The 72,089-nt window shown below is 39.5% G+C and overlaps 3 long non-coding RNA genes across 5 annotated transcripts; all 3 read left to right on the forward strand.

The window, feature by feature from the left end:
- The first annotated feature begins 5,461 nt into the window (after positions 1-5,461).
- LOC309621889 lies at positions 5,462-22,238 on the forward strand. 2 transcript variants are annotated; one of them, XR_014240313.1, is made up of 3 exons: positions 5,462-5,572; positions 17,701-17,788; positions 21,817-22,238. It is a non-coding gene; the product is annotated as an uncharacterized lncRNA (long non-coding RNA). The 2 variants fall into 2 exon arrangements; XR_014240314.1 differs by lacking the exon at positions 5,462-5,572 and having other exon boundaries at positions 17,657-17,788.
- Positions 22,239-28,156: 5,918 nt separating this feature from the next.
- On the forward strand, positions 28,157-40,697 carry LOC309621892. The gene is made up of 3 exons (XR_014240317.1): positions 28,157-28,267; positions 36,375-36,462; positions 40,489-40,697. It is a non-coding gene; the product is annotated as an uncharacterized lncRNA (long non-coding RNA).
- Positions 40,698-50,857: 10,160 nt separating this feature from the next.
- Positions 50,858-67,634, forward strand: LOC309621893. 2 transcript variants are annotated; one of them, XR_014240318.1, is made up of 3 exons: positions 50,858-50,968; positions 63,097-63,184; positions 67,213-67,634. It is a non-coding gene; the product is annotated as an uncharacterized lncRNA (long non-coding RNA). The 2 variants fall into 2 exon arrangements; XR_014240319.1 differs by lacking the exon at positions 50,858-50,968 and having other exon boundaries at positions 63,053-63,184.
- Positions 67,635-72,089: the final 4,455 nt, after the last annotated feature.

Consider the following 72,089-nt stretch of genomic DNA (forward strand, 5'->3'; position numbering starts at 1 on the left):
CAAACAATGAATGCTGACGGGTTGGAGGAGAAAGGCATACCCACTATGCTGTTGGTTGGATGTAAAGTAGTAACAGCTAATCAGGAGAAAAGAATGGAGCTGCGTTTAAAAGGTAAAAATTGAGCTACCATATGATGCGGCCGATCCCCTAATGGGCCTATACCCTAAGAAGACCAGAATCGGAAAGGCACAGACAGGCAAACATGCACTGCAGCAATATTGAAATAGCCAAGACATGGAAGCAAAAAAAAGCTCCATAAACAAATGAATGGACAAAGAAGAAGTGGTACATGTACAGAATGGAATATTAGTCGTGAAAAAAAATAAAAGAATGGCATATGCAGCACCACAGATGAGCCTAGAGATAATCACACAACGTGAAGTAAGTCAGAATGCGAAAGACAAATGTCCTATGATATCACTTATGCTATCTAAAAATTCATAAAAATGAACATATATCCATAGAGAAAGACAATCTCAGATTGAGAAAACAAACTTATGGTTAAGCCGATGAAAAGGTGTGAGGAATGGATAAATTAGGATATTTGGGTTAACAAACATATACTAATACATATAAAATATATCATCCCCAAAGACCTATGGAATACCAAGAGTGGTCTACTCAACACTTTGTAATAACCTACATGGAAAAGGAGGCAAAGATGTATACATATATGTATATGTGTACATGAACAAGATTCTGTACACCTAGAACAAAAGACATTTTTCAATCATATTTGCTGTGATAAAAATTAAAACTTAAAGACAGACACAAGAATTAAGGAGGCTAAAACTTATGGGGTTTTGTCCTGGCACATTCCACTCTAATCTGCAACCTAAAAGCACAACTTGCAGCAAGGTTCTGTTTCCCTAGCAAGCAGATTTGGCAACGTAGAAATGCTGCCACCCTAAGGCCGTTTCCTCAAACAGCAGCTTTAAATCCACTGCTAATGGTCACTAATAGTCACAAGGACTGCAGGGCTGTAAGTGACTCATGCCCTCAAAAACTGTCCTGGGGTAGGGAATGCCCAAAGAAATCCAAACGCGGCAAATTTTTCAAGAAGGCAATTTGAAGTTGTAAGTTTAGCTCAATCTTTAAAAAAATGAAAAGGACATTGATAAATGCAAAACATCAGGAATTATTAGACGCATACAAATCCAATCTACACAAAGGTATCACCTCTCACCAGTCAAAATGACCATCAGCAAAATGTCAACAAACGATAGATGTTGAAGAAGTTGTGGAGAATAGCGTAAGCTCTCGGTCTAAGTGGGATGTAAACTGGTAACAGCCAATAATAGGAACAGAATGGCAGTGCGTTTAAAGGTAAAAATTGAGTTACCATATGATCCAGAAGGCCCACTCTTGGGCCTGTCACATGTTAAAGGCAGAATCAAAAAGAATCAGGATGGAAAATCGTGTATTGCAGCAGTATTTACAATAGCCAAGACATGGAAGCAAACAAAATGTCCATCAACAGATAAATGGACAAAGAAGAATTGGTGTACCTACCGAATGGAATAGTAGCCTCGGAAAAGAAATGAACAATGCCGTTCTCAGGACTACACATGAGCCTAAAAATAATCATATTACGTTAAGTAAGTCAAAAGGGAATGACAAATATCCTATGATATCATTTATACATGTTATCCTAAGATTGCTACCAATGAACATATTTCCACAGAAAAAGACACTCACAGACTTATAAAACAAACTAATGGTTAACCAAAATGAAAGGTGGGAGGATGGATAAATTAGGACTATGGGGCTAACATACATATACTAATGTATGTTAAGTGTATATAAACATATAACATATAAACTATATGAAATATATAATCACCAATACATATAAAATATATAATGACAAAATACCTACCAAATACCAAGGGAGGTCTACTCAACATTCTGTAATAACATACATGGTAACAGGATCTGAAGATGAACAGATATATGTATGAATCATTGAGCAGATTCTGTACAGCCAGACAATCACAACACTCTAATCAAATTTCCTCCGATAAGAAATATAAATTAAATTTAAAAAACGAACCTAAGTAAGTACACATAAACTTCTGTGGTCTTGTCCCAGCACATTCCACTCTAATTTACAACCGAGGAATACGACGTCCAGGAAGACTCTGTTGTCCTAGTAACAAGAGTTGAGAACGTAATAATGCTGCCGACTTTTGGCTGTTTCCCACAACAGCAGCATTAAACCCAGTGCTAATGGTCGCTTAATAGTCACAAGGACTGCAGGTCTGTAAATGACACCTCCCTCAAAAAATGTCCTGGGGTAGGGAATAGGCAAGAAAATTCAACACATGACAAATTTTTCAAGAAGTTAATATGAAGACGGAAGTTGTACTCACTCTTTAAAAAAAAGGAAAAGAAAAAAAAAGGACATGCCTAAAGCTCAGTATAAGGAATTATTAGCTGCATGCAAATCCTTCGTCCACAAAGGTTTCAGCTCTCACCAGTCAAATGACCATCAGCAAAACGTCTACAAACTATAAATGCTGAAGAGGTTTTAGGGAACCGTGTACTTTCTAGCTGCTGGTGGGATGTAAAGTGGTAACAGCACTAATGAGAACAGAATGGAGCTGCGTTTAAAAGGTAAAAATAGACCTACCATATGATGCGGCCAATCCCCTAATGGGCCTATACCCTAAGAAGACCAGAATCGGAAAGGCACAGACAGGCAAACATGCACTGCAGCGATACTGAAATAGCCAAGACATGGAAGCAAAAAAAAGGTCCATAAACAGATGAATGGACAAAGAAGAAGTGGTACATGTGCAGAATGGAATACTAGCCAGGAAAAAAAATAAAAGAATGGCATATGCAGCACCACAGATAAGCCTAGAGATAATCACACAACGTGAAGTAAGTCAGAATGTGCAAGACAAATGTCCTATGATATCACTTATGGTATCTGATAATTCATAAAAATGAACATGTTTCCATTGAGAAAGACAATCTCAGATTGAGAAGACAAACTTGTGGTTAAGCCAAAGAAAAGGTGTGAGGAATGGATAAATTAGCATATTGGGGTTAACAAACATATACTAATACATATAAAATATATCATCCCCAGAGACCTATGGAATACCAAGAGTGGTCTACTCAACAATTTGTAATAAACTACATGGAAAAGGAAAAGGACACAAAGATCAATAGATATATGTATATGTGTTCATGAACAAGATTCTGTACACCTAGAACAAAAGACATTTTTCAATCAAATTTGCTCTGATAAAAACTACAACTTAAAGACACAAACAAGAATTAAGGAGGCTAAAACTTATGGGGGTTTGTCCTGGCACATTCCACTCTAATCTGCAACCTAAAAGCACAACTTGCAGCAAGGTTCTGTTTCCCTAGGAAGCAGAGATGGCAACGTAGAAATGCTGCCACCCTAAGGCCGTTTCCTCAAAAAGCAGCTTTGAATCCACTGCTAATGGTCATTCATATTCACAAGGACTGCAGGGCTGTAAATGACTCATGCCCTCAAAAACTGTCCTGGGGTAGGGAATGGCCAAAAACATCCAAACGAGACAAATTTTTCAAGAAGGCAATTTGATTGAAGTTGTAAGTTTAGCTGAATTGTAAAAAAAAATGAAAAGGACATTCATAAACGCAAAACATCAGGAATTATTAGACGCATGCAAATCCAATCTACACAAAGGTATCACCTCACACTAGTCAGAATGACCATCAGCAAAAAGTCAACAAATGATAGATGTTGAAGAAGTTGTGGAGAATAGTGTAACCTCTCGGTCTAAGTGGAATGTAAACTGGTAACAGCCCGTAATAGGAACAGAATTGCAGTGCGTTAAAGGTAAAAATTGAGTCACCATAAGATCCGGAAGCCCCACTATTGGGCCTGTCACCTGTGAAAGCCAGAATCAGAAAGACACAGGATGGAAAATCGTGTATTGCAGCAGTATTTACAATAGACAAGACATGGAAGCAACAAAAATCTCCATCATCAGATGAATGGACGAAAAACTGGTCCATGTACACAATGCAATATTAGACACAGAAAAGAATGAAACAATACCGTTTGCAGCACCATAGATGAGGCTACAGATAATCACACAACTTGAAGTAAGTCAGAAAGCGAGAGACACATATCCTATGATATCACGTATAGGTCTTATCTAAAAATTGATAGGAATGAACCTATTTCCACAGAGACGGTCACTCACGTGTTCAGATAATAAGCTTGTGGTTAACCAAATGGAAAGGTGTGAGGAATGTATAATGGAGGATATTGGGTTTAACAGACATATGCTAATATTTATAAAATATATAATCATCAGACATACCAAATACCAAGACAGGTCTACACAACATTCTGTAATAACCTATATGGAACAGGATCCAAACATGAAAAGATATATGAATCAATGAAAGACATTCTGTACACCTAGAACAAATACAACATTGCAATCAAATTTGCTCTGAGAAAAATGAAAATTAAACTGAGAATACCAACAACAAATAAGTAGACATAGTTTTGGGGGGTTTGTCCTGGCACATTCCACTCTACTTTACAACCTACAAACAGGACTTCCAGGAAGGCTCTGTTGCCCTAGTAACCAGAGTTGCGAATACAGAAATGCTGCCCCCTTGTGGCCGTTTCCTGCAACAGCAGCTTTAAACGCAGAACTAATGGTCATGTGATAGTCACAATTACTACAGGGCTGTAAACGACACCTGCCCTCAAAAAATGTCCTGGTGCAGGTAATGGCCACAGGAATTCACAGAACATGGCACATTTTTCAAGGAAACAATTTGAAGAGCTAAGTTTCTCTGTTTCACTTTAAAAAAAAGAAAAGAAAACGGACGTAGATAAAAACTCAATATCGGGAATTATTAGACGCATGCAAATCCAAACTACAATAAGGTATCACCACCCAACACTCAAAATGCCATCAGTAAAAATTCTACAAACAATAAATGCTGAAGGGGTTTTAGAGATCTGTGTACCCTCTAGTTGCTGGTGGGATGTAAACTGGTAACAGCCAGTAGCGAGAACAGAATGGAGGTGCGTTGAAAGGTACAAATTGAACGACCATATGATCTAGTAGGCCCACTGCTGGGCCTAACCCCTGAGAAGACCAGAATCCAAAAGACACAGGCTCGCAATCCTGCACTGCATCAATATTTACCATAGAAAAGACTTGGAAGTAACCAAAATGTCCATCAACAGATGAATGCACAAAGAAGAAGTGGTCCATGTACACAATGGAATATTCGCCATGGAAAAGGATGAAACACTGCTCTTTGCAGCACCATAGATGAGCCTAGAGATAATCACAGAACATGAGGTAAGTCGGAAAGCAGACAACAAATAACCCGTGATATCACTCCTAGCTGTTACCTAACAACTGACACGTATGAACATATTTCCACAGAGAAACACTCTCACAGACTTAGAAAACAAACTATGGTTATCTAAAAGGAAAGGTGGGAGGAATGGATACATTAAGATTAGGGTTACCATACGTATACAAATACATATTAAACACATGTATCAAAAAGACCGACCATATACCAAGGGAGGTCTACTGAACGCTCTGTAATAATTTACTCGGGGGCCTGCCTGGTGGCACCGTGGTTAAGAATCCGCCTGCCAATGCAGGGGACACAGGTTCGATCCCTGGTTCGGGAAGATCCCACATGCTGCAGAGCAACTAAGCTCGTGCACCACAACTAATGAGCCTACGCTCTGGAGCCCATGAGCCATAACTACTGAGCCCATGCACCACAACTACTGAAGCCCACACGCCTAGCGCCCATGCTCCACAACAAGAGAAGCCACTGCAGTGAGAAGCCCGTTCACCGCAACGGAGAGTAGCCCCCGCTCACCGCAACTGGAGAAAGCCCACATGCAGCAACGAAGATCCAACTCAGCCAAAAATAAATAAATAAATAAATAAAATTTATTAAAAAAATAATAGTAATTTACATGGGAAGAGGCTCTGTACATGAATAGATATATATAATGTTCAATTCAACCTGATTTTGTACACCCAGAACAAACACTATTCTACTCATTAACCCAAGTTAAAAAATTAAAACCACGAACAACAATTAATCAGACATAAACTTATTGGGGTTTTCCCTGGCATGTCCCATTCTAATTTACAACCTGGGAACACGACTTTCAGGAAGGCTCTGCTGCCCTAGTAACCAGATTTGGGAAAGGAGAAATGCTGCCGCCTTGTGGCCGTTTCCCACAATAGCACCTTTAAACACAGGGCTAACGGTCACTTGAGATTCACAGTAATTGTAGGGCCATAAATGACACGTGTCCTCAAAAAATGTCCTGGGGTAGGTAATGGCCAAAAAAGTTCACAATACGGAAAATTTTTCAAGAAAACAGTTTGAAGAGGTAAGTGTTACTCACTCTGTTGTTTTAAAAAAAGAAGAACATGGATAGAAGCTCAATATCAGGAATTATTGGTTGGATGCAAATCCAAACTACAAAAAGATTTCACCACCCAATATTCAAAATGCCATCCGGAAAAAGTCTACGAACAATGAATGCTGACGGGTTGGTGGAGAAATGCATACCCACTATGCTGATGGTTGGATGTAAAGTGGTAACAGCTAATCATGAGAACAGAATGGAGCTGCGTTTAAAAGGTAAAAATTGAGCTACCATATGATGCGGCCAATCCCCTAATGGGCCTATACCCTAAGAAGACCAGAATCGGAAAGGCACAGACAGGCAAACATGCACGGCAGCAATATTGAAATAGCCAAAACATGGAAGCAAAAAAAAGGTCCATAAACAGATGACTGGACAAAGAAGAAGTGGTACATGTACAGAATGGAATATTAGTTGCAAAAAATAATAAAAGAATGGCATATGCAGCACCACAGCTGAGCCTAGAGATAATCACACAACGTGAAGTAAGTCAATGCGAAAGACAAAGGTCCTATGATATCACTTATGGTATCTGAAAATTCATAAAAATGAACATATACCCATAGAGACAGACAATCTCAGATTGAGAAGACAAACTTGTGGTTAAGCCAATGAAAAGGTGTGAGGAATGGATAAATTAGGATATTGGGGTTAACAAACATATACTAATACATATAAAATATATCATCCCCAGAGTCCTATGGAATACCAAGAGTGGTCTACTCAACAATTTGTAATAACCTACATGGAAAAGGACACAAAGATCAATAGATATATGTATATGTGTTCATGAACAAGATTCTGTACACCTAGAACAAAAGACATATTTCAATCAAATTTGCTCTGATAAAAATTAAAACTTAAGGACACAAACAAGAATTAAGGAGGCTAAAACTTATGGGGGTTTGTCCTGGCACATTCCACTCTAATCTGCAACCAAAAAGCACAACTTGCAGCAAGGTTCTGTTTCCCTAGCAAGCAGAGTTGGCAACGTAGAAATGCTGCCACCCTAAGGCCGTTTCCTCAAACAGCAGCTTTCAATCCACTGCTAATGGTCATTCATATTCACAAGGACTGCAGGGCTGTAAATGACTCATGCCCTCAAAAACTGTCCTGGGGTAGGGAATGGCCAAAAAAATCCAAATGCGGCAAATTTTTCAGGAAGGCAATTTGAAGTTGTAAGTTTAGCTGAATCGTAAAAAAAAATGAAAAGGACATTGATAAACGCAAAACATCAGGAATTATTAGACGCATGCAAATCCAATCTACACAAAGGTATCACCTCACACTAGTCAGAATGACCATCAGCAAAAAGTCAACAAACAATAGATGTTGAAGAAGTTGTGGAGAATAGCGTAACCTCTCGGTCTATGTGGGATGTAAACTGGTAACAGCCAATAATAGGAACAGAATGGCAGTGCGTTTAAAGGTAAAAATTGAGTCACCATATGATCCGGAAGGTCCACTATTGGACCTGTCACCTGTGAAAGCCAGAATCAAAAAGACACAGGATGGAAAATCGTGTATTGCAGCAGTATTTACAATAGCCAAGACATGGACGCAACAAAAATGTCCATCATCAGATGAATGGAAGAAAAAGTGGTCCATGTACACAATGCAATATTAGACACAGAAAAGAATGAAACAATGCCGTTTGCAGCACCATAGATGAGGCTACAGATAATCACACAACTTGAAGTAAGTCAGAGAGCGAGAGACACATATCCTATGATATCACGTATAGGTGTTACCTAAAAATTGATAGGAATGAACCTATTTCCACAGAGAAGGACACTCACGCGTTCAAATAACAAGCTTGTGGTTAACCAAATGGAAAGCTGTGAGGAATGTATAACGGAGGATATTGGGTTTAACAGACATATGCTAATACTTATAAAATATATAATCATCAGACATACCGAATACCAAGAGAGGTCTATACAACATTCTGTAATAACCTATATGGAACAGGATCCAAACATGAAAAGATATATGAATCAATGAAAGAGACTCTGTACACCTAGAACAAACACAACATTGCAATCAAATTTGCTCTGAGAAAAATGAAAATTAAACTGAGAATACCAACAACAAATAAGTAGACATAGTTTTTGGGGGTTTGTCCTGGCACATTCCACTCTACTCTACAACCTACAAACAGGACTTCCAGGAAGGCTCTGTTGCCCTAGTAACCAGAGTTGGGAATATAGAAATGCTGCCCCCTTGTGGCCGTTCCCTGCGACAGCAGCTTTAAACGCAGAACTAATGGTCATGTGATAGTCACAATTACTACAGGGCTGTAAACGACACCTGCCCTCAAAAAATGTCCTGGTGCAGGTAATGGCCACAGGAATTCACAGAACATGGCACATTTTTCAAGGAAACAATTTGAAGAGCTAAGTTTCTCTGTTTCACTTTTAAAAAAAAGAAAGAAAACGGACGTAGATAAAAGCTCTATATCGGGAATTATTAGACGCATGCAGATCCAAACTACAAAAAGGTATCACCACCCAACTACTCAAAATGCCATCAGTAAAAAGTCTACAAACAATAAATGCTGAAGGGGTTTTAGAGATCTGTGTACCCTCTAGTTGCTGGTGGGATGTAAACTGCTAACAGCCAGTAGTGAGAACAGAACGGAGGTGCGTTGAAAGGTAAAAATTGAACTGCCATATGATCTAGTAGGCCCACAGCTGGGCTTAACCCCTGAGAAGACCAGAATCCAAAAGACACAGGCTGGCAATCCTGCACTGCATCAATATTTACCATAGCCAAGACTTGGAAGTAACCAAAATGTCCATCAACAGATGAATGCACAAAGAAGAAGTGGTCCATGTACACAATGGAATATTCACCATGGAAAAGGATGAAACACTGCTCTTTGCAGCACCATAGATGAGCCTAGAGATAATCACAGAACATGAGGTAAGTCGGAAAGCAGACGACAAATAACCTGTGATATCACTCCTAGCTGTTACCTAACAACTGACACGTATGAACATATTTCCACAGAGAAAGACTCTCACAGACTTAGAAAACAAACTATGGTTATCTAAAAGGAAAGGTGGGAGGAATGGATACATTAAGATTAGGGTTACCATACGTATACAAATACATATTAAACACATGTATCAAAAAGACTGACCATATACCAAGGGAGGTCTACTGAACGCTCTGTAATAATTTACACAGGGGCTTGCCTGGTGGCACCGTGGTTAAGAATCCGCCTGCCAATGCAGAGGACACAGGTTCGATCCCTGGTTCGGGAAGATCCCACATGCTGCAGAGCAACTAAGCTCGTGCACCACAACTAATGAGCCTACGCTCCGGAGCCCATGCACCACAACTACTGAAGCCCGCACGCCTACAGCCCATGCTCCGCAACAAGAGAAGCCACTGCAGTGAGAAGCCCGTGCACCGCAACGGAGAGTAGCCCCCACTCACTGCAACTGGAGAAAGCCCACATGCAGCAACGAAGATCCAACTCAGCCAAAAATAAATAAATAAATAAAATAAATTTATAAAAAAAAAAATAATAGTAATTTACATGGGAAGAGGCTCTCTACATGAATAGATATATATAATGTTCAATTGATCCTGATTGTGCACACCCAGAACAAACACTACTCTACTCATTACCCCCATTTAAAAAATTATAACCACGAACAAGAATTAATGAGACATAAAGTTATTGGGGTTTTCCCTGGCATATCCCATTCTAATTTACAACCTAGGAACACGACTTTCAGGAAGGCTCTGCTGCCCTAGTAACCAGATTTGGGAATGGAGAAATGCTGCCGCCTTGTGGCCGTTTCCCACAATAGCAGCTTTAAACACAGGGCTAACGGTCACTTGAGATTCACAGTAATTGTAGGGCCATAAATGACACGATTCCTCAAAAATGTCCTGGGGTAGGTAATGGCCAAGAAAGTTCATAATACGGAAAATTTTTCAAGAAAACTGTTTGAAGAGGTAAGTGTTACTCACTCTGTTATTTAAAAAAAAAGAAGAACATAAATAAAAGCTCAATGTCAGGAATTATTGGTTGGACGCAAATCCAAACTACAAAAACATTTCGCCACCCAATATTCAAAATGCCATCCGTAAAAAGTCTACAAACAATGAATGCTGACGGGTTGGTGGAGAAATGCATACCCACTATGCTGTTGGTTGGATGTAAAGTGGTAACAGCTAATCATGAGAACAGAATGGAGCTGCGTTTAAAAGGTAAAAATTGAGCTACCATATGATGCGGCCGATCCCCTAATGGGCCTATACCCTAAGAAGACCAGAATCGGAAAGGCACAGACAGGCAAACATGCACGGCAGCAATACTGAAATAGCCAAAACATGGAAGCAAAAAAAAGGGGTCCATAAACAGATGACTGGACAAAGAAGAAGTGGTACATGTACAGAATGGAATATTAGTTGCAAAAAATAATAAAAGAATGGCATATGCAGCACCACAGCTGAGCCTAGAGATAATCACACAACGTGAAGTAAGTCAGAATGCGAAAGACAAAGGTCCTATGATATCACTTATGGTATCTGAAAATTCATAAAAATGAACATATACCCATAGAGACAGACAATCTCAGATTGAGAAGACAAACTTGTGGTTAAGCCAATGAAAAGGTGTGAGGAATGGATAAATTAGGATATTGGGGTTAACAAACATATACTAATACATATAAAATATATCATCCCCAGAGTCCTATGGAATACCAAGAGTGGTCTACTCAACAATTTGTAATAACCTACATGGAAAAGGACACAAAGATCAATAGATATATGTATATGTGTTCATGAACAAGATTCTGTACACCTAGAACAAAAGACATATTTCAATCAAATTTGCTCTGATAAAAATTAAAACTTAAGGACACAAACAAGAATTAAGGAGGCTAAAACTTATGGGGGTTTGTCCTGGCACATTCCACTCTAATCTGCAACCAAAAAGCACAACTTGCAGCAAGGTTCTGTTTCCCTAGCAAGCAGAGTTGGCAACGTAGAAATGCTGCCACCCTAAGGCCGTTTCCTCAAACAGCAGCTTTCAATCCACTGCTAATGGTCATTCATATTCACAAGGACTGCAGGGCTGTAAATGACTCATGCCCTCAAAAACTGTCCTGGGGTAGGGAATGGCCAAAAAAATCCAAATGCGGCAAATTTTTCAGGAAGGCAATTTGAAGTTGTAAGTTTAGCTGAATCGTAAAAAAAAATGAAAAGGACATTGATAAACGCAAGACATCAGGAATTATTAGACGCATGCAAATCCAATCTACACAAAGGTATCACCTCACACTAGTCAGAATGACCATCAGCAAAAAGTCAACAAACAATAGATGTTGAAGAAGTTGTGGAGAATAGCGTAACCTCTCGGTCTATGTGGGATGTAAACTGGTAACAGCCAATAATAGGAACAGAATGGCAGTGCGTTTAAAGGTAAAAATTGAGTCACCATATGATCCGGAAGGTCCACTATTGGACCTGTCACCTGTGAAAGCCAGAATCAAAAAGACACAGGATGGAAAATCGTGTATTGCAGCAGTATTTACAATAGCCAAGACATGGACGCAACAAAAATGTCCATCATCAGATGAATGGAAGAAAAAGTGGTCCATGTACACAATGCAATATTAGACACAGAAAAGAATGAAACAATGCCGTTTGCAGCACCATAGATGAGGCTACAGATAATCACACAACTTGAAGTAAGTCAGAGAGCGAGAGACACATATCCTATGATATCACGTATAGGTGTTACCTAAAAATTGATAGGAATGAACCTATTTCCACAGAGAAGGACACTCACGCGTTCAAATAACAAGCTTGTGGTTAACCAAATGGAAAGCTGTGAGGAATATATAACGAAGGATATTGGGTTTAACAGACATATGCTAATACTTATAAAATATATAATCATCAGACATACCGAATACCAAGAGAGGTCTATACAACATTCTGTAATAACCTATATGGAACAGGATCCAAACATGAAAAGATATATGAATCAATGAAAGAGACTCTGTACACCTAGAACAAACACAACATTGCAATCAAATTTGCTCTGAGAAAAATGAAAATTAAACTGAGAATACCAACAACAAATAAGTAGACATAGGTTTTGGGGGTTTGTCCTGGCACATTCCACTCTACTCTACAACCTACAAACAGGACTTCCAGGAAGGCTCTGTTGCCCTAGTAACCAGAGTGGGGAATATAGAAATGCTGCCCCCTTGTGGCCGTTCCCTGCGACAGCAGCTTTAAACGCAGAACTAATGGTCATGTGATAGTCACAATTACTACAGGGCTGTAAACGACACCTGCCCTCAAAAAATGTCCTGGTGCAGGTAATGGCCACAGGAATTCACAGAACATGGCACATTTTTCAAGGAAACAATTTGAAGAGCTAAGTTTCTCTGTTTCACTTTTTAAAAAAAGAAAGAAAACGGACGTAGATAAAAGCTCTATATCGGGAATTATTAGACGCATGCAGATCCAAACTACAAAAAGGTATCACCACCCAACTACTCAAAATGCCATCAGTAAAAAGTCTACAAACAATAAATGCTGAAGGGGTTTTAGAGATCTGTGTACCCTCTAGTTGCTGGTGGGATGTAAACTGCTAACAGCCAGTAGTGAGAACAGAATGGAGGTGCGTTGAAAGGTAAAAATTGAACTGCCATATGATCTAGTAGGCCCACAGCTGGGCTTAACCCCTGAGAAGACCAGAATCCAAAAGACACAGGCTGGCAATCCTGCACTGCATCAATATTTACCATAGCCAAGACTTGGAAGTAACCAAAATGTCCATCAACAGATGAATGCACAAAGAAGAAGTGGTCCATGTACACAATGGAATATTCACCATGGAAAAGGATGAAACACTGCTCTTTGCAGCACCATAGATGAGCCTAGAGATAATCACAGAACATGAGGTAAGTCGGAAAGCAGACGACAAATAACCTGTGATATCACTCCTAGCTGTTACCTAACAACTGACACGTATGAACATATTTCCACAGAGAAAGACTCTCACAGACTTAGAAAACAAACTATGGTTATCTAAAAGGAAAGGTGGGAGGAATGGATACATTAAGATTAGGGTTACCATACGTATACAAATACATATTAAACACATGTATCAAAAAGACTGACCATATACCAAGGGAGGTCTACTGAACGCTCTGTAATAATTTACACAGGGGCTTGCCTGGTGGCACCGTGGTTAAGAATCCGCCTGCCAATGCAGAGGACACAGGTTCGATCCCTGGTTCGGGAAGATCCCACATGCTGCAGAGCAACTAAGCTCGTGCACCACAACTAATGAGCCTACGCTCCGGAGCCCATGCACCACAACTACTGAAGCCCACACGCCTACAGCCCATGCTCCGCAACAAGAGAAGCCACTGCAGTGAGAAGCCCGTGCACCGCAATGGAGAGTAGCCCCCACTCACTGCAACTGGAGAAAGCCCACATGCAGCAACGAAGATCCAACTCAGCCAAAAATAAATAAATAAATAAAATAAATTTATAAAAAAAAATAATAGTAATTTACATGGGAAGAGGCTCTCTACATGAATAGATATATATAATGTTCAATTGATCCTGATTGTGCACACCCAGAACAAACACTACTCTACTCATTACCCCCATTTAAAAAATTATAACCACGAACAAGAATTAATGAGACATAAAGTTATTGGGGTTTTCCCTGGCATATCCCATTCTAATTTACAACCTAGGAACACGACTTTCAGGAAGGCTCTGCTGCCCTAGTAACCAGATTTGGGAATGGAGAAATGCTGCCGCCTTGTGGCCGTTTCCCACAATAGCAGCTTTAAACACAGGGCTAACGGTCACTTGAGATTCACAGTAATTGTAGGGCCATAAATGACACGATTCCTCAAAAATGTCCTGGGGTAGGTAATGGCCAAGAAAGTTCATAATACGGAAAATTTTTCAAGAAAACTGTTTGAAGAGGTAAGTGTTACTCACTCTGTTATTTAAAAAAAAAGAAGAACATAAATAAAAGCTCAATGTCAGGAATTATTGGTTGGACGCAAATCCAAACTACAAAAACATTTCGCCACCCAATATTCAAAATGCCATCCGTAAAAAGTCTACAAACAATGAATGCTGACGGGTTGGTGGAGAAATGCATACCCACTATGCTGTTGGTTGGATGTAAACTGGTAACAGCTAATCATGAGAACAGAATGGAGCTGCGTTTAAAAGGTAAAAATTGAGCTACCATATGATGCGGCCGATCCCCTAATAGGCCTATACCCTAAGAAGACCAGAATCGGAAAGGCACACACAGGCAAACATGCACTGCAGAAATATTTACAATAGCCAAGCCATGCAAGCAAACAAAATGTCCATCAACAGATAAATGGACAAAGAAGAAGTGGTATACGTACCAAATGGAAGAGTAGGTTCGGAAAAAAAATGAACAATGCCGTTTTCAGGACTACACATGAGCCTAGAAATAATCATATTACGTTAAGTAAGTCAAAAGGGAATGACAAATATCCTATGATATCATTTATACACATTATCCTCAGATTGCTACCAATGAACATATTTCCACAGAAAAAGACACTCACAGACTTATAAAACAAACTAATGGTTAACCAAAATGAAAGGTGGGAGGATGGATAAATTAGGATTATGGGGCTAACATACATATACTAATGTATGTTAAGTGTATATAAACATATAACATATAAACTATATGCATTATAGAATCACCAATCCATATAAAATATATAATGACAAAACACCTACCAAATACCAAGGGAGGTCTACTCAACGTTCTGTAATAACATACATGGTAACAGGATCCGAAGATGAACAGACATATGTATGAATCATTGAGCAGATTCTGTACAGCCAGACAATCACAACACTCTAATCAAATTTACTGCAAAAAGAAATAGAAATTAAATTTTAAAAACAAACATAAGTAAGGAGACATAAACTTCTGGGGGCTTGTCCCAGCACATTCCACTCTAATTTACAACCTCGGAACACTACCTCCAAAAAGACTCTGTTGCCCTAGTAACAAGAGTTGAGAACGTAATAATGCTGCCGCCTTGTGGCTGTTTTCCACAACAGCAGCTTTAAACCCAGTGCTAATGGTCATTTAATAGTCACAAGGACTGCAGGGTTGTAAATGACACATGCCCTCAAAAAATGTCCAGGGGTAGGGAATAGGCAAGAAAATTCAACACATGACAAATTTTTCACGAAGTTAATATGAAGACGGAAGTTGTACTCACTCTTTAAAAAAAAAGGAAAAGAAAAAAAAAGGACATGCCTAAAGCTCAGTATAAGGAATTATTAGCCGCATGCAAATCCAACGTCCACAAAGGATTCAGCTCACACCAGTCAAATGACCATCAGCAAAAAGTCTACGAACTATAAATGCTGAAGAGGTTTTAGGGAACTGTGTACCTTCTAGCTGCTGGTGGGATGTAAAGTGGTAACAGCACTAATGAGAACTGAATGGAGCTGCTTTAAAAGGTAAAAATTGAGCTACCATATGATGCGGCCGAACCCCTAAGTGGGCCTATACCCTAAGAAGACCACAATCGGAAAGTCACAGACAGGCAAACAGGCACTGCAACAATACTGAAATAGCCAAGACATGGAAGCAAAAACAAGGTCCATAAACAAATGAATGGACAAAGACGAAGTGGTACATGTACAGAATGGAATATTAGTTGTGAAAAATAATAAAAGAATGGCATATGCAGCACCACAGATGAGCCTAGAGATAATCACACAACGTGAAGTAAGTCAGAATGCGAAAGACAAATATCCTATGATACCACTTATGGTATCTGAAAATTCATAAAAATGAACATATATCCATAGAGAAAGACAATCTCAGATTGAGAAGACAAACTTATGGTCAAGCCAATAAAAAGGTGTGAGGAATGGATAAATTAGGATATTGGGATTAACAAACATATACTAATACATATAAAATATATCATCCCCAAAGACCTATGGAATACCAAGAGTGGTCTACTCAACACTTTGTAATAACCTACATGGAAAAGAACACAAAGATAAATAGATATATGTATATGTGTTCATGAACAAGATTCTGTACACCTAGAACAAAAGACATATTTCAATCAAATTTGCTCTGATAAAAATTAAAACTTAAGGACACAAACAAGAATTAAGGAGGCTAAAACTTATGGGGGTTTGTCCTGGCACATTCCACTCTAATCTGCAACCTAAAAGCACAACTTGCAGCAAGGTTCTGTTTCCCTAGCAAGCAGAGTTGACAACGTAGAAATGCTGCCACCCTAAGGCCGTTTCCTCAAACAGCAGCTTTAAATCCACTGCTAATGGTCACTAATATTCACAAGGACTGCAGGGCTGTAAATGTCTCATGCCCTCAAAAACTGTCCTGGGGTAGGGAATGCCCAAAGAAATCCAAACACGCCAAATTTTTCAAGAAGGCAATTTGAAGTTGTAAGTTTAGCTGAATCGTAAAAAAAAAATGAAAAGGACATTGATAAACGCAAAACATCAGGAATTACTAGACGCATGCAAATCCAATCTACACAAAGGTATCACCTCACACTAGTCAGAATGACCATCAGCAAAAACTCAACAAACGACAGATGTTGAAGAAGTTGTGGAGAATAGTGTAACCTCTCCGTCTAAGTGGGATGTAAACTGGTAACAACCATATAATAGGAACAGAATGGCAGTGCGTTTAAAGGTAAAAATTGAGTCACCATATGATCCGGAAGGTCCACTATTGGACCTGTCACCTGTGAAAGCCAGAATCAAAAAGACACAGGATGGAAAATCGTGTATTGCAGCAGTATTTACAATAGCCAAGACTTGAAAGTAACCAAAATGTCCATCAACAGATGAATGCACAAAGAAGAAGTGGTCCATGTACACAATGGAATATTCGCCATGGAAAAGGATGAAACACTGCTCTTTGCAGCACCATAGATGAGCCTAGAGATAATCACAGAACATGAGGTAAGTCGGAAAGCAGACAACAAATAACCTGGGATATCACTCCTAGCTGTTACCTTACAACTGACACGTATGAACATATTTCCACAGAGAAAGACTCTCACAGACTTAGAAAACAAACTACGGTTATCTAAAAGGAAAGGTGGGAGGAATGGATACATTAAGATTAGGGTTACCATACGTATACAAATACATATTAAACACATGTATCAAAAAGACTGACCATATACCAAGGGAGGTCTACTGAATGCTCTGTAATAATTTACACGGGGGCTTGCCTGGTGGCACCGTGGTTAAGAATCCGCCTGCCAATGCAGGGGACACAGGTTCGATCCCTGGTTGGGAAGATCCCACATGCTGCAGAGCAACTAAGCTCGTGCACCACAACTAATGAGCCTACGCTCTGGAGCCCATGAGCCATAACTACTGAGCCCATGAACCACAACTACTGAAGCCCACACGCCTAGAGCCCGTGCTCCACAACAAAAGAAGCCACTGCAGTGAGAAGCCCGTGCACCGCAACGGAGAGTAGCCCCCGCTCACCGCAACTGGAGAAAGCCCACATGCAGCAACGAAGATCCAACTCAGCCAAAAATAAATAAATAAATAAATAAAGTTTATTAAAAAAATAATAGTAATTTACATGGGAAGAGGCTCTGTACATGAATAGATATATATAATGTTCAATTCAACCTGATTGTGTACACCCAGAACAAACACTATTCTACTCATTACCCCCATTTAAAAAATTAAAACCACGAACGACAATTAATGAGACATAAAGTTATTGGGGCTTTCCCTGGTATATCCCATTCTAATTTACAACCTGGGAACACGACTTTCAGGAAGGCTCTGCTGCCCTAGTAACCAGATTTGGGAATGGAGATATGCTGCCGCCTTGTGGACGTTTCCCACAATAGCAGCTTTAAACACAGGGCTAACGGTCACTTGAGAGTCACAGTAATTGTAGGGCCATAAATGACACGTGTCCTCAAAAAATGTCCTGGGGTAGGTAATGGTCATAAAAGTTCACAACACGGAAAATTGTTCAAGAAAACAGTTTGAAGAGGTAAGTGTTACTCACTCTGTTGTTTTAAAAAAAGAAGAACATGGATAGAAGCTCAATATCAGGAATTATTGGTTGGATGCAAATCCAAACTACAAAAAGATTTCACCACCCAATATTCAAAATGCCATCCGTAAAAAGTCTACGAACAATGAATGCTGACGGGTTGGTGGAGAAATGCATACCCACTATGCTGATGGTTGGATGTAAAGTGGTAACAGCTAATCATGAGAACAGAATGGAGCTGCGTTTAAAAGGTAAAAATTGAGCTACCTTATGATGCGGCCGATCCCCTAATGGGCCTATACCCTAAGAAGACCAGAATCGGAAAGGCACAGACAGGCAAACATGCACGGCAGCAATACTGAAATAGCCAAAACATGGAAGCAAAAAAAAGGGGTCCATAAACAGATGACTGGACAAAGAAGAAGTGGTACATGTACAGAATGGAATATTAGTTGCAAAAAATAATAAAAGAATGGCATATGCAGCACCACAGCTGAGCCTAGAGATAATCACACAACGTGAAGTAAGTCAGAATGCGAAAGACAAAGGTCCTACGATATCACTTATGGTATCTGAAAATTCATAAAAATGAACATATACCCATAGAGACAGACAATCTCAGATTGAGAAGACAAACTTGTGGTTAAGCCAATGAAAAGGTGTGAGGAATGGATAAATTAGGATATTGGGGTTAACAAACATATACTAATACATATAAAATATATCATCCCCAGAGTCCTATGGAATACCAAGAGTGGTCTACTCAACAATTTGTAATAACCTACATGGAAAAGGACACAAAGATCAATAGATATATGTATATGTGTTCATGAACAAGATTCTGTACACCTAGAACAAAAGACATATTTCAATCAAATTTGCTCTGATAAAAATTAAAACTTAAGGACACAAACAAGAATTAAGGAGGCTAAAACTTATGGGGGTTTGTCCTGGCACATTCCACTCTAATCTGCAACCAAAAAGCACAACTTGCAGCAAGGTTCTGTTTCCCTAGCAAGCAGAGTTGGCAACGTAGAAATGCTGCCACCCTAAGGCCGTTTCCTCAAACAGCAGCTTTCAATCCACTGCTAATGGTCATTCATATTCACAAGGACTGCAGGGCTGTAAATGACTCATGCCCTCAAAAACTGTCCTGGGGTAGGGAATGGCCAAAGAAATCCAAACACGCCAAATTTTTCAAGAAGGCAATTTGAAGTTGTAAGTTTAGCTGAATCGTAAAAAAAAATGAAAAGGACATTGATAAACGCAAAACATCAGGAATTATTAGACGCATGCAAATCCAATCTACACAAAGGTATCACCTCACACTAGTCAGAATGACCATCAGCAAAAAGTCAACAAACAATAGATGTTGAAGAAGTTGTGGAGAATAGCGTAACCTCTCGGTCTATGTGGGATGTAAACTGGTAACAGCCAATAATAGGAACAGAATGGCAGTGCGTTTAAAGGTAAAAATTGAGTCACCATATGATCCGGAAGGTCCACTATTGGACCTGTCACCTGTGAAAGCCAGAATCAAAAAGACACAGGATGGAAAATCGTGTATTGCAGCAGTATTTACAATAGCCAAGACATGGACGCAACAAAAATGTCCATCATCAGATGAATGGAAGAAAAAGTGGTCCATGTACACAATGCAATATTAGACACAGAAAAGAATGAAACAATGCCGTTTGCAGCACCATAGATGAGGCTACAGATAATCACACAACTTGAAGTAAGTCAGAGAGCGAGAGACACATATCCTATGATATCACGTATAGGTGTTACCTAAAAATTGATAGGAATGAACCTATTTCCACAGAGAAGGACACTCACGCGTTCAAATAACAAGCTTGTGGTTAACCAAATGGAAAGCTGTGAGGAATGTATAACGGAGGATATTGGGTTTAACAGACATATGCTAATACTTATAAAATATATAATCATCAGACATACCGAATACCAAGAGAGGTCTATACAACATTCTGTAATAACCTATATGGAACAGGATCCAAACATGAAAAGATATATGAATCAATGAAAGAGACTCTGTACACCTAGAACAAACACAACATTGCAATCAAATTTGCTCTGAGAAAAATGAAAATTAAACTGAGAATACCAACAACAAATAAGTAGACATAGTTTTGGGGGGTTTGTCCTGGCACATTCCACTCTACAACCTACAAACAGGACTTCCAGGAAGGCTCTGTTGCCCTAGTAACCAGAGTTGGGAATATAGAAATGCTGCCCCCTTGTGGCCGTTCCCTGCGACAGCAGCTTTAAACGCAGAACTAATGGTCATGTGATAGTCACAATTACTACAGGGCTGTAAACGACACCTGCCCTCAAAAAATGTCCTGGTGCAGGTAATGGCCACAGGAATTCACAGAACATGGCACATTTTTCAAGGAAACAATTTGAAGAGCTAAGTTTCTCTGTTTCACTTTTTAAAAAAAGAAAGAAAACGGACGTAGATAAAAGCTCTATATCGGGAATTATTAGACGCATGCAGATCCAAACTACAAAAAGGTATCACCACCCAACTACTCAAAATGCCATCAGTAAAAAGTCTACAAACAATAAATGCTGAAGGGGTTTTAGAGATCTGTGTACCCTCTAGTTGCTGGTGGGATGTAAACTGCTAACAGCCAGTAGTGAGAACAGAATGGAGGTGCGTTGAAAGGTAAAAATTGAACTGCCATATGATCTAGTAGGCCCACAGCTGGGCTTAACCCCTGAGAAGACCAGAATCCAAAAGACACAGGCTGGCAATCCTGCACTGCATCAATATTTACCATAGCCAAGACTTGGAAGTAACCAAAATGTCCATCAACAGATGAATGCACAAAGAAGAAGTGGTCCATGTACACAATGGAATATTCACCATGGAAAAGGATGAAACACTGCTCTTTGCAGCACCATAGATGAGCCTAGAGATAATCACAGAACATGAGGTAAGTCGGAAAGCAGACGACAAATAACCTGGGATATCACTCCTAGCTGTTACCTAACAACTGACACGTATGAACATATTTCCACAGAGAAAGACTCTCACAGACTTAGAAAACAAACTATGGTTATCTAAAAGGAAAGGTGGGAGGAATGGATACATTAAGATTAGGGTTACCATACGTATACAAATACATATTAAACACATGTATCAAAAAGACCGACCATATACCAAGGGAGGTCTACTGAACGCTCTGTAATAATTTACACGGGGGCTTGCCTGGTGGCACCGTGGTTAAAATCCGCCTGCCAATGCAGGGGACACAGGTTCGATCCCTGGTTCGGGAAGATCCCACATGCTGCAGAGCAACTAAGCTCGTGCACCACAACTAATGATCCTACGCTCTGGAGCCCACGAGCCATAACTACTGAGCCCATGCACCACAACTACTGAAGCCCGCACGCCTAGAGCCCGTACTCCGCAACAAGAGAAGACACTGCAGTGAGAAGCCCGTGCACCGCAACGGAGAGTAGCCCCCGCTCACCGCAACTGGAGAAAGCCCACATGCAGCAACGAAGATCCAACTCAGCCAAAAATAAATAAATAAAATTTACCAAAAAAATAATAGTAATTTACATGGGAAGAGGATCTGTACATGAATAGATATATATAATGTTCAATTGAACCTGATTGTGTACACCCAGAACAAACACTATTCTACTCATTACCCCAATTTAAAAAATTAAAACCACGAACGACAATTAATGAGACATAAAGTTATTGGGGCTTTCCCTGGCATATCCCATTCTAATTTACAACCTAGGAACACGACTTTCAGGAAGGCTCTGCTGCCCTAGTAACCAGATTTGGGAATGGAGAAATGCTGCCGCCTTGTGGCCATCTCCCACAATAGCAGCTTTAAACACAGGGCTAACGGTCACTTGAGATTCACAGTAATTGTAGGGCTGTAAATGACACGTGTCCTCAAAAAATGTCCTGGGGTAGGTAATGGCCAAAAAAGTTCACAACACGGAAAATTTCTCAAGAAGACAGTTTGAAGAGGTAAGTGTTACTCACTCTGTTGTTTTAAAAAAAGAAGAACATGGATAAAAGCTCAATATCAGGAATTATTGGATGGATGCAAATCCAAACTACAAAAAGATTTCGCCACCCAATATTCAAAATGCCATCCGTACAAAGTCTACAAACAATGAATGCTGACGGGTTGGAGGAGAAAGGCATACCCACTATGCTGTTGGTTGGATGTAAAGTAGTAACAGCTAATCAGGAGAAAAGAATGGAGCTGCGTTTAAAAGGTAAAAATTGAGCTACCATATGATGCGGCCGATCCCCTAATGGGCCTATACCCTAAGAAGACCAGAATCGGAAAGGCACAGACAGGCAAACATGCACTGCAGCAATATTGAAATAGCCAAGACATGGAAGCAAAAAAAAGCTCCATAAACAAATGAATGGACAAAGAAGAAGTGGTACATGTACAGAATGGAATATTAGTCGTGAAAAAAAATAAAAGAATGGCATATGCAGCACCACAGATGAGCCTAGAGATAATCACACAACGTGAAGTAAGTCAGAATGCGAAAGACAAATGTCCTATGATATCACTTATGCTATCTAAAAATTCATAAAAATGAACATATATCCATAGAGAAAGACAATCTCAGATTGAGAAAACAAACTTATGGTTAAGCCGATGAAAAGGTGTGAGGAATGGATAAATTAGGATATTTGGGTTAACAAACATATACTAATACATATAAAATATATCATCCCCAAAGACCTATGGAATACCAAGAGTGGTCTACTCAACACTTTGTAATAACCTACATGGAAAAGGAGGCAAAGATGTATACATATATGTATATGTGTACATGAACAAGATTCTGTACACCTAGAACAAAAGACATTTTTCAATCATATTTGCTGTGATAAAAATTAAAACTTAAAGACAGACACAAGAATTAAGGAGGCTAAAACTTATGGGGTTTTGTCCTGGCACATTCCACTCTAATCTGCAACCTAAAAGCACAACTTGCAGCAAGGTTCTGTTTCCCTAGCAAGCAGATTTGGCAACGTAGAAATGCTGCCACCCTAAGGCCGTTTCCTCAAACAGCAGCTTTAAATCCACTGCTAATGGTCACTAATAGTCACAAGGACTGCAGGGCTGTAAGTGACTCATGCCCTCAAAAACTGTCCTGGGGTAGGGAATGCCCAAAGAAATCCAAACGCGGCAAATTTTTCAAGAAGGCAATTTGAAGTTGTAAGTTTAGCTCAATCTTTAAAAAAATGAAAAGGACATTGATAAATGCAAAACATCAGGAATTATTAGACGCATACAAATCCAATCTACACAAAGGTATCACCTCTCACCAGTCAAAATGACCATCAGCAAAATGTCAACAAACGATAGATGTTGAAGAAGTTGTGGAGAATAGCGTAAGCTCTCGGTCTAAGTGGGATGTAAACTGGTAACAGCCAATAATAGGAACAGAATGGCAGTGCGTTTAAAGGTAAAAATTGAGTTACCATATGATCCAGAAGGCCCACTCTTGGGCCTGTCACATGTTAAAGGCAGAATCAAAAAGAATCAGGATGGAAAATCGTGTATTGCAGCAGTATTTACAATAGCCAAGACATGGAAGCAAACAAAATGTCCATCAACAGATAAATGGACAAAGAAGAATTGGTGTACCTACCGAATGGAATAGTAGCCTCGGAAAAGAAATGAACAATGCCGTTCTCAGGACTACACATGAGCCTAAAAATAATCATATTACGTTAAGTAAGTCAAAAGGGAATGACAAATATCCTATGATATCATTTATACATGTTATCCTAAGATTGCTACCAATGAACATATTTCCACAGAAAAAGACACTCACAGACTTATAAAACAAACTAATGGTTAACCAAAATGAAAGGTGGGAGGATGGATAAATTAGGACTATGGGGCTAACATACATATACTAATGTATGTTAAGTGTATATAAACATATAACATATAAACTATATGAAATATATAATCACCAATACATATAAAATATATAATGACAAAATACCTACCAAATACCAAGGGAGGTCTACTCAACATTCTGTAATAACATACATGGTAACAGGATCTGAAGATGAACAGATATATGTATGAATCATTGAGCAGATTCTGTACAGCCAGACAATCACAACACTCTAATCAAATTTCCTCCGATAAGAAATATAAATTAAATTTAAAAAACGAACCTAAGTAAGTAGACATAAACTTCTGTGGTCTTGTCCCAGCACATTCCACTCTAATTTACAACCGAGGAATACGACGTCCAGGAAGACTCTGTTGTCCTAGTAACAAGAGTTGAGAACGTAATAATGCTGCCGACTTTTGGCTGTTTCCCACAACAGCAGCATTAAACCCAGTGCTAATGGTCGCTTAATAGTCACAAGGACTGCAGGTCTGTAAATGACACCTCCCTCAAAAAATGTCCTGGGGTAGGGAATAGGCAAGAAAATTCAACACATGACAAATTTTTCAAGAAGTTAATATGAAGACGGAAGTTGTACTCACTCTTTAAAAAAAAAGGAAAAGAAAAAAAAAGGACATGCCTAAAGCTCAGTATAAGGAATTATTAGCTGCATGCAAATCCTTCGTCCACAAAGGTTTCAGCTCTCACCAGTCAAATGACCATCAGCAAAACGTCTACAAACTATAAATGCTGAAGAGGTTTTAGGGAACCGTGTACTTTCTAGCTGCTGGTGGGATGTAAAGTGGTAACAGCACTAATGAGAACAGAATGGAGCTGCGTTTAAAAGGTAAAAATAGACCTACCATATGATGCGGCCAATCCCCTAATGGGCCTATACCCTAAGAAGACCAGAATCGGAAAGGCACAGACAGGCAAACATGCACTGCAGCGATACTGAAATAGCCAAGACATGGAAGCAAAAAAAAGGTCCATAAACAGATGAATGGACAAAGAAGAAGTGGTACATGTGCAGAATGGAATACTAGCCAGGAAAAAAAATAAAAGAATGGCATATGCAGCACCACAGATAAGCCTAGAGATAATCACACAACGTGAAGTAAGTCAGAATGTGCAAGACAAATGTCCTATGATATCACTTATGGTATCTGATAATTCATAAAAATGAACATGTTTCCATTGAGAAAGACAATCTCAGATTGAGAAGACAAACTTGTGGTTAAGCCAAAGAAAAGGTGTGAGGAATGGATAAATTAGCATATTGGGGTTAACAAACATATACTAATACATATAAAATATATCATCCCCAGAGACCTATGGAATACCAAGAGTGGTCTACTCAACAATTTGTAATAAACTACATGGAAAAGGAAAAGGACACAAAGATCAATAGATATATGTATATGTGTTCATGAACAAGATTCTGTACACCTAGAACAAAAGACATTTTTCAATCAAATTTGCTCTGATAAAAACTACAACTTAAAGACACAAACAAGAATTAAGGAGGCTAAAACTTATGGGGGTTTGTCCTGGCACATTCCACTCTAATCTGCAACCTAAAAGCACAACTTGCAGCAAGGTTCTGTTTCCCTAGGAAGCAGAGATGGCAACGTAGAAATGCTGCCATCCTAAGGCCGTTTCCTCAAACAGCAGCTTTGAATCCACTGCTAATGGTCATTCATATTCACAAGGACTGCAGGGCTGTAAATGACTCATGCCCTCAAAAACTGTCCTGGGGTAGGGAATGGCCAAAAACATCCAAACGAGACAAATTTTTCAAGAAGGCAATTTGATTGAAGTTGTAAGTTTAGCTGAATTGTAAAAAAAAATGAAAAGGACATTCATAAACGCAAAACATCAGGAATTATTAGACGCATGCAAATCCAATCTACACAAAGGTATCACCTCACACTAGTCAGAATGACCATCAGCAAAAAGTCAACAAATGATAGATGTTGAAGAAGTTGTGGAGAATAGTGTAACCTCTCGGTCTAAGTGGAATGTAAACTGGTAACAGCCCGTAATAGGAACAGAATTGCAGTGCGTTAAAGGTAAAAATTGAGTCACCATAAGATCCGGAAGCCCCATTATTGGGCCTGTCACCTGTGAAAGCCAGAATCAGAAAGACACAGGATGGAAAATCGTGTATTGCAGCAGTATTTACAATAGACAAGACATGGAAGCAACAAAAATGTCCATCATCAGATGAATGGACGAAAAACTGGTCCATGTACACAATGCAATATTAGACACAGAAAAGAATGAAACAATACCGTTTGCAGCACCATAGATGAGGCTACAGATAATCACACAACTTGAAGTAAGTCAGAAAGCGAGAGACACATATCCTATGATATCACGTATAGGTCTTATCTAAAAATTGATAGGAATGAACCTATTTCCACAGAGACGGTCACTCACGTGTTCAGATAATAAGCTTGTGGTTAACCAAATGGAAAGGTGTGAGGAATGTATAATGGAGGATATTGGGTTTAACAGACATATGCTAATATTTATAAAATATATAATCATCAGACATACCAAATACCAAGACAGGTCTACACAACATTCTGTAATAACCTATATGGAACAGGATCCAAACATGAAAAGATATATGAATCAATGAAAGACATTCTGTACACCTAGAACAAATACAACATTGCAATCAAATTTGCTCTGAGAAAAATGAAAATTAAACTGAGAATACCAACAACAAATAAGTAGACATAGTTTTGGGGGGTTTGTCCTGGCACATTCCACTCTACTTTACAACCTACAAACAGGACTTCCAGGAAGGCTCTGTTGCCCTAGTAACCAGAGTTGCGAATACAGAAATGCTGCCCCCTTGTGGCCGTTTCCTGCAACAGCAGCTTTAAACGCAGAACTAATGGTCATGTGATAGTCACAATTACTACAGGGCTGTAAACGACACCTGCCCTCAAAAAATGTCCTGGTGCAGGTAATGGCCACAGGAATTCACAGAACATGGCACATTTTTCAAGGAAACAATTTGAAGAGCTAAGTTTCTCTGTTTCACTTTAAAAAAAAGAAAAGAAAACGGACGTAGATAAAAACTCAATATCGGGAATTATTAGACGCATGCAAATCCAAACTACAATAAGGTATCACCACCCAACACTCAAAATGCCATCAGTAAAAATTCTACAAACAATAAATGCTGAAGGGGTTTTAGAGATCTGTGTACCCTCTAGTTGCTGGTGGGATGTAAACTGGTAACAGCCAGTAGCGAGAACAGAATGGAGGTGCGTTGAAAGGTACAAATTGAACGACCATATGATCTAGTAGGCCCACTGCTGGGCCTAACCCCTGAGAAGACCAGAATCCAAAAGACACAGGCTCGCAATCCTGCACTGCATCAATATTTACCATAGAAAAGACTTGGAAGTAACCAAAATGTCCATCAACAGATGAATGCACAAAGAAGAAGTGGTCCATGTACACAATGGAATATTCGCCATGGAAAAGGATGAAACACTGCTCTTTGCAGCACCATAGATGAGCCTAGAGATAATCACAGAACATGAGGTAAGTCGGAAAGCAGACAACAAATAACCTGGGATATCACTCCTAGCTGTTACCTAACAACTGACACGTATGAACATATTTCCACAGAGAAACACTCTCACAGACTTAGAAAACAAACTATGGTTATCTAAAAGGAAAGGTGGGAGGAATGGATACATTAAGATTAGGGTTACCATACGTATACAAATACATATTAAACACATGTATCAAAAAGACCGACCATATACCAAGGGAGGTCTACTGAACGCTCTGTAATAATTTACTCGGGGGCCTGCCTGGTGGCACCGTGGTTAAGAATCCGCCTGCCAATGCAAGGGACACAGGTTCGATCCCTGGTTCGGGAAGATCCCACATGCTGCAGAGCAACTAAGCTCGTGCACCACAACTAATGAGCCTACGCTCTGGAGCCCATGAGCCATAACTACTGAGCCCATGCACCACAACTACTGAAGCCCACACGCCTAGCGCCCATGCTCCACAACAAGAGAAGCCACTGCAGTGAGAAGCCCGTTCACCGCAACGGAGAGTAGCCCCCGCTCACCGCAACTGGAGAAAGCCCACATGCAGCAACGAAGATCCAACTCAGCCAAAAATAAATAAATAAATAAATAAAATTTATTAAAAAAATAATAGTAATTTACATGGGAAGAGGCTCTGTACATGAATAGATATATATAATGTTCAATTCAACCTGATTGTGTACACCCAGAACAAACACTATTCTACTCATTAACCCAATTTAAAAAATTAAAACCACGAACAACAATTAATCAGACATAAACTTATTGGGGTTTTCCCTGGCATGTCCCATTCTAATTTACAACCTGGGAACACGACTTTCAGGAAGGCTCTGCTGCCCTAGTAACCAGATTTGGGAAAGGAGAAATGCTGCCGCCTTGTGGCCGTTTCCCACAATAGCACCTTTAAACACAGGGCTAACGGTCACTTGAGATTCACAGTAATTGTAGGGCCATAAATGACACGTGTCCTCAAAAAATGTCCTGGGGTAGGTAATGGCCAAAAAAGTTCACAATACGGAAAATTTTTCAAGAAAACAGTTTGAAGAGGTAAGTGTTACTCACTCTGTTGTTTTAAAAAAAGAAGAACATGGATAGAAGCTCAATATCAGGAATTATTGGTTGGATGCAAATCCAAACTACAAAAAGATTTCACCACCCAATATTCAAAATGCCATCCGGAAAAAGTCTACGAACAATGAATGCTGACGGGTTGGTGGAGAAATGCATACCCACTATGCTGATGGTTGGATGTAAAGTGGTAACAGCTAATCATGAGAACAGAATGGAGCTGCGTTTAAAAGGTAAAAATTGAGCTACCATATGATGCGGCCGATCCCCTAATGGGCCTATACCCTAAGAAGACCAGAATCGGAAAGGCACAGACAGGCAAACATGCACGGCAGCAATATTGAAATAGCCAAAACATGGAAGCAAAAAAAAGGTCCATAAACAGATGACTGGACAAAGAAGAAGTGGTACATGTACAGAATGGAATATTAGTTGCAAAAAATAATAAAAGAATGGCATATGCAGCACCACAGCTGAGCCTAGAGATAATCACACAACGTGAAGTAAGTCAATGCGAAAGACAAAGGTCCTATGATATCACTTATGGTATCTGAAAATTCATAAAAATGAACATATACCCATAGAGACAGACAATCTCAGACTGAGAAGACAAACTTGTGGTTAAGCCAATGAAAAGGTGTGAGGAATGGATAAATTAGGATATTGGGGTTAACAAACATATACTAATACATATAAAATATATCATCCCCAGAGTCCTATGGAATACCAAGAGTGGTCTACTCAACAATTTGTAATAACCTACATGGAAAAGGACACAAAGATCAATAGATATATGTATATGTGTTCATGAACAAGATTCTGTACACCTAGAACAAAAGACATATTTCAATCAAATTTGCTCTGATAAAAATTAAAACTTAAGGACACAAACAAGAATTAAGGAGGCTAAAACTTATGGGGGTTTGTCCTCGCACATTCCACTCTAATCTGCAACCAAAAAGCACAACTTGCAGCAAGGTTCTGTTTCCCTAGCAAGCAGAGTTGGCAACGTAGAAATGCTGCCACCCTAAGGCCGTTTCCTCAAACAGCAGCTTTCAATCCACTGCTAATGGTCATTCATATTCACAAGGACTGCAGGGCTGTAAATGACTCATGCCCTCAAAAACTGTCCTGGGGTAGGGAATGGCCAAAAAAATCCAAATGCGGCAAATTTTTCAGGAAGGCAATTTGAAGTTGTAAGTTTAGCTGAATCGTAAAAAAAAATGAAAAGGACATTGATAAACGCAAAACATCAGGAATTATTAGACGCATGCAAATCCAATCTACACAAAGGTATCACCTCACACTAGTCAGAATGACCATCAGCAAAAAGTCAACAAACAATAGATGTTGAAGAAGTTGTGGAGAATAGCGTAACCTCTCGGTCTATGTGGGATGTAAACTGGTAACAGCCAATAATAGGAACAGAATGGCAGTGCGTTTAAAGGTAAAAATTGAGTCACCATATGATCCGGAAGGTCCACTATTGGACCTGTCACCTGTGAAAGCCAGAATCAAAAAGACACAGGATGGAAAATCGTGTATTGCAGCAGTATTTACAATAGCCAAGACATGGACGCAACAAAAATGTCCATCATCAGATGAATGGAAGAAAAAGTGGTCCATGTACACAATGCAATATTAGACACAGAAAAGAATGAAACAATGCCGTTTGCAGCACCATAGATGAGGCTACAGATAATCACACAACTTGAAGTAAGTCAGAGAGCGAGAGACACATATCCTATGATATCACGTATAGGTGTTACCTAAAAATTGATAGGAATGAACCTATTTCCACAGAGAAGGACACTCACGCGTTCAAATAACAAGCTTGTGGTTAACCAAATGGAAAGCTGTGAGGAATGTATAACGAAGGATATTGGGTTTAACAGACATATGCTAATACTTATAAAATATATAATCATCAGACATACCGAATACCAAGAGAGGTCTATACAACATTCTGTAATAACCTATATGGAACAGGATCCAAACATGAAAAGATATATGAATCAATGAAAGAGACTCTGTACACCTAGAACAAACACAACATTGCAATCAAATTTGCTCTGAGAAAAATGAAAATTAAACTGAGAATACCAACAACAAATAAGTAGACATAGTTTTGGGGGGTTTGTCCTGGCACATTCCACTCTACAACCTACAAACAGGACTTCCAGGAAGGCTCTGTTGCCCTAGTAACCAGAGTTGGGAATATAGAAATGCTGCCCCCTTGTGGCCGTTCCCTGCGACAGCAGCTTTAAACGCAGAACTAATGGTCATGTGATAGTCACAATTACTACAGGGCTGTAAACGACACCTGCCCTCAAAAAATGTCCTGGTGCAGGTAATGGCCACAGGAATTCACAGAACATGGCACATTTTTCAAGGAAACAATTTGAAGAGCTAAGTTTCTCTGTTTCACTTTTTAAAAAAAGAAAGAAAACGGACGTAGATAAAAGCTCTATATCGGGAATTATTAGACGCATGCAGATCCAAACTACAAAAAGGTATCACCACCCAACTACTCAAAATGCCATCAGTAAAAAGTCTACAAACAATAAATGCTGAAGGGGTTTTAGAGATCTGTGTACCCTCTAGTTGCTGGTGGGATGTAAACTGCTAACAGCCAGTAGTGAGAACAGAATGGAGGTGCGTTGAAAGGTAAAAATTGAACTGCCATATGATCTAGTAGGCCCACAGCTGGGCTTAACCCCTGAGAAGACCAGAATCCAAAAGACACAGGCTGGCAATCCTGCACTGCATCAATATTTACCATAGCCAAGACTTGGAAGTAACCAAAATGTCCATCAACAGATGAATGCACAAAGAAGAAGTGGTCCATGTACACAATGGAATATTCACCATGGAAAAGGATGAAACACTGCTCTTTGCAGCACCATAGATGAGCCTAGAGATAATCACAGAACATGAGGTAAGTCGGAAAGCAGACGACAAATAACCTGGGATATCACTCCTAGCTGTTACCTAACAACTGACACGTATGAACATATTTCCACAGAGAAAGACTCTCACAGACTTAGAAAACAAACTATGGTTATCTAAAAGGAAAGGTGGGAGGAATGGATACATTAAGATTAGGGTTACCATACGTATACAAATACATATTAAACACATGTATCAAAAAGACTGACCATATACCAAGGGAGGTCTACTGAACGCTCTGTAATAATTTACACAGGGGCTTGCCTGGTGGCACCGTGGTTAAGAATCCGCCTGCCAATGCAGAGGACACAGGTTCGATCCCTGGTTCGGGAAGATCCCACATGCTGCAGAGCAACTAAGCTCGTGCACCACAACTAATGAGCCTACGCTCCGGAGCCCATGCACCACAACTACTGAAGCCCGCACGCCTACAGCCCATGCTCCGCAACAAGAGAAGCCACTGCAGTGAGAAGCCCGTGCACCGCAACGGAGAGTAGCCCCCACTCACTGCAACTGGAGAAAGCCCACATGCAGCAACGAAGATCCAACTCAGCCAAAAATAAATAAATAAATAAAATAAATTTATAAAAAAAAATAATAGTAATTTACATGGGAAGAGGCTCTCTACATGAATAGATATATATAATGTTCAATTGATCCTGATTGTGCACACCCAGAACAAACACTACTCTACTCATTACCCCCATTTAAAAAATTATAACCACGAACAAGAATTAATGAGACATAAAGTTATTGGGGTTTTCCCTGGCATATCCCATTCTAATTTACAACCTAGGAACACGACTTTCAGGAAGGCTCTGCTGCCCTAGTAACCAGATTTGGGAATGGAGAAATGCTGCCGCCTTGTGGCCGTTTCCCACAATAGCAGCTTTAAACACAGGGCTAACGGTCACTTGAGATTCACAGTAATTGTAGGGCCATAAATGACACGATTCCTCAAAAATGTCCTGGGGTAGGTAATGGCCAAGAAAGTTCATAATACGGAAAATTTTTCAAGAAAACTGTTTGAAGAGGTAAGTGTTACTCACTCTGTTATTTAAAAAAAAAGAAGAACATAAATAAAAGCTCAATGTCAGGAATTATTGGTTGGACGCAAATCCAAACTACAAAAACATTTCGCCACCCAATATTCAAAATGCCATCCGTAAAAAGTCTACAAACAATGAATGCTGACGGGTTGGTGGAGAAATGCATACCCACTATGCTGTTGGTTGGATGTAAACTGGTAACAGCTAATCATGAGAACAGAATGGAGCTGCGTTTAAAAGGTAAAAATTGAGCTACCATATGATGCGGCCGATCCCCTAATAGGCCTATACCCTAAGAAGACCAGAATCGGAAAGGCACACACAGGCAAACATGCACTGCAGAAATATTTACAATAGCCAAGCCATGCAAGCAAACAAAATGTCCATCAACAGATAAATGGACAAAGAAGAAGTGGTATACGTACCAAATGGAAGAGTAGGTTCAGAAAAAAAATGAACAATGCCGTTTTCAGGACTACACATGAGCCTAGAAATAATCATATTACGTTAAGTAAGTCAAAAGGGAATGACAAATATCCTATGATATCATTTATACACATTATCCTCAGATTGCTACCAATGAACATATTTCCACAGAAAAAGACACTCACAGACTTATAAAACAAACTAATGGTTAACCAAAATGAAAGGTGGGAGGATGGATAAATTAGGATTATGGGGCTAACATACATATACTAATGTATGTTAAGTGTATATAAACATATAACATATAAACTATATGCATTATAGAATCACCAATCCATATAAAATATATAATGACAAAACACCTACCAAATACCAAGGGAGGTCTACTCAACGTTCTGTAATAACATACATGGTAACAGGATCCGAAGATGAACAGACATATGTATGAATCATTGAGCAGATTCTGTACAGCCAGACAATCACAACACTCTAATCAAATTTACTGCAAAAAGAAATAGAAATTAAATTTTAAAAACAAACATAAGTAAGGAGACATAAACTTCTGGGGGCTTGTCCCAGCACATTCCACTCTAATTTACAACCTCGGAACACTACCTCCAAAAAGACTCTGTTGCCCTAGTAACAAGAGTTGAGAACGTAATAATGCTGCCGCCTTGTGGCTGTTTTCCACAACAGCAGCTTTAAACCCAGTGCTAATGGTCACTTAATAGTCACAAGGACTGCAGGGTTGTAAATGACACATGCCCTCAAAAAATGTCCAGGGGTAGGGAATAGGCAAGAAAATTCAACACATGACAAATTTTTCAAGAAGTTAATATGAAGACGGAAGTTGTACTCACTCTTTAAAAAAAAAGGAAAAGAAAAAAAAAGGACATGCCTAAAGCTCATTATAAGGAATTATTAGCCGCATGCAAATCCAACGTCCACAAAGGATTCAGCTCACACCAGTCAAATGACCATCAGCAAAAAGTCTACGAACTATAAATGCTGAAGAGGTTTTAGGGAACTGTGTACCTTCTAGCTGCTGGTGGGATGTAAAGTGGTAACAGCACTAATGAGAACTGAATGGAGCTGCTTTAAAAGGTAAAAATTGAGCTACCATATGATGCGGCCGAACCCCTAAATGGGCCTATACCCTAAGAAGACCACAATCGGAAAGTCACAGACAGGCAAACAGGCACTGCAACAATACTGAAATAGCCAAGACATGGAAGCAAAAACAAGGTCCATAAACAAATGAATGGACAAAGACGAAGTGGTACATGTACAGAATGGAATATTAGTTGTGAAAAATAATAAAAGAATGGCATATGCAGCACCACAGATGAGCCTAGAGATAATCACACAACGTGAAGTAAGTCAGAATGCGAAAGACAAATATCCTATGATATCACTTATGGTATCTGAAAATTCATAAAAATGAACATATATCCATAGAGAAAGACAATCTCAGATTGAGAAGACAAACTTATGGTCAAGCCAATAAAAAGGTGTGAGGAATGGATAAATTAGGATATTGGGATTAACAAACATATACTAATACATATAAAATATATCATCCCCAAAGACCTATGGAATACCAAGAGTGGTCTACTCAACACTTTGTAATAACCTACATGGAAAAGAACACAAAGATAAATAGATATATGTATATGTGTTCATGAACAAGATTCTGTACACCTAGAACAAAAGACATATTTCAATCAAATTTGCTCTGATAAAAATTAAAACTTAAGGACACAAACAAGAATTAAGGAGGCTAAAACTTATGGGGGTTTGTCCTGGCACATTCCACTCTAATCTGCAACCTAAAAGCACAACTTGCAGCAAGGTTCTGTTTCCCTAGCAAGCAGAGTTGACAACGTAGAAATGCTGCCACCCTAAGGCCGTTTCCTCAAACAGCAGCTTTAAATCCACTGCTAATGGTCACTAATATTCACAAGGACTGCAGGGCTGTAAATGTCTCATGCCCTCAAAAACTGTCCTGGGGTAGGGAATGGCCAAAGAAATCCAAACACGCCAAATTTTTCAAGAAGGCAATTTGAAGTTGTAAGTTTAGCTGAATCGTAAAAAAAAAATGAAAAGGACATTGATAAACGCAAAACATCAGGAATTACTAGACGCATGCAAATCCAATCTACACAAAGGTATCACCTCACACTAGTCAGAATGACCATCAGCAAAAACTCAACAAACGATAGATGTTGAAGAAGTTGTGGAGAATAGTGTAACCTCTCCGTCTAAGTGGGATGTAAACTGGTAACAACCATATAATAGGAACAGAATGGCAGTGCGTTTAAAGGTAAAAATTGAGTCACCATATGATCCGGAAGGTCCACTATTGGACCTGTCACCTGTGAAAGCCAGAATCAAAAAGACAAAGGATGGAAAATCGTGTATTGCAGCAGTATTTACAATAGCCAAGACTTGAAAGTAACCAAAATGTCCATCAACAGATGAATGCACAAAGAAGAAGTGGTCCATGTACACAATGGAATATTCGCCATGGAAAAGGATGAAACACTGCTCTTTGCAGCACCATAGATGAGCCTAGAGATAATCACAGAACATGAGGTAAGTCGGAAAGCAGACAACAAATAACCTGGGATATCACTCCTAGCTGTTACCTTACAACTGACACGTATGAACATATTTCCCCAGAGAAAGACTCTCACAGACTTAGAAAACAAACTATGGTTATCTAAAAGGAAAGGTGGGAGGAATGGATACATTAAGATTAGGGTTACCATACGTATACAAATACATATTAAACACATGTATCAAAAAGACTGACCATATACCAAGGGAGGTCTACTGAATGCTCTGTAATAATTTACACGGGGGCTTGCCTGGTGGCACCGTGGTTAAGAATCCGCCTGCCAATGCAGGGGACACAGGTTCGATCCCTGGTTGGGAAGATCCCACATGCTGCAGAGCAACTAAGCTCGTGCACCACAACTAATGAGCCTACGCTCTGGAGCCCATGAGCCATAACTACTGAGCCCATGAACCACAACTACTGAAGCCCACACGCCTAGAGCCCGTGCTCCACAACAAAAGAAGCCACTGCAGTGAGAAGCCCGTGCACCGCAACGGAGAGTAGCCCCCGCTCACCGCAACTGGAGAAAGCCCACATGCAGCAACGAAGATCCAACTCAGCCAAAAATAAATAAATAAATAAATAAAGTTTATTAAAAAAATAATAGTAATTTACATGGGAAGAGGCTCTGTACATGAATAGATATATATAATGTTCAATTCAACCTGATTGTGTACACCCAGAACAAACACTATTCTACTCATTACCCCAATTTAAAAAATTAAAACCACGAACGACAATTAATGAGACATAAAGTTATTGGGGCTTTCCCTGGTATATCCCATTCTAATTTACAACCTGGGAACACGACTTTCAGGAAGGCTCTGCTGCCCTAGTAACCAGATTTGGGAATGGAGATATGCTGCCGCCTTGTGGACGTTTCCCACAATAGCAGCTTTAAACACAGGGCTAACGGTCACTTGAGATTCACAGTAATTGTAGGGCCATAAATGACACGTGTCCTCAAAAAATGTCCTGGGGTAGGTAATGGTCAAAAAAGTTCACAACACGGAAAATTGTTCAAGAAAACAGTTTGAAGAGGTAAGTGTTACTCACTCTGTTGTTTTAAAAAAAGAAGAACATGGATAGAAGCTCAATATCAGGAATTATTGGTTGGATGCAAATCCAAACTACAAAAAGATTTCACCACCCAATATTCAAAATGCCATCCGTAAAAAGTCTACGAACAATGAATGCTGACGGGTTGGTGGAGAAATGCATACCCACTATGCTGATGGTTGGATGTAAAGTGGTAACAGCTAATCATGAGAACAGAATGGAGCTGCGTTTAAAAGGTAAAAATTGAGCTACCATATGATGCGGCCGATCCCCTAATGGGCCTATACCCTAAGAAGACCAGAATCGGAAAGGCACAGACAGGCAAACATGCACGGCAGCAATACTGAAATACCCACAACATGGAAGCAAAAAAAAGGTCCATAAACAGATGACTGGACAAAGAAGAAGTGGTACATGTACAGAATGGAATATTAGTTGCAAAAAATAATAAAAGAATGGCATATGCAGCACCACAGCTGAGCCTAGAGATAATCACACAACGTGAAGTAAGTCAGAATGCGAAAGACAAAGGTCCTATGATATCACTTATGGTATCTGAAAATTCATAAAAATGAACATATACCCATAGAGACAGACAATCTCAGATTGAGAAGACAAACTTGTGGTTAAGCCAATGAAAAGGTGTGAGGAATGGATAAATTAGGATATTGGGGTTAACAAACATATACTAATACATATAAAATATATCATCCCCAGAGTCCTATGGAATACCAAGAGTGGTCTACTCAACAATTTGTAATAACCTACATGGAAAAGGACACAAAGATCAATAGATATATGTATATGTGTTCATGAACAAGATTCTGTACACCTAGAACAAAAGACATATTTCAATCAAATTTGCTCTGATAAAAATTAAAACTTAAGGACACAAACAAGAATTAAGGAGGCTAAAACTTATGGGGGTTTGTCCTGGCACATTCCACTCTAATCTGCAACCAAAAAGCACAACTTGCAGCAAGGTTCTGTTTCCCTAGCAAGCAGAGTTGGCAACGTAGAAATGCTGCCACCCTAAGGCCGTTTCCTCAAACAGCAGCTTTCAATCCACTGCTAATGGTCATTCATATTCACAAGGACTGCAGGGCTGTAAATGACTCATGCCCTCAAAAACTGTCCTGGGGTAAGGAATGGCCAAAGAAATCCAAACACGCCAAATTTTTCAAGAAGGCAATTTGAAGTTGTAAGTTTAGCTGAATCGTAAAAAAAAATGAAAAGGACATTGATAAACGCAAAACATCAGGAATTATTAGACGCATGCAAATCCAATCTACACAAAGGTATCACCTCACACTAGTCAGAATGACCATCAGCAAAAAGTCAACAAACAATAGATGTTGAAGAAGTTGTGGAGAATAGCGTAACCTCTCGGTCTATGTGGGATGTAAACTGGTAACAGCCAATAATAGGAACAGAATGGCACTGCGTTTAAAGGTAAAAATCGAGTCACCATATGATCCGGAAGGTCCACTATTGGACCTGTCACCTGTGAAAGCCAGAATCAAAAAGACACAGGATGGAAAATCGTGTATTGCAGCAGTATTTACAATAGCCAAGACATGGACGCAACAAAAATGTCCATCATCAGATGAATGGAAGAAAAAGTGGTCCATGTACACAATGCAATATTAGACACAGAAAAGAATGAAACAATGCCGTTTGCAGCACCATAGATGAGGCTACAGATAATCACACAACTTGAAGTAAGTCAGAGAGCGAGAGACACATATCCTATGATATCACGTATAGGTGTTACCTAAAAATTGATAGGAATGAACCTATTTCCACAGAGAAGGACACTCACGCGTTCAAATAACAAGCTTGTGGTTAACCAAATGGAAAGCTGTGAGGAATGTATAACGAAGGATATTGGGTTTAACAGACATATGCTAATACTTATAAAATATATAATCATCAGACATACCGAATACCAAGAGAGGTCTATACAACATTCTGTAATAACCTATATGGAACAGGATCCAAACATGAAAAGATATATGAATCAATGAAAGAGACTCTGTACACCTAGAACAAACACAACATTGCAATCAAATTTGCTCTGAGAAAAATGAAAATTAAACTGAGAATACCAACAACAAATAAGTAGACATAGTTTTGGGGGGTTTGTCCTGGCACATTCCACTCTACAACCTACAAACAGGACTTCCAGGAAGGCTCTGTTGCCCTAGTAACCAGAGTTGGGAATATAGAAATGCTGCCCCCTTGTGGCCGTTCCCTGCGACAGCAGCTTTAAACGCAGAACTAATGGTCATGTGATAGTCACAATTACTACAGGGCTGTAAACGACACCTGCCCTCAAAAAATGTCCTGGTGCAGGTAATGGCCACAGGAATTCACAGAACATGGCACATTTTTCAAGGAAACAATTTGAAGAGCTAAGTTTCTCTGTTTCACTTTTTAAAAAAAGAAAGAAAACGGACGTAGATAAAAGCTCTATATCGGGAATTATTAGACGCATGCAGATCCAAACTACAAAAAGGTATCACCACCCAACTACTCAAAATGCCATCAGTAAAAAGTCTACAAACAATAAATGCTGAAGGGGTTTTAGAGATCTGTGTACCCTCTAGTTGCTGGTGGGATGTAAACTGCTAACAGCCAGTAGTGAGAACAGAATGGAGGTGCGTTGAAAGGTAAAAATTGAACTGCCATATGATCTAGTAGGCCCACAGCTGGGCTTAACCCCTGAGAAGACCAGAATCCAAAAGACACAGGCTGGCAATCCTGCACTGCATCAATATTTACCATAGCCAAGACTTGGAAGTAACCAAAATGTCCATCAACAGATGAATGCACAAAGAAGAAGTGGTCCATGTACACAATGGAATATTCACCATGGAAAAGGATGAAACACTGCTCTTTGCAGCACCATAGATGAGCCTAGAGATAATCACAGAACATGAGGTAAGTCGGAAAGCAGACGACAAATAACCTGGGATATCACTCCTAGCTGTTACCTAACAACTGACACGTATGAACATATTTCCACAGAGAAAGACTCTCACAGACTTAGAAAACAAACTATGGTTATCTAAAAGGAAAGGTGGGAGGAATGGATACATTAAGATTAGGGTTACCATACGTATACAAATACATATTAAACACATGTATCAAAAAGACCGACCATATACCAAGGGAGGTCTACTGAACGCTCTGTAATAATTTACACGGGGGCTTGCCTGGTGGCACCGTGGTTAAAATCCGCCTGCCAATGCAGGGGACACAGGTTCGATCCCTGGTTCGGGAAGATCCCACATGCTGCAGAGCAACTAAGCTCGTGCACCACAACTAATGATCCTACGCTCTGGAGCCCACGAGCCATAACTACTGAGCCCATGCACCACAACTACTGAAGCCCGCACGCCTAGAGCCCGTACTCCGCAACAAGAGAAGACACTGCAGTGAGAAGCCCGTGCACCGCAACGGAGAGTAGCCCCCGCTCACCGCAACTGGAGAAAGCCCACATGCAGCAACGAAGATCCAACTCAGCCAAAAATAAATAAATAAAATTTACCAGAAAAATAATAGTAATTTACATGGGAAGAGGATCTGTACATGAATAGATATATATAATGTTCAATTGAACCTGATTGTGTACACCCAGAACAAACACTATTCTACTCATTACCCCAATTTAAAAAATTAAAACCACGAACGACAATTAATGAGACATAAAGTTATTGGGGCTTTCCCTGGCATATCCCATTCTAATTTACAACCTAGGAACACGACTTTCAGGAAGGCTCTGCTGCCCTAGTAACCAGATTTGGGAATGGAGAAATGCTGCCGCCTTGTGGCCATCTCCCACAATAGCAGCTTTAAACACAGGGCTAACGGTCACTTGAGATTCACAGTAATTGTAGGGCTGTAAATGACACGTGTCCTCAAAAAATGTCCTGGGGTAGGTAATGGCCAAAAAAGTTCACAACACGGAAAATTTCTCAAGAAGACAGTTTGAAGAGGTAAGTGTTACTCACTCTGTTGTTTTAAAAAAAGAAGAACATGGATAAAAGCTCAATATCAGGAATTATTGGATGGATGCAAATCCAAACTACAAAAAGATTTCGCCACCCAATATTCAAAATGCCATCCGTACAAAGTCTACAAACAATGAATGCTGACGGGTTGGAGGAGAAAGGCATACCCACTATGCTGTTGGTTGGATGTAAAGTAGTAACAGCTAATCAGGAGAAAAGAATGGAGCTGCGTTTAAAAGGTAAAAATTGAGCTACCATATGATGCGGCCGATCCCCTAATGGGCCTATACCCTAAGAAGACCAGAATCGGAAAGGCACAGACAGGCAAACATGCACTGCAGCAATATTGAAATAGCCAAGACATGGAAGCAAAAAAAAGCTCCATAAACAAATGAATGGACAAAGAAGAAGTGGTACATGTACAGAATGGAATATTAGTCGTGAAAAAAAATAAAAGAATGGCATATGCAGCACCACAGATGAGCCTAGAGATAATCACACAACGTGAAGTAAGTCAGAATGCGAAAGACAAATGTCCTATGATATCACTTATGCTATCTAAAAATTCATAAAAATGAACATATATCCATAGAGAAAGACAATCTCAGATTGAGAAAACAAACTTATGGTTAAGCCGATGAAAAGGTGTGAGGAATGGATAAATTAGGATATTTGGGTTAACAAACATATACTAATACATATAAAATATATCATCCCCAAAGACCTATGGAATACCAAGAGTGGTCTACTCAACACTTTGTAATAACCTACATGGAAAAGGAGGCAAAGATGTATACATATATGTATATGTGTACATGAACAAGATTCTGTACACCTAGAACAAAAGACATTTTTCAATCATATTTGCTGTGATAAAAATTAAAACTTAAAGACAGACACAAGAATTAAGGAGGCTAAAACTTATGGGGTTTTGTCCTGGCACATTCCACTCTAATCTGCAACCTAAAAGCACAACTTGCAGCAAGGTTCTGTTTCCCTAGCAAGCAGATTTGGCAACGTAGAAATGCTGCCACCCTAAGGCCGTTTCCTCAAACAGCAGCTTTAAATCCACTGCTAATGGTCACTAATAGTCACAAGGACTGCAGGGCTGTAAGTGACTCATGCCCTCAAAAACTGTCCTGGGGTAGGGAATGCCCAAAGAAATCCAAACGCGGCAAATTTTTCAAGAAGGCAATTTGAAGTTGTAAGTTTAGCTCAATCTTTAAAAAAATGAAAAGGACATTGATAAATGCAAAACATCAGGAATTATTAGACGCATACAAATCCAATCTACACAAAGGTATCACCTCTCACCAGTCAAAATGACCATCAGCAAAATGTCAACAAACGATAGATGTTGAAGAAGTTGTGGAGAATAGCGTAAGCTCTCGGTCTAAGTGGGATGTAAACTGGTAACAGCCAATAATAGGAACAGAATGGCAGTGCGTTTAAAGGTAAAAATTGAGTTACCATATGATCCAGAAGGCCCACTCTTGGGCCTGTCACATGTTAAAGGCAGAATCAAAAAGAATCAGGATGGAAAATCGTGTATTGCAGCAGTATTTACAATAGCCAAGACATGGAAGCAAACAAAATGTCCATCAACAGATAAATGGACAAAGAAGAATTGGTGTACCTACCGAATGGAATAGTAGCCTCGGAAAAGAAATGAACAATGCCGTTCTCAGGACTACACATGAGCCTAAAAATAATCATATTACGTTAAGTAAGTCAAAAGGGAATGACAAATATCCTATGATATCATTTATACATGTTATCCTAAGATTGCTACCAATGAACATATTTCCACAGAAAAAGACACTCACAGACTTATAAAACAAACTAATGGTTAACCAAAATGAAAGGTGGGAGGATGGATAAATTAGGACTATGGGGCTAACATACATATACTAATGTATGTTAAGTGTATATAAACATATAACATATAAACTATATGAAATATATAATCACCAATACATATAAAATATATAATGACAAAATACCTACCAAATACCAAGGGAGGTCTACTCAACATTCTGTAATAACATACATGGTAACAGGATCTGAAGATGAACAGATATATGTATGAATCATTGAGCAGATTCTGTACAGCCAGACAATCACAACACTCTAATCAAATTTCCTCCGATAAGAAATATAAATTAAATTTAAAAAACGAACCTAAGTAAGTACACATAAACTTCTGTGGTCTTGTCCCAGCACATTCCACTCTAATTTACAACCGAGGAATACGACGTCCAGGAAGACTCTGTTGTCCTAGTAACAAGAGTTGAGAACGTAATAATGCTGCCGACTTTTGGCTGTTTCCCACAACAGCAGCATTAAACCCAGTGCTAATGGTCGCTTAATAGTCACAAGGACTGCAGGTCTGTAAATGACACCTCCCTCAAAAAATGTCCTGGGGTAGGGAATAGGCAAGAAAATTCAACACATGACAAATTTTTCAAGAAGTTAATATGAAGACGGAAGTTGTACTCACTCTTTAAAAAAAAGGAAAAGAAAAAAAAAGGACATGCCTAAAGCTCAGTATAAGGAATTATTAGCTGCATGCAAATCCTTCGTCCACAAAGGTTTCAGCTCTCACCAGTCAAATGACCATCAGCAAAACGTCTACAAACTATAAATGCTGAAGAGGTTTTAGGGAACCGTGTACTTTCTAGCTGCTGGTGGGATGTAAAGTGGTAACAGCACTAATGAGAACAGAATGGAGCTGCGTTTAAAAGGTAAAAATAGACCTACCATATGATGCGGCCAATCCCCTAATGGGCCTATACCCTAAGAAGACCAGAATCGGAAAGGCACAGACAGGCAAACATGCACTGCAGCGATACTGAAATAGCCAAGACATGGAAGCAAAAAAAAGGTCCATAAACAGATGAATGGACAAAGAAGAAGTGGTACATGTGCAGAATGGAATACTAGCCAGGAAAAAAAATAAAAGAATGGCATATGCAGCACCACAGATAAGCCTAGAGATAATCACACAACGTGAAGTAAGTCAGAATGTGCAAGACAAATGTCCTATGATATCACTTATGGTATCTGATAATTCATAAAAATGAACATGTTTCCATTGAGAAAGACAATCTCAGATTGAGAAGACAAACTTGTGGTTAAGCCAAAGAAAAGGTGTGAGGAATGGATAAATTAGCATATTGGGGTTAACAAACATATACTAATACATATAAAATATATCATCCCCAGAGACCTATGGAATACCAAGAGTGGTCTACTCAACAATTTGTAATAAACTACATGGAAAAGGAAAAGGACACAAAGATCAATAGATATATGTATATGTGTTCATGAACAAGATTCTGTACACCTAGAACAAAAGACATTTTTCAATCAAATTTGCTCTGATAAAAACTACAACTTAAAGACACAAACAAGAATTAAGGAGGCTAAAACTTATGGGGGTTTGTCCTGGCACATTCCACTCTAATCTGCAACCTAAAAGCACAACTTGCAGCAAGGTTCTGTTTCCCTAGGAAGCAGAGATGGCAACGTAGAAATGCTGCCACCCTAAGGCCGTTTCCTCAAAAAGCAGCTTTGAATCCACTGCTAATGGTCATTCATATTCACAAGGACTGCAGGGCTGTAAATGACTCATGCCCTCAAAAACTGTCCTGGGGTAGGGAATGGCCAAAAACATCCAAACGAGACAAATTTTTCAAGAAGGCAATTTGATTGAAGTTGTAAGTTTAGCTGAATTGTAAAAAAAAATGAAAAGGACATTCATAAACGCAAAACATCAGGAATTATTAGACGCATGCAAATCCAATCTACACAAAGGTATCACCTCACACTAGTCAGAATGACCATCAGCAAAAAGTCAACAAATGATAGATGTTGAAGAAGTTGTGGAGAATAGTGTAACCTCTCGGTCTAAGTGGAATGTAAACTGGTAACAGCCCGTAATAGGAACAGAATTGCAGTGCGTTAAAGGTAAAAATTGAGTCACCATAAGATCCGGAAGCCCCACTATTGGGCCTGTCACCTGTGAAAGCCAGAATCAGAAAGACACAGGATGGAAAATCGTGTATTGCAGCAGTATTTACAATAGACAAGACATGGAAGCAACAAAAATCTCCATCATCAGATGAATGGACGAAAAACTGGTCCATGTACACAATGCAATATTAGACACAGAAAAGAATGAAACAATACCGTTTGCAGCACCATAGATGAGGCTACAGATAATCACACAACTTGAAGTAAGTCAGAAAGCGAGAGACACATATCCTATGATATCACGTATAGGTCTTATCTAAAAATTGATAGGAATGAACCTATTTCCACAGAGACGGTCACTCACGTGTTCAGATAATAAGCTTGTGGTTAACCAAATGGAAAGGTGTGAGGAATGTATAATGGAGGATATTGGGTTTAACAGACATATGCTAATATTTATAAAATATATAATCATCAGACATACCAAATACCAAGACAGGTCTACACAACATTCTGTAATAACCTATATGGAACAGGATCCAAACATGAAAAGATATATGAATCAATGAAAGACATTCTGTACACCTAGAACAAATACAACATTGCAATCAAATTTGCTCTGAGAAAAATGAAAATTAAACTGAGAATACCAACAACAAATAAGTAGACATAGTTTTGGGGGGTTTGTCCTGGCACATTCCACTCTACTTTACAACCTACAAACAGGACTTCCAGGAAGGCTCTGTTGCCCTAGTAACCAGAGTTGCGAATACAGAAATGCTGCCCCCTTGTGGCCGTTTCCTGCAACAGCAGCTTTAAACGCAGAACTAATGGTCATGTGATAGTCACAATTACTACAGGGCTGTAAACGACACCTGCCCTCAAAAAATGTCCTGGTGCAGGTAATGGCCACAGGAATTCACAGAACATGGCACATTTTTCAAGGAAACAATTTGAAGAGCTAAGTTTCTCTGTTTCACTTTAAAAAAAAGAAAAGAAAACGGACGTAGATAAAAACTCAATATCGGGAATTATTAGACGCATGCAAATCCAAACTACAATAAGGTATCACCACCCAACACTCAAAATGCCATCAGTAAAAATTCTACAAACAATAAATGCTGAAGGGGTTTTAGAGATCTGTGTACCCTCTAGTTGCTGGTGGGATGTAAACTGGTAACAGCCAGTAGCGAGAACAGAATGGAGGTGCGTTGAAAGGTACAAATTGAACGACCATATGATCTAGTAGGCCCACTGCTGGGCCTAACCCCTGAGAAGACCAGAATCCAAAAGACACAGGCTCGCAATCCTGCACTGCATCAATATTTACCATAGAAAAGACTTGGAAGTAACCAAAATGTCCATCAACAGATGAATGCACAAAGAAGAAGTGGTCCATGTACACAATGGAATATTCGCCATGGAAAAGGATGAAACACTGCTCTTTGCAGCACCATAGATGAGCCTAGAGATAATCACAGAACATGAGGTAAGTCGGAAAGCAGACAACAAATAACCCGTGATATCACTCCTAGCTGTTACCTAACAACTGACACGTATGAACATATTTCCACAGAGAAACACTCTCACAGACTTAGAAAACAAACTATGGTTATCTAAAAGGAAAGGTGGGAGGAATGGATACATTAAGATTAGGGTTACCATACGTATACAAATACATATTAAACACATGTATCAAAAAGACCGACCATATACCAAGGGAGGTCTACTGAACGCTCTGTAATAATTTACTCGGGGGCCTGCCTGGTGGCACCGTGGTTAAGAATCCGCCTGCCAATGCAGGGGACACAGGTTCGATCCCTGGTTCGGGAAGATCCCACATGCTGCAGAGCAACTAAGCTCGTGCACCACAACTAATGAGCCTACGCTCTGGAGCCCATGAGCCATAACTACTGAGCCCATGCACCACAACTACTGAAGCCCACACGCCTAGCGCCCATGCTCCACAACAAGAGAAGCCACTGCAGTGAGAAGCCCGTTCACCGCAACGGAGAGTAGCCCCCGCTCACCGCAACTGGAGAAAGCCCACATGCAGCAACGAAGATCCAACTCAGCCAAAAATAAATAAATAAATAAATAAAATTTATTAAAAAAATAATAGTAATTTACATGGGAAGAGGCTCTGTACATGAATAGATATATATAATGTTCAATTCAACCTGATTTTGTACACCCAGAACAAACACTATTCTACTCATTAACCCAATTTAAAAAATTAAAACCACGAACAACAATTAATCAGACATAAACTTATTGGGGTTTTCCCTGGCATGTCCCATTCTAATTTAGAACCTGGGAACACGACTTTCAGGAAGGCTCTGCTGCCCTAGTAACCAGATTTGGGAAAGGAGAAATGCTGCCGCCTTGTGGCCGTTTCCCACAATAGCACCTTTAAACACAGGGCTAACGGTCACTTGAGATTCACAGTAATTGTAGGGCCATAAATGACACGTGTCCTCAAAAAATGTCCTGGGGTAGGTAATGGCCAAAAAAGTTCACAATACGGAAAATTTTTCAAGAAAACAGTTTGAAGAGGTAAGTGTTACTCACTCTGTTGTTTTAAAAAAAGAAGAACATGGATAGAAGCTCAATATCAGGAATTATTGGTTGGATGCAAATCCAAACTACAAAAAGATTTCACCACCCAATATTCAAAATGCCATCCGGAAAAAGTCTACGAACAATGAATGCTGACGGGTTGGTGGAGAAATGCATACCCACTATGCTGATGGTTGGATGTAAAGTGGTAACAGCTAATCATGAGAACAGAATGGAGCTGCGTTTAAAAGGTAAAAATTGAGCTACCATATGATGCGGCCAATCCCCTAATGGGCCTATACCCTAAGAAGACCAGAATCGGAAAGGCACAGACAGGCAAACATGCACGGCAGCAATATTGAAATAGCCAAAACATGGAAGCAAAAAAAAGGTCCATAAACAGATGACTGGACAAAGAAGAAGTGGTACATGTACAGAATGGAATATTAGTTGCAAAAAATAATAAAAGAATGGCATATGCAGCACCACAGCTGAGCCTAGAGATAATCACACAACGTGAAGTAAGTCAATGCGAAAGACAAAGGTCCTATGATATCACTTATGGTATCTGAAAATTCATAAAAATGAACATATACCCATAGAGACAGACAATCTCAGATTGAGAAGACAAACTTGTGGTTAAGCCAATGAAAAGGTGTGAGGAATGGATAAATTAGGATATTGGGGTTAACAAACATATACTAATACATATAAAATATATCATCCCCAGAGTCCTATGGAATACCAAGAGTGGTCTACTCAACAATTTGTAATAACCTACATGGAAAAGGACACAAAGATCAATAGATATATGTATATGTGTTCATGAACAAGATTCTGTACACCTAGAACAAAAGACATATTTCAATCAAATTTGCTCTGATAAAAATTAAAACTTAAGGACACAAACAAGAATTAAGGAGGCTAAAACTTATGGGGGTTTGTCCTGGCACATTCCACTCTAATCTGCAACCAAAAAGCACAACTTGCAGCAAGGTTCTGTTTCCCTAGCAAGCAGAGTTGGCAACGTAGAAATGCTGCCACCCTAAGGCCGTTTCCTCAAACAGCAGCTTTCAATCCACTGCTAATGGTCATTCATATTCACAAGGACTGCAGGGCTGTAAATGACTCATGCCCTCAAAAACTGTCCTGGGGTAGGGAATGGCCAAAAAAATCCAAATGCGGCAAATTTTTCAGGAAGGCAATTTGAAGTTGTAAGTTTAGCTGAATCGTAAAAAAAAATGAAAAGGACATTGATAAACGCAAAACATCAGGAATTATTAGACGCATGCAAATCCAATCTACACAAAGGTATCACCTCACACTAGTCAGAATGACCATCAGCAAAAAGTCAACAAACAATAGATGTTGAAGAAGTTGTGGAGAATAGCGTAACCTCTCGGTCTATGTGGGATGTAAACTGGTAACAGCCAATAATAGGAACAGAATGGCAGTGCGTTTAAAGGTAAAAATTGAGTCACCATATGATCCGGAAGGTCCACTATTGGACCTGTCACCTGTGAAAGCCAGAATCAAAAAGACACAGGATGGAAAATCGTGTATTGCAGCAGTATTTACAATAGCCAAGACATGGACGCAACAAAAATGTCCATCATCAGATGAATGGAAGAAAAAGTGGTCCATGTACACAATGCAATATTAGACACAGAAAAGAATGAAACAATGCCGTTTGCAGCACCATAGATGAGGCTACAGATAATCACACAACTTGAAGTAAGTCAGAGAGCGAGAGACACATATCCTATGATATCACGTATAGGTGTTACCTAAAAATTGATAGGAATGAACCTATTTCCACAGAGAAGGACACTCACGCGTTCAAATAACAAGCTTGTGGTTAACCAAATGGAAAGCTGTGAGGAATGTATAACGGAGGATATTGGGTTTAACAGACATATGCTAATACTTATAAAATATATAATCATCAGACATACCGAATACCAAGAGAGGTCTATACAACATTCTGTAATAACCTATATGGAACAGGATCCAAACATGAAAAGATATATGAATCAATGAAAGAGACTCTGTACACCTAGAACAAACACAACATTGCAATCAAATTTGCTCTGAGAAAAATGAAAATTAAACTGAGAATACCAACAACAAATAAGTAGACATAGTTTTTGGGGGTTTGTCCTGGCACATTCCACTCTACTCTACAACCTACAAACAGGACTTCCAGGAAGGCTCTGTTGCCCTAGTAACCAGAGTTGGGAATATAGAAATGCTGCCCCCTTGTGGCCGTTCCCTGCGACAGCAGCTTTAAACGCAGAACTAATGGTCATGTGATAGTCACAATTACTACAGGGCTGTAAACGACACCTGCCCTCAAAAAATGTCCTGGTGCAGGTAATGGCCACAGGAATTCACAGAACATGGCACATTTTTCAAGGAAACAATTTGAAGAGCTAAGTTTCTCTGTTTCACTTTAAAAAAAAGAAAAGAAAACGGACGTAGATAAAAACTCAATATCGGGAATTATTAGACGCATGCAAATCCAAACTACAATAAGGTATCACCACCCAACACTCAAAATGCCATCAGTAAAAATTCTACAAACAATAAATGCTGAAGGGGTTTTAGAGATCTGTGTACCCTCTAGTTGCTGGTGGGATGTAAACTGGTAACAGCCAGTAGCGAGAACAGAATGGAGGTGCGTTGAAAGGTACAAATTGAACGACCATATGATCTAGTAGGCCCACTGCTGGGCCTAACCCCTGAGAAGACCAGAATCCAAAAGACACAGGCTCGCAATCCTGCACTGCATCAATATTTACCATAGAAAAGACTTGGAAGTAACCAAAATGTCCATCAACAGATGAATGCACAAAGAAGAAGTGGTCCATGTACACAATGGAATATTCGCCATGGAAAAGGATGAAACACTGCTCTTTGCAGCACCATAGATGAGCCTAGAGATAATCACAGAACATGAGGTAAGTCGGAAAGCAGACAACAAATAACCCGTGATATCACTCCTAGCTGTTACCTAACAACTGACACGTATGAACATATTTCCACAGAGAAACACTCTCACAGACTTAGAAAACAAACTATGGTTATCTAAAAGGAAAGGTGGGAGGAATGGATACATTAAGATTAGGGTTACCATACGTATACAAATACATATTAAACACATGTATCAAAAAGACCGACCATATACCAAGGGAGGTCTACTGAACGCTCTGTAATAATTTACTCGGGGGCCTGCCTGGTGGCACCGTGGTTAAGAATCCGCCTGCCAATGCAGGGGACACAGGTTCGATCCCTGGTTCGGGAAGATCCCACATGCTGCAGAGCAACTAAGCTCGTGCACCACAACTAATGAGCCTACGCTCTGGAGCCCATGAGCCATAACTACTGAGCCCATGCACCACAACTACTGAAGCCCACACGCCTAGCGCCCATGCTCCACAACAAGAGAAGCCACTGCAGTGAGAAGCCCGTTCACCGCAACGGAGAGTAGCCCCCGCTCACCGCAACTGGAGAAAGCCCACATGCAGCAACGAAGATCCAACTCAGCCAAAAATAAATAAATAAATAAATAAAATTTATTAAAAAAATAATAGTAATTTACATGGGAAGAGGCTCTGTACATGAATAGATATATATAATGTTCAATTCAACCTGATTTTGTACACCCAGAACAAACACTATTCTACTCATTAACCCAATTTAAAAAATTAAAACCACGAACAACAATTAATCAGACATAAACTTATTGGGGTTTTCCCTGGCATGTCCCATTCTAATTTAGAACCTGGGAACACGACTTTCAGGAAGGCTCTGCTGCCCTAGTAACCAGATTTGGGAAAGGAGAAATGCTGCCGCCTTGTGGCCGTTTCCCACAATAGCACCTTTAAACACAGGGCTAACGGTCACTTGAGATTCACAGTAATTGTAGGGCCATAAATGACACGTGTCCTCAAAAAATGTCCTGGGGTAGGTAATGGCCAAAAAAGTTCACAATACGGAAAATTTTTCAAGAAAACAGTTTGAAGAGGTAAGTGTTACTCACTCTGTTGTTTTAAAAAAAGAAGAACATGGATAGAAGCTCAATATCAGGAATTATTGGTTGGATGCAAATCCAAACTACAAAAAGATTTCACCACCCAATATTCAAAATGCCATCCGGAAAAAGTCTACGAACAATGAATGCTGACGGGTTGGTGGAGAAATGCATACCCACTATGCTGATGGTTGGATGTAAAGTGGTAACAGCTAATCATGAGAACAGAATGGAGCTGCGTTTAAAAGGTAAAAATTGAGCTACCATATGATGCGGCCAATCCCCTAATGGGCCTATACCCTAAGAAGACCAGAATCGGAAAGGCACAGACAGGCAAACATGCACGGCAGCAATATTGAAATAGCCAAAACATGGAAGCAAAAAAAAGGTCCATAAACAGATGACTGGACAAAGAAGAAGTGGTACATGTACAGAATGGAATATTAGTTGCAAAAAATAATAAAAGAATGGCATATGCAGCACCACAGCTGAGCCTAGAGATAATCACACAACGTGAAGTAAGTCAATGCGAAAGACAAAGGTCCTATGATATCACTTATGGTATCTGAAAATTCATAAAAATGAACATATACCCATAGAGACAGACAATCTCAGATTGAGAAGACAAACTTGTGGTTAAGCCAATGAAAAGGTGTGAGGAATGGATAAATTAGGATATTGGGGTTAACAAACATATACTAATACATATAAAATATATCATCCCCAGAGTCCTATGGAATACCAAGAGTGGTCTACTCAACAATTTGTAATAACCTACATGGAAAAGGACACAAAGATCAATAGATATATGTATATGTGTTCATGAACAAGATTCTGTACACCTAGAACAAAAGACATATTTCAATCAAATTTGCTCTGATAAAAATTAAAACTTAAGGACACAAACAAGAATTAAGGAGGCTAAAACTTATGGGGGTTTGTCCTGGCACATTCCACTCTAATCTGCAACCAAAAAGCACAACTTGCAGCAAGGTTCTGTTTCCCTAGCAAGCAGAGTTGGCAACGTAGAAATGCTGCCACCCTAAGGCCGTTTCCTCAAACAGCAGCTTTCAATCCACTGCTAATGGTCATTCATATTCACAAGGACTGCAGGGCTGTAAATGACTCATGCCCTCAAAAACTGTCCTGGGGTAGGGAATGGCCAAAAAAATCCAAATGCGGCAAATTTTTCAGGAAGGCAATTTGAAGTTGTAAGTTTAGCTGAATCGTAAAAAAAAATGAAAAGGACATTGATAAACGCAAAACATCAGGAATTATTAGACGCATGCAAATCCAATCTACACAAAGGTATCACCTCACACTAGTCAGAATGACCATCAGCAAAAAGTCAACAAACAATAGATGTTGAAGAAGTTGTGGAGAATAGCGTAACCTCTCGGTCTATGTGGGATGTAAACTGGTAACAGCCAATAATAGGAACAGAATGGCAGTGCGTTTAAAGGTAAAAATTGAGTCACCATATGATCCGGAAGGTCCACTATTGGACCTGTCACCTGTGAAAGCCAGAATCAAAAAGACACAGGATGGAAAATCGTGTATTGCAGCAGTATTTACAATAGCCAAGACATGGACGCAACAAAAATGTCCATCATCAGATGAATGGAAGAAAAAGTGGTCCATGTACACAATGCAATATTAGACACAGAAAAGAATGAAACAATGCCGTTTGCAGCACCATAGATGAGGCTACAGATAATCACACAACTTGAAGTAAGTCAGAGAGCGAGAGACACATATCCTATGATATCACGTATAGGTGTTACCTAAAAATTGATAGGAATGAACCTATTTCCACAGAGAAGGACACTCACGCGTTCAAATAACAAGCTTGTGGTTAACCAAATGGAAAGCTGTGAGGAATGTATAACGGAGGATATTGGGTTTAACAGACATATGCTAATACTTATAAAATATATAATCATCAGACATACCGAATACCAAGAGAGGTCTATACAACATTCTGTAATAACCTATATGGAACAGGATCCAAACATGAAAAGATATATGAATCAATGAAAGAGACTCTGTACACCTAGAACAAACACAACATTGCAATCAAATTTGCTCTGAGAAAAATGAAAATTAAACTGAGAATACCAACAACAAATAAGTAGACATAGTTTTTGGGGGTTTGTCCTGGCACATTCCACTCTACTCTACAACCTACAAACAGGACTTCCAGGAAGGCTCTGTTGCCCTAGTAACCAGAGTTGGGAATATAGAAATGCTGCCCCCTTGTGGCCGTTCCCTGCGACAGCAGCTTTAAACGCAGAACTAATGGTCATGTGATAGTCACAATTACTACAGGGCTGTAAACGACACCTGCCCTCAAAAAATGTCCTGGTGCAGGTAATGGCCACAGGAATTCACAGAACATGGCACATTTTTCAAGGAAACAATTTGAAGAGCTAAGTTTCTCTGTTTCACTTTTAAAAAAAAGAAAGAAAACGGACGTAGATAAAAGCTCTATATCGGGAATTATTAGACGCATGCAGATCCAAACTACAAAAAGGTATCACCACCCAACTACTCAAAATGCCATCAGTAAAAAGTCTACAAACAATAAATGCTGAAGGGGTTTTAGAGATCTGTGTACCCTCTAGTTGCTGGTGGGATGTAAACTGCTAACAGCCAGTAGTGAGAACAGAACGGAGGTGCGTTGAAAGGTAAAAATTGAACTGCCATATGATCTAGTAGGCCCACAGCTGGGCTTAACCCCTGAGAAGACCAGAATCCAAAAGACACAGGCTGGCAATCCTGCACTGCATCAATATTTACCATAGCCAAGACTTGGAAGTAACCAAAATGTCCATCAACAGATGAATGCACAAAGAAGAAGTGGTCCATGTACACAATGGAATATTCACCATGGAAAAGGATGAAACACTGCTCTTTGCAGCACCATAGATGAGCCTAGAGATAATCACAGAACATGAGGTAAGTCGGAAAGCAGACGACAAATAACCTGGGATATCACTCCTAGCTGTTACCTAACAACTGACACGTATGAACATATTTCCACAGAGAAAGACTCTCACAGACTTAGAAAACAAACTATGGTTATCTAAAAGGAAAGGTGGGAGGAATGGATACATTAAGATTAGGGTTACCATACGTATACAAATACATATTAAACACATGTATCAAAAAGACTGACCATATACCAAGGGAGGTCTACTGAACGCTCTGTAATAATTTACACAGGGGCTTGCCTGGTGGCACCGTGGTTAAGAATCCGCCTGCCAATGCAGAGGACACAGGTTCGATCCCTGGTTCGGGAAGATCCCACATGCTGCAGAGCAACTAAGCTCGTGCACCACAACTAATGAGCCTACGCTCCGGAGCCCATGCACCACAACTACTGAAGCCCGCACGCCTACAGCCCATGCTCCGCAACAAGAGAAGCCACTGCAGTGAGAAGCCCGTGCACCGCAACGGAGAGTAGCCCCCACTCACTGCAACTGGAGAAAGCCCACATGCAGCAACGAAGATCCAACTCAGCCAAAAATAAATAAATAAATAAAATAAATTTATAAAAAAAAAAATAATAGTAATTTACATGGGAAGAGGCTCTCTACATGAATAGATATATATAATGTTCAATTGATCCTGATTGTGCACACCCAGAACAAACACTACTCTACTCATTACCCCCATTTAAAAAATTATAACCACGAACAAGAATTAATGAGACATAAAGTTATTGGGGTTTTCCCTGGCATATCCCATTCTAATTTACAACCTAGGAACACGACTTTCAGGAAGGCTCTGCTGCCCTAGTAACCAGATTTGGGAATGGAGAAATGCTGCCGCCTTGTGGCCGTTTCCCACAATAGCAGCTTTAAACACAGGGCTAACGGTCACTTGAGATTCACAGTAATTGTAGGGCCATAAATGACACGATTCCTCAAAAATGTCCTGGGGTAGGTAATGGCCAAGAAAGTTCATAATACGGAAAATTTTTCAAGAAAACTGTTTGAAGAGGTAAGTGTTACTCACTCTGTTATTTAAAAAAAAAGAAGAACATAAATAAAAGCTCAATGTCAGGAATTATTGGTTGGACGCAAATCCAAACTACAAAAACATTTCGCCACCCAATATTCAAAATGCCATCCGTAAAAAGTCTACAAACAATGAATGCTGACGGGTTGGTGGAGAAATGCATACCCACTATGCTGTTGGTTGGATGTAAAGTGGTAACAGCTAATCATGAGAACAGAATGGAGCTGCGTTTAAAAGGTAAAAATTGAGCTACCATATGATGCGGCCGATCCCCTAATGGGCCTATACCCTAAGAAGACCAGAATCGGAAAGGCACAGACAGGCAAACATGCACGGCAGCAATACTGAAATAGCCAAAACATGGAAGCAAAAAAAAGGGGTCCATAAACAGATGACTGGACAAAGAAGAAGTGGTACATGTACAGAATGGAATATTAGTTGCAAAAAATAATAAAAGAATGGCATATGCAGCACCACAGCTGAGCCTAGAGATAATCACACAACGTGAAGTAAGTCAGAATGCGAAAGACAAAGGTCCTATGATATCACTTATGGTATCTGAAAATTCATAAAAATGAACATATACCCATAGAGACAGACAATCTCAGATTGAGAAGACAAACTTGTGGTTAAGCCAATGAAAAGGTGTGAGGAATGGATAAATTAGGATATTGGGGTTAACAAACATATACTAATACATATAAAATATATCATCCCCAGAGTCCTATGGAATACCAAGAGTGGTCTACTCAACAATTTGTAATAACCTACATGGAAAAGGACACAAAGATCAATAGATATATGTATATGTGTTCATGAACAAGATTCTGTACACCTAGAACAAAAGACATATTTCAATCAAATTTGCTCTGATAAAAATTAAAACTTAAGGACACAAACAAGAATTAAGGAGGCTAAAACTTATGGGGGTTTGTCCTGGCACATTCCACTCTAATCTGCAACCAAAAAGCACAACTTGCAGCAAGGTTCTGTTTCCCTAGCAAGCAGAGTTGGCAACGTAGAAATGCTGCCACCCTAAGGCCGTTTCCTCAAACAGCAGCTTTCAATCCACTGCTAATGGTCATTCATATTCACAAGGACTGCAGGGCTGTAAATGACTCATGCCCTCAAAAACTGTCCTGGGGTAGGGAATGGCCAAAAAAATCCAAATGCGGCAAATTTTTCAGGAAGGCAATTTGAAGTTGTAAGTTTAGCTGAATCGTAAAAAAAAATGAAAAGGACATTGATAAACGCAAAACATCAGGAATTATTAGACGCATGCAAATCCAATCTACACAAAGGTATCACCTCACACTAGTCAGAATGACCATCAGCAAAAAGTCAACAAACAATAGATGTTGAAGAAGTTGTGGAGAATAGCGTAACCTCTCGGTCTATGTGGGATGTAAACTGGTAACAGCCAATAATAGGAACAGAATGGCAGTGCGTTTAAAGGTAAAAATTGAGTCACCATATGATCCGGAAGGTCCACTATTGGACCTGTCACCTGTGAAAGCCAGAATCAAAAAGACACAGGATGGAAAATCGTGTATTGCAGCAGTATTTACAATAGCCAAGACATGGACGCAACAAAAATGTCCATCATCAGATGAATGGAAGAAAAAGTGGTCCATGTACACAATGCAATATTAGACACAGAAAAGAATGAAACAATGCCGTTTGCAGCACCATAGATGAGGCTACAGATAATCACACAACTTGAAGTAAGTCAGAGAGCGAGAGACACATATCCTATGATATCACGTATAGGTGTTACCTAAAAATTGATAGGAATGAACCTATTTCCACAGAGAAGGACACTCACGCGTTCAAATAACAAGCTTGTGGTTAACCAAATGGAAAGCTGTGAGGAATATATAACGAAGGATATTGGGTTTAACAGACATATGCTAATACTTATAAAATATATAATCATCAGACATACCGAATACCAAGAGAGGTCTATACAACATTCTGTAATAACCTATATGGAACAGGATCCAAACATGAAAAGATATATGAATCAATGAAAGAGACTCTGTACACCTAGAACAAACACAACATTGCAATCAAATTTGCTCTGAGAAAAATGAAAATTAAACTGAGAATACCAACAACAAATAAGTAGACATAGGTTTTGGGGGTTTGTCCTGGCACATTCCACTCTACTCTACAACCTACAAACAGGACTTCCAGGAAGGCTCTGTTGCCCTAGTAACCAGAGTGGGGAATATAGAAATGCTGCCCCCTTGTGGCCGTTCCCTGCGACAGCAGCTTTAAACGCAGAACTAATGGTCATGTGATAGTCACAATTACTACAGGGCTGTAAACGACACCTGCCCTCAAAAAATGTCCTGGTGCAGGTAATGGCCACAGGAATTCACAGAACATGGCACATTTTTCAAGGAAACAATTTGAAGAGCTAAGTTTCTCTGTTTCACTTTTTAAAAAAAGAAAGAAAACGGACGTAGATAAAAGCTCTATATCGGGAATTATTAGACGCATGCAGATCCAAACTACAAAAAGGTATCACCACCCAACTACTCAAAATGCCATCAGTAAAAAGTCTACAAACAATAAATGCTGAAGGGGTTTTAGAGATCTGTGTACCCTCTAGTTGCTGGTGGGATGTAAACTGCTAACAGCCAGTAGTGAGAACAGAATGGAGGTGCGTTGAAAGGTAAAAATTGAACTGCCATATGATCTAGTAGGCCCACAGCTGGGCTTAACCCCTGAGAAGACCAGAATCCAAAAGACACAGGCTGGCAATCCTGCACTGCATCAATATTTACCATAGCCAAGACTTGGAAGTAACCAAAATGTCCATCAACAGATGAATGCACAAAGAAGAAGTGGTCCATGTACACAATGGAATATTCACCATGGAAAAGGATGAAACACTGCTCTTTGCAGCACCATAGATGAGCCTAGAGATAATCACAGAACATGAGGTAAGTCGGAAAGCAGACGACAAATAACCTGTGATATCACTCCTAGCTGTTACCTAACAACTGACACGTATGAACATATTTCCACAGAGAAAGACTCTCACAGACTTAGAAAACAAACTATGGTTATCTAAAAGGAAAGGTGGGAGGAATGGATACATTAAGATTAGGGTTACCATACGTATACAAATACATATTAAACACATGTATCAAAAAGACTGACCATATACCAAGGGAGGTCTACTGAACGCTCTGTAATAATTTACACAGGGGCTTGCCTGGTGGCACCGTGGTTAAGAATCCGCCTGCCAATGCAGAGGACACAGGTTCGATCCCTGGTTCGGGAAGATCCCACATGCTGCAGAGCAACTAAGCTCGTGCACCACAACTAATGAGCCTACGCTCCGGAGCCCATGCACCACAACTACTGAAGCCCACACGCCTACAGCCCATGCTCCGCAACAAGAGAAGCCACTGCAGTGAGAAGCCCGTGCACCGCAATGGAGAGTAGCCCCCACTCACTGCAACTGGAGAAAGCCCACATGCAGCAACGAAGATCCAACTCAGCCAAAAATAAATAAATAAATAAAATAAATTTATAAAAAAAAATAATAGTAATTTACATGGGAAGAGGCTCTCTACATGAATAGATATATATAATGTTCAATTGATCCTGATTGTGCACACCCAGAACAAACACTACTCTACTCATTACCCCCATTTAAAAAATTATAACCACGAACAAGAATTAATGAGACATAAAGTTATTGGGGTTTTCCCTGGCATATCCCATTCTAATTTACAACCTAGGAACACGACTTTCAGGAAGGCTCTGCTGCCCTAGTAACCAGATTTGGGAATGGAGAAATGCTGCCGCCTTGTGGCCGTTTCCCACAATAGCAGCTTTAAACACAGGGCTAACGGTCACTTGAGATTCACAGTAATTGTAGGGCCATAAATGACACGATTCCTCAAAAATGTCCTGGGGTAGGTAATGGCCAAGAAAGTTCATAATACGGAAAATTTTTCAAGAAAACTGTTTGAAGAGGTAAGTGTTACTCACTCTGTTATTTAAAAAAAAAGAAGAACATAAATAAAAGCTCAATGTCAGGAATTATTGGTTGGACGCAAATCCAAACTACAAAAACATTTCGCCACCCAATATTCAAAATGCCATCCGTAAAAAGTCTACAAACAATGAATGCTGACGGGTTGGTGGAGAAATGCATACCCACTATGCTGTTGGTTGGATGTAAACTGGTAACAGCTAATCATGAGAACAGAATGGAGCTGCGTTTAAAAGGTAAAAATTGAGCTACCATATGATGCGGCCGATCCCCTAATAGGCCTATACCCTAAGAAGACCAGAATCGGAAAGGCACACACAGGCAAACATGCACTGCAGAAATATTTACAATAGCCAAGCCATGCAAGCAAACAAAATGTCCATCAACAGATAAATGGACAAAGAAGAAGTGGTATACGTACCAAATGGAAGAGTAGGTTCGGAAAAAAAATGAACAATGCCGTTTTCAGGACTACACATGAGCCTAGAAATAATCATATTACGTTAAGTAAGTCAAAAGGGAATGACAAATATCCTATGATATCATTTATACACATTATCCTCAGATTGCTACCAATGAACATATTTCCACAGAAAAAGACACTCACAGACTTATAAAACAAACTAATGGTTAACCAAAATGAAAGGTGGGAGGATGGATAAATTAGGATTATGGGGCTAACATACATATACTAATGTATGTTAAGTGTATATAAACATATAACATATAAACTATATGCATTATAGAATCACCAATCCATATAAAATATATAATGACAAAACACCTACCAAATACCAAGGGAGGTCTACTCAACGTTCTGTAATAACATACATGGTAACAGGATCCGAAGATGAACAGACATATGTATGAATCATTGAGCAGATTCTGTACAGCCAGACAATCACAACACTCTAATCAAATTTACTGCAAAAAGAAATAGAAATTAAATTTTAAAAACAAACATAAGTAAGGAGACATAAACTTCTGGGGGCTTGTCCCAGCACATTCCACTCTAATTTACAACCTCGGAACACTACCTCCAAAAAGACTCTGTTGCCCTAGTAACAAGAGTTGAGAACGTAATAATGCTGCCGCCTTGTGGCTGTTTTCCACAACAGCAGCTTTAAACCCAGTGCTAATGGTCATTTAATAGTCACAAGGACTGCAGGGTTGTAAATGACACATGCCCTCAAAAAATGTCCAGGGGTAGGGAATAGGCAAGAAAATTCAACACATGACAAATTTTTCACGAAGTTAATATGAAGACGGAAGTTGTACTCACTCTTTAAAAAAAAAGGAAAAGAAAAAAAAAGGACATGCCTAAAGCTCAGTATAAGGAATTATTAGCCGCATGCAAATCCAACGTCCACAAAGGATTCAGCTCACACCAGTCAAATGACCATCAGCAAAAAGTCTACGAACTATAAATGCTGAAGAGGTTTTAGGGAACTGTGTACCTTCTAGCTGCTGGTGGGATGTAAAGTGGTAACAGCACTAATGAGAACTGAATGGAGCTGCTTTAAAAGGTAAAAATTGAGCTACCATATGATGCGGCCGAACCCCTAAGTGGGCCTATACCCTAAGAAGACCACAATCGGAAAGTCACAGACAGGCAAACAGGCACTGCAACAATACTGAAATAGCCAAGACATGGAAGCAAAAACAAGGTCCATAAACAAATGAATGGACAAAGACGAAGTGGTACATGTACAGAATGGAATATTAGTTGTGAAAAATAATAAAAGAATGGCATATGCAGCACCACAGATGAGCCTAGAGATAATCACACAACGTGAAGTAAGTCAGAATGCGAAAGACAAATATCCTATGATACCACTTATGGTATCTGAAAATTCATAAAAATGAACATATATCCATAGAGAAAGACAATCTCAGATTGAGAAGACAAACTTATGGTCAAGCCAATAAAAAGGTGTGAGGAATGGATAAATTAGGATATTGGGATTAACAAACATATACTAATACATATAAAATATATCATCCCCAAAGACCTATGGAATACCAAGAGTGGTCTACTCAACACTTTGTAATAACCTACATGGAAAAGAACACAAAGATAAATAGATATATGTATATGTGTTCATGAACAAGATTCTGTACACCTAGAACAAAAGACATATTTCAATCAAATTTGCTCTGATAAAAATTAAAACTTAAGGACACAAACAAGAATTAAGGAGGCTAAAACTTATGGGGGTTTGTCCTGGCACATTCCACTCTAATCTGCAACCTAAAAGCACAACTTGCAGCAAGGTTCTGTTTCCCTAGCAAGCAGAGTTGACAACGTAGAAATGCTGCCACCCTAAGGCCGTTTCCTCAAACAGCAGCTTTAAATCCACTGCTAATGGTCACTAATATTCACAAGGACTGCAGGGCTGTAAATGTCTCATGCCCTCAAAAACTGTCCTGGGGTAGGGAATGCCCAAAGAAATCCAAACACGCCAAATTTTTCAAGAAGGCAATTTGAAGTTGTAAGTTTAGCTGAATCGTAAAAAAAAAATGAAAAGGACATTGATAAACGCAAAACATCAGGAATTACTAGACGCATGCAAATCCAATCTACACAAAGGTATCACCTCACACTAGTCAGAATGACCATCAGCAAAAACTCAACAAACGACAGATGTTGAAGAAGTTGTGGAGAATAGTGTAACCTCTCCGTCTAAGTGGGATGTAAACTGGTAACAACCATATAATAGGAACAGAATGGCAGTGCGTTTAAAGGTAAAAATTGAGTCACCATATGATCCGGAAGGTCCACTATTGGACCTGTCACCTGTGAAAGCCAGAATCAAAAAGACACAGGATGGAAAATCGTGTATTGCAGCAGTATTTACAATAGCCAAGACTTGAAAGTAACCAAAATGTCCATCAACAGATGAATGCACAAAGAAGAAGTGGTCCATGTACACAATGGAATATTCGCCATGGAAAAGGATGAAACACTGCTCTTTGCAGCACCATAGATGAGCCTAGAGATAATCACAGAACATGAGGTAAGTCGGAAAGCAGACAACAAATAACCTGGGATATCACTCCTAGCTGTTACCTTACAACTGACACGTATGAACATATTTCCACAGAGAAAGACTCTCACAGACTTAGAAAACAAACTACGGTTATCTAAAAGGAAAGGTGGGAGGAATGGATACATTAAGATTAGGGTTACCATACGTATACAAATACATATTAAACACATGTATCAAAAAGACTGACCATATACCAAGGGAGGTCTACTGAATGCTCTGTAATAATTTACACGGGGGCTTGCCTGGTGGCACCGTGGTTAAGAATCCGCCTGCCAATGCAGGGGACACAGGTTCGATCCCTGGTTGGGAAGATCCCACATGCTGCAGAGCAACTAAGCTCGTGCACCACAACTAATGAGCCTACGCTCTGGAGCCCATGAGCCATAACTACTGAGCCCATGAACCACAACTACTGAAGCCCACACGCCTAGAGCCCGTGCTCCACAACAAAAGAAGCCACTGCAGTGAGAAGCCCGTGCACCGCAACGGAGAGTAGCCCCCGCTCACCGCAACTGGAGAAAGCCCACATGCAGCAACGAAGATCCAACTCAGCCAAAAATAAATAAATAAATAAATAAAGTTTATTAAAAAAATAATAGTAATTTACATGGGAAGAGGCTCTGTACATGAATAGATATATATAATGTTCAATTCAACCTGATTGTGTACACCCAGAACAAACACTATTCTACTCATTACCCCCATTTAAAAAATTAAAACCACGAACGACAATTAATGAGACATAAAGTTATTGGGGCTTTCCCTGGTATATCCCATTCTAATTTACAACCTGGGAACACGACTTTCAGGAAGGCTCTGCTGCCCTAGTAACCAGATTTGGGAATGGAGATATGCTGCCGCCTTGTGGACGTTTCCCACAATAGCAGCTTTAAACACAGGGCTAACGGTCACTTGAGAGTCACAGTAATTGTAGGGCCATAAATGACACGTGTCCTCAAAAAATGTCCTGGGGTAGGTAATGGTCATAAAAGTTCACAACACGGAAAATTGTTCAAGAAAACAGTTTGAAGAGGTAAGTGTTACTCACTCTGTTGTTTTAAAAAAAGAAGAACATGGATAGAAGCTCAATATCAGGAATTATTGGTTGGATGCAAATCCAAACTACAAAAAGATTTCACCACCCAATATTCAAAATGCCATCCGTAAAAAGTCTACGAACAATGAATGCTGACGGGTTGGTGGAGAAATGCATACCCACTATGCTGATGGTTGGATGTAAAGTGGTAACAGCTAATCATGAGAACAGAATGGAGCTGCGTTTAAAAGGTAAAAATTGAGCTACCTTATGATGCGGCCGATCCCCTAATGGGCCTATACCCTAAGAAGACCAGAATCGGAAAGGCACAGACAGGCAAACATGCACGGCAGCAATACTGAAATAGCCAAAACATGGAAGCAAAAAAAAGGGGTCCATAAACAGATGACTGGACAAAGAAGAAGTGGTACATGTACAGAATGGAATATTAGTTGCAAAAAATAATAAAAGAATGGCATATGCAGCACCACAGCTGAGCCTAGAGATAATCACACAACGTGAAGTAAGTCAGAATGCGAAAGACAAAGGTCCTACGATATCACTTATGGTATCTGAAAATTCATAAAAATGAACATATACCCATAGAGACAGACAATCTCAGATTGAGAAGACAAACTTGTGGTTAAGCCAATGAAAAGGTGTGAGGAATGGATAAATTAGGATATTGGGGTTAACAAACATATACTAATACATATAAAATATATCATCCCCAGAGTCCTATGGAATACCAAGAGTGGTCTACTCAACAATTTGTAATAACCTACATGGAAAAGGACACAAAGATCAATAGATATATGTATATGTGTTCATGAACAAGATTCTGTACACCTAGAACAAAAGACATATTTCAATCAAATTTGCTCTGATAAAAATTAAAACTTAAGGACACAAACAAGAATTAAGGAGGCTAAAACTTATGGGGGTTTGTCCTGGCACATTCCACTCTAATCTGCAACCAAAAAGCACAACTTGCAGCAAGGTTCTGTTTCCCTAGCAAGCAGAGTTGGCAACGTAGAAATGCTGCCACCCTAAGGCCGTTTCCTCAAACAGCAGCTTTCAATCCACTGCTAATGGTCATTCATATTCACAAGGACTGCAGGGCTGTAAATGACTCATGCCCTCAAAAACTGTCCTGGGGTAGGGAATGGCCAAAGAAATCCAAACACGCCAAATTTTTCAAGAAGGCAATTTGAAGTTGTAAGTTTAGCTGAATCGTAAAAAAAAATGAAAAGGACATTGATAAACGCAAAACATCAGGAATTATTAGACGCATGCAAATCCAATCTACACAAAGGTATCACCTCACACTAGTCAGAATGACCATCAGCAAAAAGTCAACAAACAATAGATGTTGAAGAAGTTGTGGAGAATAGCGTAACCTCTCGGTCTATGTGGGATGTAAACTGGTAACAGCCAATAATAGGAACAGAATGGCAGTGCGTTTAAAGGTAAAAATTGAGTCACCATATGATCCGGAAGGTCCACTATTGGACCTGTCACCTGTGAAAGCCAGAATCAAAAAGACACAGGATGGAAAATCGTGTATTGCAGCAGTATTTACAATAGCCAAGACATGGACGCAACAAAAATGTCCATCATCAGATGAATGGAAGAAAAAGTGGTCCATGTACACAATGCAATATTAGACACAGAAAAGAATGAAACAATGCCGTTTGCAGCACCATAGATGAGGCTACAGATAATCACACAACTTGAAGTAAGTCAGAGAGCGAGAGACACATATCCTATGATATCACGTATAGGTGTTACCTAAAAATTGATAGGAATGAACCTATTTCCACAGAGAAGGACACTCACGCGTTCAAATAACAAGCTTGTGGTTAACCAAATGGAAAGCTGTGAGGAATGTATAACGGAGGATATTGGGTTTAACAGACATATGCTAATACTTATAAAATATATAATCATCAGACATACCGAATACCAAGAGAGGTCTATACAACATTCTGTAATAACCTATATGGAACAGGATCCAAACATGAAAAGATATATGAATCAATGAAAGAGACTCTGTACACCTAGAACAAACACAACATTGCAATCAAATTTGCTCTGAGAAAAATGAAAATTAAACTGAGAATACCAACAACAAATAAGTAGACATAGTTTTGGGGGGTTTGTCCTGGCACATTCCACTCTACAACCTACAAACAGGACTTCCAGGAAGGCTCTGTTGCCCTAGTAACCAGAGTTGGGAATATAGAAATGCTGCCCCCTTGTGGCCGTTCCCTGCGACAGCAGCTTTAAACGCAGAACTAATGGTCATGTGATAGTCACAATTACTACAGGGCTGTAAACGACACCTGCCCTCAAAAAATGTCCTGGTGCAGGTAATGGCCACAGGAATTCACAGAACATGGCACATTTTTCAAGGAAACAATTTGAAGAGCTAAGTTTCTCTGTTTCACTTTTTAAAAAAAGAAAGAAAACGGACGTAGATAAAAGCTCTATATCGGGAATTATTAGACGCATGCAGATCCAAACTACAAAAAGGTATCACCACCCAACTACTCAAAATGCCATCAGTAAAAAGTCTACAAACAATAAATGCTGAAGGGGTTTTAGAGATCTGTGTACCCTCTAGTTGCTGGTGGGATGTAAACTGCTAACAGCCAGTAGTGAGAACAGAATGGAGGTGCGTTGAAAGGTAAAAATTGAACTGCCATATGATCTAGTAGGCCCACAGCTGGGCTTAACCCCTGAGAAGACCAGAATCCAAAAGACACAGGCTGGCAATCCTGCACTGCATCAATATTTACCATAGCCAAGACTTGGAAGTAACCAAAATGTCCATCAACAGATGAATGCACAAAGAAGAAGTGGTCCATGTACACAATGGAATATTCACCATGGAAAAGGATGAAACACTGCTCTTTGCAGCACCATAGATGAGCCTAGAGATAATCACAGAACATGAGGTAAGTCGGAAAGCAGACGACAAATAACCTGGGATATCACTCCTAGCTGTTACCTAACAACTGACACGTATGAACATATTTCCACAGAGAAAGACTCTCACAGACTTAGAAAACAAACTATGGTTATCTAAAAGGAAAGGTGGGAGGAATGGATACATTAAGATTAGGGTTACCATACGTATACAAATACATATTAAACACATGTATCAAAAAGACCGACCATATACCAAGGGAGGTCTACTGAACGCTCTGTAATAATTTACACGGGGGCTTGCCTGGTGGCACCGTGGTTAAAATCCGCCTGCCAATGCAGGGGACACAGGTTCGATCCCTGGTTCGGGAAGATCCCACATGCTGCAGAGCAACTAAGCTCGTGCACCACAACTAATGATCCTACGCTCTGGAGCCCACGAGCCATAACTACTGAGCCCATGCACCACAACTACTGAAGCCCGCACGCCTAGAGCCCGTACTCCGCAACAAGAGAAGACACTGCAGTGAGAAGCCCGTGCACCGCAACGGAGAGTAGCCCCCGCTCACCGCAACTGGAGAAAGCCCACATGCAGCAACGAAGATCCAACTCAGCCAAAAATAAATAAATAAAATTTACCAAAAAAATAATAGTAATTTACATGGGAAGAGGATCTGTACATGAATAGATATATATAATGTTCAATTGAACCTGATTGTGTACACCCAGAACAAACACTATTCTACTCATTACCCCAATTTAAAAAATTAAAACCACGAACGACAATTAATGAGACATAAAGTTATTGGGGCTTTCCCTGGCATATCCCATTCTAATTTACAACCTAGGAACACGACTTTCAGGAAGGCTCTGCTGCCCTAGTAACCAGATTTGGGAATGGAGAAATGCTGCCGCCTTGTGGCCATCTCCCACAATAGCAGCTTTAAACACAGGGCTAACGGTCACTTGAGATTCACAGTAATTGTAGGGCTGTAAATGACACGTGTCCTCAAAAAATGTCCTGGGGTAGGTAATGGCCAAAAAAGTTCACAACACGGAAAATTTCTCAAGAAGACAGTTTGAAGAGGTAAGTGTTACTCACTCTGTTGTTTTAAAAAAAGAAGAACATGGATAAAAGCTCAATATCAGGAATTATTGGATGGATGCAAATCCAAACTACAAAAAGATTTCGCCACCCAATATTCAAAATGCCATCCGTACAAAGTCTACAAACAATGAATGCTGACGGGTTGGAGGAGAAAGGCATACCCACTATGCTGTTGGTTGGATGTAAAGTAGTAACAGCTAATCAGGAGAAAAGAATGGAGCTGCGTTTAAAAGGTAAAAATTGAGCTACCATATGATGCGGCCGATCCCCTAATGGGCCTATACCCTAAGAAGACCAGAATCGGAAAGGCACAGACAGGCAAACATGCACTGCAGCAATATTGAAATAGCCAAGACATGGAAGCAAAAAAAAGCTCCATAAACAAATGAATGGACAAAGAAGAAGTGGTACATGTACAGAATGGAATATTAGTCGTGAAAAAAAATAAAAGAATGGCATATGCAGCACCACAGATGAGCCTAGAGATAATCACACAACGTGAAGTAAGTCAGAATGCGAAAGACAAATGTCCTATGATATCACTTATGCTATCTAAAAATTCATAAAAATGAACATATATCCATAGAGAAAGACAATCTCAGATTGAGAAAACAAACTTATGGTTAAGCCGATGAAAAGGTGTGAGGAATGGATAAATTAGGATATTTGGGTTAACAAACATATACTAATACATATAAAATATATCATCCCCAAAGACCTATGGAATACCAAGAGTGGTCTACTCAACACTTTGTAATAACCTACATGGAAAAGGAGGCAAAGATGTATACATATATGTATATGTGTACATGAACAAGATTCTGTACACCTAGAACAAAAGACATTTTTCAATCATATTTGCTGTGATAAAAATTAAAACTTAAAGACAGACACAAGAATTAAGGAGGCTAAAACTTATGGGGTTTTGTCCTGGCACATTCCACTCTAATCTGCAACCTAAAAGCACAACTTGCAGCAAGGTTCTGTTTCCCTAGCAAGCAGATTTGGCAACGTAGAAATGCTGCCACCCTAAGGCCGTTTCCTCAAACAGCAGCTTTAAATCCACTGCTAATGGTCACTAATAGTCACAAGGACTGCAGGGCTGTAAGTGACTCATGCCCTCAAAAACTGTCCTGGGGTAGGGAATGCCCAAAGAAATCCAAACGCGGCAAATTTTTCAAGAAGGCAATTTGAAGTTGTAAGTTTAGCTCAATCTTTAAAAAAATGAAAAGGACATTGATAAATGCAAAACATCAGGAATTATTAGACGCATACAAATCCAATCTACACAAAGGTATCACCTCTCACCAGTCAAAATGACCATCAGCAAAATGTCAACAAACGATAGATGTTGAAGAAGTTGTGGAGAATAGCGTAAGCTCTCGGTCTAAGTGGGATGTAAACTGGTAACAGCCAATAATAGGAACAGAATGGCAGTGCGTTTAAAGGTAAAAATTGAGTTACCATATGATCCAGAAGGCCCACTCTTGGGCCTGTCACATGTTAAAGGCAGAATCAAAAAGAATCAGGATGGAAAATCGTGTATTGCAGCAGTATTTACAATAGCCAAGACATGGAAGCAAACAAAATGTCCATCAACAGATAAATGGACAAAGAAGAATTGGTGTACCTACCGAATGGAATAGTAGCCTCGGAAAAGAAATGAACAATGCCGTTCTCAGGACTACACATGAGCCTAAAAATAATCATATTACGTTAAGTAAGTCAAAAGGGAATGACAAATATCCTATGATATCATTTATACATGTTATCCTAAGATTGCTACCAATGAACATATTTCCACAGAAAAAGACACTCACAGACTTATAAAACAAACTAATGGTTAACCAAAATGAAAGGTGGGAGGATGGATAAATTAGGACTATGGGGCTAACATACATATACTAATGTATGTTAAGTGTATATAAACATATAACATATAAACTATATGAAATATATAATCACCAATACATATAAAATATATAATGACAAAATACCTACCAAATACCAAGGGAGGTCTACTCAACATTCTGTAATAACATACATGGTAACAGGATCTGAAGATGAACAGATATATGTATGAATCATTGAGCAGATTCTGTACAGCCAGACAATCACAACACTCTAATCAAATTTCCTCCGATAAGAAATATAAATTAAATTTAAAAAACGAACCTAAGTAAGTAGACATAAACTTCTGTGGTCTTGTCCCAGCACATTCCACTCTAATTTACAACCGAGGAATACGACGTCCAGGAAGACTCTGTTGTCCTAGTAACAAGAGTTGAGAACGTAATAATGCTGCCGACTTTTGGCTGTTTCCCACAACAGCAGCATTAAACCCAGTGCTAATGGTCGCTTAATAGTCACAAGGACTGCAGGTCTGTAAATGACACCTCCCTCAAAAAATGTCCTGGGGTAGGGAATAGGCAAGAAAATTCAACACATGACAAATTTTTCAAGAAGTTAATATGAAGACGGAAGTTGTACTCACTCTTTAAAAAAAAAGGAAAAGAAAAAAAAAGGACATGCCTAAAGCTCAGTATAAGGAATTATTAGCTGCATGCAAATCCTTCGTCCACAAAGGTTTCAGCTCTCACCAGTCAAATGACCATCAGCAAAACGTCTACAAACTATAAATGCTGAAGAGGTTTTAGGGAACCGTGTACTTTCTAGCTGCTGGTGGGATGTAAAGTGGTAACAGCACTAATGAGAACAGAATGGAGCTGCGTTTAAAAGGTAAAAATAGACCTACCATATGATGCGGCCAATCCCCTAATGGGCCTATACCCTAAGAAGACCAGAATCGGAAAGGCACAGACAGGCAAACATGCACTGCAGCGATACTGAAATAGCCAAGACATGGAAGCAAAAAAAAGGTCCATAAACAGATGAATGGACAAAGAAGAAGTGGTACATGTGCAGAATGGAATACTAGCCAGGAAAAAAAATAAAAGAATGGCATATGCAGCACCACAGATAAGCCTAGAGATAATCACACAACGTGAAGTAAGTCAGAATGTGCAAGACAAATGTCCTATGATATCACTTATGGTATCTGATAATTCATAAAAATGAACATGTTTCCATTGAGAAAGACAATCTCAGATTGAGAAGACAAACTTGTGGTTAAGCCAAAGAAAAGGTGTGAGGAATGGATAAATTAGCATATTGGGGTTAACAAACATATACTAATACATATAAAATATATCATCCCCAGAGACCTATGGAATACCAAGAGTGGTCTACTCAACAATTTGTAATAAACTACATGGAAAAGGAAAAGGACACAAAGATCAATAGATATATGTATATGTGTTCATGAACAAGATTCTGTACACCTAGAACAAAAGACATTTTTCAATCAAATTTGCTCTGATAAAAACTACAACTTAAAGACACAAACAAGAATTAAGGAGGCTAAAACTTATGGGGGTTTGTCCTGGCACATTCCACTCTAATCTGCAACCTAAAAGCACAACTTGCAGCAAGGTTCTGTTTCCCTAGGAAGCAGAGATGGCAACGTAGAAATGCTGCCATCCTAAGGCCGTTTCCTCAAACAGCAGCTTTGAATCCACTGCTAATGGTCATTCATATTCACAAGGACTGCAGGGCTGTAAATGACTCATGCCCTCAAAAACTGTCCTGGGGTAGGGAATGGCCAAAAACATCCAAACGAGACAAATTTTTCAAGAAGGCAATTTGATTGAAGTTGTAAGTTTAGCTGAATTGTAAAAAAAAATGAAAAGGACATTCATAAACGCAAAACATCAGGAATTATTAGACGCATGCAAATCCAATCTACACAAAGGTATCACCTCACACTAGTCAGAATGACCATCAGCAAAAAGTCAACAAATGATAGATGTTGAAGAAGTTGTGGAGAATAGTGTAACCTCTCGGTCTAAGTGGAATGTAAACTGGTAACAGCCCGTAATAGGAACAGAATTGCAGTGCGTTAAAGGTAAAAATTGAGTCACCATAAGATCCGGAAGCCCCATTATTGGGCCTGTCACCTGTGAAAGCCAGAATCAGAAAGACACAGGATGGAAAATCGTGTATTGCAGCAGTATTTACAATAGACAAGACATGGAAGCAACAAAAATGTCCATCATCAGAT

The sequence above is a fragment of the Balaenoptera borealis genome (assembly GCF_965194805.1).
Source record: "Balaenoptera borealis genome assembly, contig: HAP1_SCAFFOLD_1120, whole genome shotgun sequence".
Taxonomy (NCBI): domain Eukaryota; kingdom Metazoa; phylum Chordata; class Mammalia; order Artiodactyla; family Balaenopteridae; genus Balaenoptera; species Balaenoptera borealis.